The following is a 72,089-nucleotide window of genomic DNA, read 5'->3' as shown; positions in this document are numbered from 1 at the left end:
TCATATTGGAGGATGATGCTAAGCAGTGGTTCAACCACAGAGGCGGCTAAATCCAGCCATGAAGGAAGTGGTGCAGAAAGAGGTCACTAAGTTACTAGAGGCTGGGATTATTTATCCTATTTCTGATTGCCCCTGGGTGAGCCCTGTCCAAGTTGTCCCGAAGAAGGGAGGCATGACAGTGGTTCATAATGAAAAGAATGAACTGGTTCCTTCGGGAACAGTTACATGGTGGCATATGTGTAGTGACTACAGAAGGCTCAATACAGCCACAAGAAAGGATCATTTTCCTTTACCATTCATAGACCAGATGCTAGAGAAATTAGCAGGTCGTGATTACTACTACTTTTTGGATGGCTATTCAGGTTATAACCAAATTGCAGTAGATCCCTAGGACCAAGAGAAAACAACATTCACATGTCCATCTGGAGTATTCGTCTACAGAAGGATGCCATTTGGACTGTGCAATGCACCTGCGACCTTTCAGAGATGCATGCTCTCTATCTTCTCTGATATGGTAGAAAAATTTCTGGAAGTCTTCATGGATGACTTCTCAGTATTTGGAGACTCATTTAGCTCCTGTCTTGACCATCTAGCACTTGTTCTGAAAAGGTGCCAAGAGACTAACCTGGTTTTAAATTGGGAAAAATGTCACTTTATGGTGACTGAAGGAATTGTCCTTGGGCACAAAATTTCAAACAAATGAATAGAGGTGGATCAAGCTAAGGTAGAGGTAACTGAAAAATTACCACCAACTGCCAATGTTAAGGCAATCAGAAGCTTTCTAGGACATGCAGGATTCTATAGGAGGTTTATAAAGGATTTTTCGAAAATTGCAAAACCTCTGAGCAATCTACTAGCTGCTGACACATAATTTGTCTTTGACACAAAGTGTTTGCAGCCCTTTGAGACTCTGAAAGCTAAGCTGGTCACATCACCAGTCATTTTTGCACCAGACTGGACATTACCATTCGAACTAATGTGTGATGCCAGTGACCATGCCATTGGTGCAGTATTAGGACAGTGGCATGACAAGCTTCTGCATGTCATTTATTATGTTAGCCGTATTTTAAATGACGCACAGAAGAATTACACAACCACAGAAAAGGAGTTGCTTGCAGTGGTTTTTGCCATTGACAAGTTCAGATCTTATTTAGTAGGATCAAAAGTGATTGTGTATACTGACCATGCTGCTCTAAATATCTCCTCACAAAGCAGGATTCAAAACCCAGACTCATAAGATGGGTGTTGCTTCTGCAAGAGTTTGATATAGAAATAAGAGACAGAAAAGGGACAGAGAACCAAGTAGCTGATCACCTGTCCCGAATAGAACCAGTGGCAGGAGCGTCCCTTCCTCCTACTGAGATCTCTGAAACCTTTCTGGATGAGAAATTGTTTGCCATTCAGGAGGCTCCGTAGTTTGCAGACATTGCAAACTATAAAGCCCAGTAATGTTAAGCTATTGAAAGTAAAGAAGCGCTTATTGGAAGGCAACCCAATCTTGTTTATCTATGTTAATTACTTTTTCATTTTTATTTTCTAGTGTTAGTCTATGTTTTCTATAGGTTGATGATCATGTGAAGTCATAAAAACAACTACAAAATTAAAGCAGAATGAAAAACAGCACACCCTGGAGGACAGGCTTATTGGCGTTTGAGCGCCAGTAAGGATAGCAGAATGGGTGTTTAACACCCAGACTGGCAGCATTCTGGGCGTTAAATGCCAGAATTGGCAGCCAGACTGGCGTTTAATGCCAGAGAGGGTTGTCTGGTGTCTGGCTGGCGTTAAATGCCAGAAAGGGGCACCAGCCTAGCATTTAACGCCAGGAAAGGTAGCAGAACTGGTGTTTAACATCAGATTTGGCACACAGTGGGTGTTTAAATGCCAGGAAGGTGCAGGGATGAGAATTCCTTGACACCTCAGGATCTGTGGAACCCACAGGATCCCCACCTACCCCACCTTACTCTCCCTCTTCTTCACACTTTTCCATAACACTATTCCCCAACACCCACCTACCTCACCATTCAAATTCAAACCATTCCCCTCCCAAACCCACCCATTCTCCACACGGTTACCCTCTCTCCCTTACCCTATAAATGACCCTCCTTACCACCTTCCATTTCACACATCTCTAACACTTAACCCCATTGGCTGAATTCCCACACACCTCCATCTCCTCTATTTCCTCTTATTCACCTCCTTTCTTTCTTCTTTTGCTCGAGGACGAGCAAACCTTTTATGTTTGGTGTGGGAAAAAGTGTTGCTTTTTGTTTTTTTTCATAACCATTAATGGCACCTAAGGTCGGAGAAACCTCTAGGAAGAGGAAAAGGGAAGGTAGTTGCTTCCAACTCCGAGTCATGAGAGATGGAGAGATTTATCTCAAAAACCCATCACTAGAAAGAGGATGGAGCAAACTAGAGAGCCCACTCATGGATCTCAACAAGAGCATGAGGAATTCCTTTATAAAAAAATCCCCGAGATGCCTCAAGGGATACATTTTCCTCCATACAACTATTGGGAGAAACTAAGGATAAGAGCACCAAAAGCACTCCATTATCCTCCATGAAATCAGAGAGGACCAAAGAACCATGAGGAAGGAGCAACAAAGGCAAGGAAGAGACATTGAGGAGCTCAAGCACTCTATAAGATCTTCAAGAGGAAGAACTAGCCGCCACCACTAAGGTGGACCCGTTCTTTAATTTCCTTATTCTTATTTTTCTGTTTTTCGATTTTTATGCTTTATATTTGACTATGTTTTAGCTTCATTACATGATCATTAGTGTCTAGTGTCTATGTTTTAAAGCTATGAATAATTTCATGAATCCTTCACCTTTCTTAAATGAAAAATGTTCCTAATTACAAAAGAACAATAAGTACATGAATTTCAAAATTTATCTTGAAATTAGTTTAATTATTTTGATGTGGTGGCAATACTTTTTGTTTTCTGAATGAATGCTTGAACAGTGCATATTTTTTATAGTGAAGTTTATGGATGTTAAATTTGTTAGCTCTTGAAAGAATGATGAAAAAAAGAGAAATATTATTGATGATCTGAAAAATCATAAAAATGATTCTTGAAGCAAGAAAAAGCAGTGAATAACAAAGCTTGTGAAAAAAAACTGTGGCAAAAATTAAAAGAAAAAAAAAAGAGAAAAAAAAAGAAAAACAAGCAGAAAAAGCTTTGAGAATTAATAGATAGAAGGGCCCAAAGGAACAAAATCTTGGCCTAAGCGGCTAAATCAAGCTGTCCCTAACCATATGCTTGTGGCATGAAGGTCCAAGTGAAAAGCTTGAGACTGAGTTGTTAAAGTCGTGATCCAAAGGAAAAAGAGTGTGCTCAAGAACTCTGGACACCTCTAACTGGAGACTTTAGCAAAGCTGAGTCACAATCTGAAAAAGGTTCACCCAGTTATGTGTCTGTGGCATTTATGTATCCGGTGGTAATACTGGAAAACAAAGTGCTTAGTGCCACGAACAAGACTCATAAAAGAGCTGTGTCCAAGAATCAACACACTAAACTAGGAGAGTCAATAACACTATCTTAATTCTGAGTTCCTATAGATGCCAATCATTCTGAACTTCATAGGATAAAGTGAGATGCCGAAACTATTCAGAAGCAAAAAGCTACTAGCCCCGCTCATCTAATTGGAACTAAGCTTCATTGATATTTTGGGATTTATAGTATATTCTCTTCTTTTTATCTTATTTTATTTTCAGTTGCTTGGGGACAAGCAACAATTTAAATTTGGTGTTGTGATGAGCGGATAATTTATACGCTTTTTGACATTGTTTTTACATAGTTTTTAGTATGTTTTAGTTACTTTTTAGTATATTTTTATTAGTTTTTATGCAAAAATCACATTTCTTGACTTTACTATGAGTATGTGTGTTTTTATGTGATTTCAGTATTTTCTGGCTGAAATTGAGGGACCTGAGCAAAAATCTTATTCAGAGGCTAAAAAAGGACTGCAGATGCTATTGGATTCTGACCTCCCTGCACTCGTAATGGATTTTCTAGAGCTAAAAAAGCCTAATTGGCACGATCTCAATTGCTTTGGAAAGTAGACATCCTGGGCTTTCCAGAAATATATAATAGTTCATACTTTGCCTGAGATTTCATAGCGTAAACTAGCATTTTAACACCAACTTTCTACCCTTTTCTGGCGTTAAACGCCAAAACTGGCATAAAAGCTGGAGTTAAATGCCCAAACTGGTACCAAAGCTAGCGTTTAATGCCAGGAATAGCCTATGCACGTGAAAGCTTCAATGCTCAGCCCAAACACACACCAAGTGGGCCCCGGAAGTGGATTTCTGCACTATCTATCTTTGTTTACCCATTTTCTGTAAACCTAGTTTACTAGTTTAGTATAAAAACTACTTTTAGAGATTCATTTTGTACCTCATGACATTTTACATCTGAATTTGTATCTTCTTTGGCACGAGTCTCTAAACCCCATGGTTGGGGGTGAAGAGCTCTGCTGTGTCTCGATGGATTAATGCAATTATTTTTGTTTTCTATTCAATCATGCTTGTTTCTATTCTAAGATATTCATTCGCACTTCAACATGATGAATGTGATGATCCGTGACACTCATCACCATTCTCAACTTATGAATGCGTGCCTGACAACCACTTCCGTTCTACCTTAGATTGAGTGTGTATCTCTTGGGTTCCTGGTTCACGAGTTTGATTGCCTCTCCTGACAACAGAGTATTCAAATCCGTAAATCTAGAGTATTCGTGGTATAAGCTAGAATCAATTGGCAGCACTCTTGAGATCCGGAAAGTCTAAACCTTGTCTGTGGTATTCTGAGTAGCCCTTAGAGCCACAGGAATCTCAATTGCCCTTGACTAACGAGGTTATATGTCACTTACCCCGATTAATCCAGATAATTCTGTTGGAACCCATGATGCATCCTGAAGCTGTAGCTCATACTATCTGGGTCACGACTCGTAAGAACTCATGTAGAATCGAGATTCATAAGGATGAATAATGACAATGCATCATAGAATAGAATCAAACACTGATTGAGATAGAAAAGTTATTTTATTAATTCATAGGAATCAGCAGAGCTCCTAACCTTAACCTAGGAGGTTTAGTTTCTCATACTGTACAAAAGGTTCATACGTTCTAAATGCTAAAATTGATTGAAAAGTCCAAAGATCAAAAGTTCTTAAAAAAGGTGATCTTTCTTCTATATATACTAATCTAATAATTAAGAATTACAAAAATGAAGTAAACTAAGTAAACTGATGCGAAAATCCACTTCTAGGCCCACTTGGTGAGTGTTTGGGCTTAGCTTGGCTTCTAACTTGAAGGAGTGGGTGTCCAACGCCCAATAAGGGGTAGATGTGCTGCTTCCTTGCTCCCTTTGTGGCGTTGAACGCCAGTTTGAGCATTCAACTTGGGAGGTTGGTCCCTTTGGGGCATTGAATGCCAGAAAGGGGGTAGTTTGGGCGTTCAATGTTCAATTTAAGCAGTCCAATCTGAAGAAAAGAATAGATCATTATATATTTCTAGAAAGCTCTGGAAGTTAGCTTTCCAACACCATTGAGAATGCATAATTTGAACCTATATAGCTCTAGAAATGCCCATTTGAATGCACCAAGTTCAGATTCTAACAGCATCTGCTACGGTTCCCTTGCCTCTGAATCGGACTTTTGCTAGAACTTGCCAAACTCATCCAAAAATCACCTAAAAATATGAGAAAACATAAAAGCTTAAAGTAGAATACAATAAGTGAATTTTGTAATAAAAACATAATGAAACTTGACAAAACATATTGAAAACACTAAGAAAATAACATAAAAAAGCGTATAAAATATCTGCTCATTAGAACACAAAACTTAAACTATTGCTTGTCCTCAAGCTAACAAAACCAAGTAGGACTAAGAAGAAGAGTGAGACACAATGAGTTTTCAAGTTTTTAATGAAGCTCAGTTCCAAATGATGAGCGGGGCTAATAGCTCTTTACTTCTGAACAGTTTTGGCATCTCACTTTTCATTGAAACTCAAAAGCATTGGCTTCTCTGAGAACTAGAATCTGGATGATGCTACTGATTCTCTTAGTTTAGTTCTTTTTGATTCTTGATCACAGCTTTTTCTTTTGGTGCTTTGCACCTGATGACTGCGCATCATGTCATGTTTTTCTATGCCTTTTCATATCAAAATTTAATTCATAATGCACAATTATTGAGTATTTGTCGTGCTTAAGTTGTATATTTCTATGATCTCTAGATTTGATGAATTTTGTAGAAAATGATGAAAAAAGAAGCAAAAAGTACAAAACAAGCTCAAAAGAAGAAAAGAAGAAGTTTTGGGCGTGCCACTGGGTGCCTGTGCGTGGCACGCCAGGCTTGAGTTCTAGGGAATAATAATTTCTGCTGGGGGATAACAATTTCTGCAAGGGAGGGGTCTTCGGACTCTGATGTCCCGAAAACTATCTCTCAACAATTTTCTTACCGGCAAGTGCACCAGATTTGTCGTCAAGTAAAAACTCACTATTGAGTGAGGTCGAATCCCACAGGGATTGTTTGGTTGAGCAATTTTAATTGAAGAATTGTTCTAGTAAAGCTAAATCGAAATTGAATTTGGGATTGCATAAAGTAAATTGGCGGGAAATTTTAAATGGCAAGAAATTAAATGAACAGAAATTAAATTGCAGAATATAAAGAACAGAAACTTAGATTGCAAGTAAATAAATGGGAAATGGGGATTTAGCATGAAATTAAAGAAAAGAATGTAAAGAGAATGGGTAGATCAGAGAATGGGAAGCTCATTAGGGTCAGGAGATGTGATAATTCTCCGGAACAAGTACATTTCCATCTTTTCCTCAATCAATGCATTCGTTGATCTCCTTGGCAATCTTAGGTGATTAGATCCCAATTCCTTGGCAATCTAATCTCTCTAAGCATGAAAAAATTCTCAATTCCTTGATGTAAGTGTTCATGGGAAGAGATGAAGTATGGTCACTGATTATACCACACATATTCATAGATCAAAGTGTTGGTAGGATTACATGTCACGATATCCATCCAAACCACAATCTAATCCAATGTGAGATAGCATTTCTAGTATGATCTCCTCATTCCTCTTCAAAGGTTCAGAGGAGATCCAATTATGAATAGCTTCTATCCCAAGATAACTATCCAATTAGATGAAGACCGAAAGCTTTCTAGCAAAATCAAGAGAAAAGAAAGAAGAAGATGAAAGAAAACTAATATTGATTCATTGAATTACACAGAGCTCCCTAACCCAATGAAAGGGGTTTAGTTGTTCATAGCTCTCAAAATGGAAAATGTAATTGAAAGATACATTGCAGAATTGAAATTACAAAGGAAAATGAAATATGGTAGAGTTTCAAGATGAATCCCCGTCCAAGCTGTCCAAACTCTCTAAAACTTGAATTTTAAGCTTTTTATACACTTTCTTTCATTGATTCTTCAGTTTCTGAATTGGGCTTTTGGCCTTAATTGAATTAAGTTGAAGTTGCTCCAATGGGTTTCCTTGCTGTTGGGAAGAGCTCTGCTTGAGCGTGCCAAGTTGTGATGCTTCATGTTGGAGTCCACATTTGATGGCCAACGTTGAATCAAACGACTTCTTAAAAATTCAGTTCTGCTTGCTGTCATTGGGGTTTGACTCAACGTGGAGTGCCAACGTTCCTCTACCCACGCGTACCCGTGCCTTTCACGTCTGCGCAGTTGGGGTCAAAATACACACATCCACGCGTGTGCATGGATGCAAATATTCCCAATTCCAGTTTTCAAAGCTTTTAGAAGAACGTTGGCCTCAGCGTTGGACTGGAAACGTTACCTCCAATGTTGGCCTACCCACACGTGCATGTGATGTACGCGTGCCCGTGGATTCTCAAAAGTTAAGCTTGCGTGTACGCGCCCTGGATGCGTTCTCGTCGTTGTGCTTTTTCAAATTCATGATTTCGAGATTAAAATCGTGCACGTTGACCACTAACGTTAGAGGTAGCGTTGTTGGTCCAATGTTGCCCATCTACGCGTACGTGTCAGCTACGCATGCGCGTGAATTACAAAATTTCCAATCCACGCGTACGCGTGTAGCACGCGTGCGCGTCGATACAGATTTTCCAAATCTCCAGAAAGTACATTTTAGCACAATGTTGGGGGTAACGTTGGCCTGCCAACGTTCCCTCCAATGTGAGCACCAGCAACTTATGCAGTAACTTGCTCTACCTGCCTCTCAATGTTTGATGCAACGTTGGTGGTCCAACTTGGCCACTATCGTTGCTTCTTCTTCATCCTCTTCATGGCCATTCTTTAACCTCCTTCCTTGCATTTCTTCACCTGTCATCAACCAACACATGCATCATAGCCTGGCTAAAGCTATGAGAATTGTCATCATTCTTTGCACCCAAGTACTTATAGCATATATGAATTTCTAACCCAATTGCTTACCTATAATGCAAGAAAGTGCATAAAACCTACTAAAAACAAAGAGAAAAGGCTAGTGAAACTAGCCTAAGATGCCTTGGCATCACAACACCAAACTTAAATCTTTCTTGTCCCAAGCAAGCACTGAGTTGAGAAAAATGAATGAATCAGAAAGTAATGTCCATATCAACAAGTCATTAACATTAATTCATGGGGTTTTATACAGAGAATGTTGTAGCTCACTTTTTATTGATCCTTAGGTAGGGAATGTCTCTTTTAAGCATCAACTAACATACTACTATGACCTCTTATTATTCACTCATCCTTGATGATTGCTTTTCTTTATTTTTTCTTTTTCTGAGAGTTTAATTCTCACTTGTAGCTTAGTGTTATGTGTTGTAGTAGATTCTTAGCTTATTTTCACTCAACACATATCCACTACAGACACTTGGCTCACAATTCTTCTTAAGACATTGGTGCCCATCACCTCTTTAGGTTACTAAATGCCTTGTAACTCGGTTGCTCTTGATAATGGACTTTTGGTTGATAATCCTGGGTTTGTTAATCTAAGTTACCAAGTGTTAAGGAACTCTATAGAACCTAAGCATCCAAGCAGATCCTAGTATAGAGACACCGCATGCATATGTCTTAAAGTCTGAGCTGTTGGTGTATAGCCTTATTATTTGTGTTTTTTGGTTGCAACTTTTGGCTTTTCTTTTTCTTTCTTTTTATTTGATTTTCTTTCATCAAAGGACTTTTTATTTTCTAAGATTCATACACAGCAGCCTAGTTTTCACTAAAGAGGGACACCCTACCCTTTTATTCATTATTAGTGAGCTACCTACACTCTTAAACATGTATACCACCACTCAATCTTTATTTTCTTACTCGCCAAATGGGATTAATTCACCTTTGTTCAAACATTTTCTTTATTTAATTAAAATAGGAGACAAACATGCATTCAAGCAAGTGAAATTGACCTAGACACTTAGACTAGCACATTTATGGCAAACTTAACTCAACATAATGCAAGCTAACTTAAACTAAAAATTAACTATCAACTAAAACAGGCATGTTCTTTCCTTATTGAATATGATAAATAAGGAGCAAGTCCACCTTTCATTCTTTATACTATTTGTCTTTCTTCTTATTCTCTCCTGCTTGCTTGCTAGTTTCTCCCTTGCTTTTTTGTTTTCCCCTTAACTTTGTCCAGAATCCAGCTTTCTTCATTGTCCTTTCCAGTGTGTCTTCATGGCATAGTGCTCTGTCTATTTCCAACTCACCTCACTCCTTATAGTATTGATCGTAAATTGGAAATGCTGGGTTCAGACCAGGTAGATATTCCACCACATAGTTGAGCTTGGTTTGAGTATTCATGTTATAATCAAATTGAACTTCATATCTTGCGTCCTGAAGAGTAGTGAATTCCTTGAAAGCTCTCATATGATCAACTTGATGCTGGGCCAACTGGTTAAGAGATTCTTGAATTTGTGAAGATTGTTCCTTTTACATAACCAGGAATCTTGACTGAAAATCTCTTTGTTCATTGATCGCCCTCAACTGAAGCTCCTCTTGTCTCTCTTGAACTCTCCTGTATTGTGAATAGTACTCTTCCTATTTTTTCTTGAACTCTTGTATACTGTTTGGATAGCCTTCCAATGGCTTTTTGCATCCCGTTCATGTCCATGTTGGTTTATGCTGGTAATTCTTGCTCTTCTTTGTGTTCTTCTTCCTGTGGTTCCTCTCTCCTTTGCCTTTTTTGTGGTCTTCGACGTTGTTGGGCCACAGTGACATTCATCATCCTTTCTAGGGTCATGGACATTTCTGGATTCAACTAGATTGGGTTTGCATTCTCCAATGGCACTCTGGCTTTCATGCATAACTGTATGATGGTGCTTAGGTAGTGTAGCCAGGCGTCAAGAGAGTTCTTCTCCGCGATCTTTTGAATATCATTTGCAACAATCTCATGAACCTTTATCTCCCCTCCTACCATTATGCAGTGTAACATGACGGCCCTTTTTCTGTTAACTTCTGAAGTGTTCACTGTGCCCAGAATTGATCTCTTTATAAGCTCATACCACCCTTTTGCTTCATGGATAAGATCCCCCTTCTCAAGTACTTGTGCCTTCCATATTTGTCCCTTACCCAGTCAGTATTAACCACACAGATATCACTGGAAATTTCATCATAATTCGGGTTGCCATTTAGTCTTTCTTGGTACCAGGGTCATCAAAATGTGCTGCCCTTAGTCCTAAGACCTTCATGATGGTCTTTGGACTAAAGTCTACCTCCACACCTCTTACAAAACTCTTGTAAGTTGGGGCACGGGTTGTATCTAGCCTTGCAGTGTTAGCATAAAACTCCCTTATGATGTTGGCATTGATCCTGGTGATTGGTGAGATAAGTTCCTCCTATTTCCTCTTTTTGATCTTGGCTCTTATTTCTGGACATCCATCATCAGGTAGCTGGAGAGGAACCTCTGGAAATATTCCCTTTTCTGTCATCTACCTAAATTGCATTTGGTGGAACCGTGATCTGAATTTCCATTGATCATAAGTGTCTTCGCTCTCCTCTGTAACAAGTTCCTTTCCTCTCCTTCTTTTGAAACTTGAAGAAGATGCCGTACTTTTCTTGATAGTTACCCGAATAGAGGTTAAAAGTTGATGAAGAGGAATGGCTTGTGTGATGCACTTTTGGATGAAAAGGTAGTTTGAAAGTGAATTAAGGTTATGAGCTTAATGAGGCAAGAAGATTTTGAGACTTAATGCAGCACGGTTGTGGCTTTGAACCTTAAGAACACAAGACTAATTTTATGATTGCAAGAAGGTCAAAGTTAGAGCTATAAAACACGGTTCAAATGAGGATTATATATAGCAATCATAGATGAAGGTAGGACAGCTAGGATGCCTTTCGTATGGGTAAGAATAAATGGTATGCATGTAAGGTTGAATGAGGACAAAGTTTGCCTCCTCATTAGGCATGTGGGGTTGGTCTCCTCAGGGCTTCTTCCAAGGATGTGCAGAATTTTATTCTTATGAGGCGACCTTCCAAGCTATGTGATATACTTTTGTCTTCATTCTCATTTGACTATTCTTTGTCTTGTCCCTTTCATCAAGCTATTCTTTTGCATACCTATCCATCATGTCACCACAAAGAAAAGAAATTAGGATAGGGGCGGTAGATGCATGGCAAGTAATACTTAAATGCAAAACTAAAAATTAACTACTATTTTTCTATCTTTAACACAAACTAAAAATTATAAACATGGTTGCACTTTCATGAAATTTAAGACTCGAAAGAACTTGGACTCTCATGACTTGTCCTTACAATATATAGAACACCAAACTTAATGTTTCGTTATATATTCGAAGAATACACTTATGCATATGTCACAATGACAATATGATCATTATCTTTGAAAAGCATTTTAGTGTGTCTGTAGGCACAGCAAACTTAGAGTTGGATCATATGCTTCAAAATGTCATGGATAGTTGTCAAATTTTTCTATGAGAGCTTGAATTTATGTTAGAGCAACAATTATTATTCACACTGAAACTTTAAAAGCAAGGAAACTAAATCATGGGCTGCCTCCCATGGAGTGCTTCTTTAACATCATTAGCTTGATGATTTGTCTTTGTCAAGGTGGATTATAGTGCCTTATGTCCTCTCCTCCCACAGTGAAGCTTTCTCCACTTGATTCCTTGATGATCTTTACATATTCCAAGGAAAGGACCTTTCTGATACTGAACACCTGAGGTAACTGAGATGGAATGGTTGGAAGATTGGGTGGGATTGATAGAAGGTGGGCTAATATCACCTTGTCTCCAGGGGAAAAAACTTCTGTATGGATCTTCTTATTTCTCCATCCCCTTGGCAATTTTTTCCCATTCTTATCTCTTCTTCCAGTACTGCTCTATTGACTCTTGTGACTGGGAGGTCCTTGTTAACTGCTCCTCCTGATTCTTGTGGCTTCAGCTCTTCTTTGGGTTTCCTTGGCTGTTGTGTTTCTAGAAATTCTTGGTTGTTCACCAAGGATTGTTTTAAGGGCTATGTTTCTGATTCACTGTTGCTTTCTTCCAGGGGTAATTTGCTATAATCATTGTTCAGCTCCTTAGGTTCTGGCTCAGAATTGGTTGCAGGTTTAAAAACTTGGAAAGTGAGATGTTCATCATGTATTCTCAGTATTAACTCTCCTTGTTCCACATCAATGAGTGCTCTACCAATAGCTAGAAATGGTCTTCCCAGAATGATTGGATGGAGGTAACTTTCCTCCATGTCTAGAACAACAAAGTCAGTGGAGAGAAAGTAATTTCCCACTTTGACCAATATGTTCTCAATTACTCCTTAAACTTGCTTCTGAGTCTTATCAGCCAATCGGATGACCACATCTGTGGATTTCAGTTCATTGATTTGCAATTTTTTCATGAGAGACAGAGGCATCACATTTATGCTGGCTCCTAGATCACAGAATCCTCTATCAATCCTTGTATTTCCTATGGCATAGGGGATATGAAAGCTCCCCAGATCTTTTTTCTTTAGAGGTAAATCCTTTTTGATGAGGGCATTACATTCCTTGTCCATTATCACTGTTTGTCCCCCTTTCAAGGTTCCTTTCTTGGTCAGCAACTCTTTCATGCACTTGATGTAATTAGGCATCTGTTGGAGAGTTTTGATGAAAGGTATGTTGACATTGAGGGATGCAAATATGTCTAAGAATCTTGAGTATGACTTCTCTTTCTCACCACTTTTGAATCTTTGGGTGAATGGTGCATTTGGCACGTAAGGTTCCAGAATCTCCTTTTGTTGTTCTTTCCCTTGTATTAGTCCATTTCCTTGTTCGTTTTCCTCCGAAATTTCCTAGGAACTTCCTTGGCTGTGCTCTGTTGGCTTGTTGGTCTCTTCCTCTAGGCTTTCTGCATTTGCAAGTGTAACTGCCTCACATTCTTCCCATCTCACCTTCTTCATTTCCCCTCTTGGATTTTTCTCAGTGTCACTGGGAAAGCTATCAGTGGACTTAGAAATCTGTTGTGAGAGATGTCCCACTTGAGACTCAAGCTTCTTAATGGTTTCTCCTCAACTTTTTATATTAGCTCTCACTTTCTCCTTAAATTTTTTATGTCTTCAGATTCCTTGTAGAGATTTGCAAACATAGCTTCAATTTTGGACATTTTGTCATTATCATGTGGTGATAGTTGGTTGGAATTGAGTTGTTGAGAGTGGTTGTCTTGGTTTTGGTATGGTGGCTGGGAAGAGTTGTTGTAAGGATGTTGATATGATCTTGGATTGGATTGTTGGTAGGTGTTCTGGTTGGAATTATGAGTTTTGTGGTCTTGGCCTTGGGCTTGTTGGTTTCCCCACCCAAAGTTTGGATGGTTCCTCTAACTAGGGTTATAGGTCTTTGAATATGGATCATTAGTTTGCTTAGATGAATTCCCCAGGTAGTTGACTTCCTCCCAGTTAACTCCTTCCTCTGTGTTTGGCTCTGATTAAGGTGATGGTTGAGTGTGGATGGCTGTGGCCTGATTCTTCTCCATTTGTTTGGTTAACTCAGCTAGTTGCTTAGTGATCATCTTATTTTGGGCCAATATTGTATCCATGTTGTTCAACTTCATGACTCCTCTATTGTTGCTTCTTTCTGAGGCATAGAAATACTAATTGTCAGCCACTGTTTCTATGACATCAATGGCTTCTTCAATAGTCTTCTTCTTGTTAAGGGAGCCTCCAGATGAGTGGTCCACAGCCTTCTTTGATTCATAGGAAAGCCCTTCATAAAATATGTGCAATTGCACCCACTCATTAAATATATCAGGGGGGCATTTCCTTGTTAGATCATTGAATCTCTCCCAGGCTTCTTATAAGGTTTCACCATCTTGCTGTCTAAATGTCTGCATCTCGGTTCTCAGTCTATTCACACTTTGAGGAGGGTAGAACCTTGCCAAGAATCTATTCACCACATCTTCCCAGGTTGTCAAGCTTTCCTTGGGAAATGATTCCAGCCATTTGGATGCTTTTTCCTTTAAAGATAATGGAAACAGTAGCAATCTATAGGTGTCAGGATGAACACCATTAGATTTAATTGTATCACAGATCCTTAGGAATGTAGTGAGATGCTCATTAGGGTCTTTTTGTGCACTTCCCCCGAAAGAACAATTGTTTTGGACGATTGTGATGAGCTGAGGCTTCAATTCAAAATTATTAGCATGGAAGGTTTCCTTTTGAATGCTGCTACCACAGTTTCCTAGGTTTGGATTGATGTAGGAACCCAGCACTCTCCTCTCTTGTCCAGCAGGGTTATCTGCACCTCTTATGGCATAGTTGTTCACCTCTCTTTCATGATGGTTTTGCATATCATCCTCCATGTCTATATCCAAGTCTTCCTCCTCTTCTTCTGTACCAATAACCTTTTTCCCTCTTGATTCCCTCCTTAATCTAAGGAAGGTCCTCTCCGGTTCACTATCTAAAGAGGTTGAGGTTTCCCTTCTTCTACTTATCATACAATGAACAAGTACAAGAAATAGCAAGTACAAAATCCACTAGAACAGAATATAGTTAGCTTGGTTAGTGGGTTAGCTTGCTGGAAAGTAACGAAATAAAGAAAAATACAGAGGAACGACTAAAATTGCAAAATAAACGAAACAGCATAAATTTAAATTCAACTAACAAAAGAAAAAAAAAGGGGCCAGTCTAGTTATCCTTCAATTTAGTAATTGGCAATACAAAACCAATCCCCGGTAACGCCACCATAAAATTGATGTCCCGAAAACTATCTCTCAACAATTTTCTTACTAGCAAGTGCTCCGGATTTGTCGTCAAGTAAAAACTCACTATTGAGTGATGTTGAATCCCACAGGGATTGGTTGGTTGAGCAATTTTAATTGGAGAATTGTTCTAGTTGAGCTAAATCGGAATTGAAATTGGGATTGCATAAAGTAAATTGGCGGGAAACTTAAATGGCAAGAAATTAAATGAACAGAAACTAAATTACAGAATATAAAAAATAGAAACTTAGATTGCAAGTAATTAAATGGGAAATGGGGATTTAGCATGAAATTAAAGAACAGAATGTAAAGAGAATGGGTAGATCAGAAAATGGGAAGCTCATTGGGGTTAGGAGATGTGATCATTCTCTGGATCAAGTTCATTTCCATCTCTTCCTCAATCAATGCATTCATTGATCTCCTTGGAAATATTAGGTGATTAGATCCCAATTCCTTGGCAATCTAATCTCTCTAAGCATGAGCGAATTCCCAATTCCTTGATCTAAGTGTTCATTGGAAGAGATGAAGTATGGTCACTGGTTATACCATACATATTCATAGATCAAAGTGTTTGTAGGATTACATGTTAGGATATCCATCCAAATCCCAAGCTAATCCAATGTGGGAAAGCATTTATAGCATGATCTCCTCATTCCTCTTCCAATGTTTAGAGGAGATCCAATTATGAATAGCTTCTTTCTCAATATAACTATCCAATTAGATGAAGACCGAAAGCTTTCTAGCAAAATCAAGAGAAAAGAAAGAAGAAGAAGAATGAAAACTAATATTGATCCATTGAATTACACAGAGCTCCCTAACCCAATGAAAGCGGTTTAGTTGTTCATAGCTCTCAAAATGGCAAACGGAATTGAAAGATACATTGTAGAATTGAAATTACAAAGGAAAATGAAAATTGGCAGAGTTTCAAGATGAATCCACGTCCAAGCTGTCCGAACTCTCTAAAACTTGAATTCTAAGCTAATTATACACTTTCTTTCACTGATTCTTCAGTCTCTATATTTGGCTTTTGGCCTTAATTGAATTGGGTTGAAGTTGCTCCAATGGGTTTCCTTGCTGTTGAGAAGAGCTCTGCTTGAGCGTGCCAAGTTTTGATGCTTCACGTTGGAGTCCACGTTTGATTGCCAATGTTGAATCAAACGTCTTCTTAAAAATTCCGTTCTGCTTGCTGTCATTGGCGTTTGACTCAACGTTGGAGTGCCAACGTTCCTCAACCCACGCGTATGCATGCCTTGCGCGTCTGCGCACTTGCGGTCAAAATGCACATCCACGCGTGCGGGTGATGTACGCGTGCGCATGGATGCAAATATCCCAATTCCAGTTTTCCAAGCTTTTAGAAGAACGTTGGCCTCAGCGTTGGACTGGCAACATTCCCTCCAACGTTGGCCTTCCCACGTGTGCACGTGATGTACGCTTGCGCGTGGATTCTCAAAAGTTAAGCTTGCGCGTACGCGCCCTGGACGCGTGCACGTCGTTGCGCTTTTTCAAATTCAACATTTTGAGATCAAAATCGTGCACGTTGGCCACCAACATTGCAGGTAGCGCTGTTGGTCCAACGTTTTCCATCTACGCATACGCGTCAGCTACGCGTGCATGTGGATTGTCAGAATTTCCATCCACGCGTACGCGTGTAGCACGCGTGCGCGTCGATACAAATTTTCCAAATCTCCAGAAAGTATATTTTAGCACAACGTTGGGGGTAACGTTGGCTTGCCAATGTTCCCTCCAACGTGGGCACCAGCAACTTATGCAGTAACTTGCTCTACCTGCCTCTCAACGTTTGAGGCAATGTTGGTAGTCCAACTTGGCCACCAACGTTGCTTCTTCTTCATCCTCTCCGTGGCCATTCTTCATCCTCCTTCCTTGACTTTCTTCACCTGTCATCAACCAACACATGCATCAAAACGTTGCTAAAACTATGAGAATTGTCATCATTTCTTAGCACCCATGTAATTATAGCATCATTCTCATGAAATTGCATCAAATTAACCAAGGTTGGATGAATCTAATCATATATAAATTTCTAACCTAATTGCTTACCTATAATGCAAGAAAGTGCATAAAACCTGCTAAAAACAAAGAGAAAAGGCTAGTAAAACTAGTCTAAGATGCCTTGGCATCAGACTCCCTGTTCTCACCCACACTTCTCTCCTCTTCTACTTTCTTACTTATACGTATTTTAGTTATGAAGGATGTGTGTGATGCCAGGGCATTTTAGCCAGTTTCACTAGCCTTTTCTTTACTTTTTTTAGATAGTTTCATGCATTTTCTTAGGTGATAAGCAAGTTTTGGATGAATATACACTTACATCTTGATTCAAGCAAACATTGTGAACTTTACATGATTTCATGTGAATAATGCATGAATTGAATGCCAATTTATATAGTGCAAGATCTTATGACCTGGAACAAAGCTTTGATGCACCTTGTTTGTTTGATTTCAGGACAAAGGAAGCATAGAAGTACCACGTTAGCAGCCACGTTAGTATCACTAACGTGACCACTAACGTGGAAAGTGAGCAATCTTGCAATGTTAGTGGTATAGTTATCACCACTAACGCCCTCGAAAGCCATCACAGCCCATGTTAGTCGCCACGTTAGTTACATTAACGTGGGAACTAACGTGGAAAGAGAAGAAAGCTCCAACGTTAGTGGTGAAGTTAACACCACTAGCGTTGCAAAGGCCCAAAAACATCCACGTTAAGAGCCACGTTAATGTCATTAACGTGAGCTCTAACGTGGAGCAATAGAGGATTGCCAACATTAGTGACACTAACTGATGAGCGGATAATTTATACGCTTTTTTGCATTGTTTTTAGGTAGTTTTTAGTAGGATCTAGCTACTTTTAGGGATGTTTTCATTAGTTTTTACGCAAAATTCACATTTATGGACTTTAATATGAGTTTGTATGTTTTTCTATAATTTCAGGTATTTTCTGGATGAAATTGAGGGACCTGAGTGAAAATCTGATTCAGGCTGAAAAAGGACTGCTGATTCTGACCTCCCTGCACTCGAAATGGATTTTCTGGAGCTACAGAACTCCAATTGGCGCGCTCTCCACTGCGTTGGAAAGTAGACATCCAGGGCTTTCCAGAAATATATAATAGTTTATACTTAATTCGAGTTTGGACGATGCAAAATGGTGTTCAACGCCAGTTCCATGCTGCATTCTGGAGTAAAACGCCAGAAACACATCACAAACCAGAGTTAAACGCCAAAAACACATTACAACTTGGCATTTAACCCCAAGAGAAGCCTCTACACATGTAAAACTCAAGCTCAGCCCAAGCACATACCAAAGTGGGCCCCGAAAGTGGATTTCTGCACTAAGACTTATTTCTGTAAACCCTAGTAGCTAGTTTAGTATAAATAGAATTTTTTACTATTGTATTTTCGTCTTTGACCAGATCTTTGATCAGTTTTATGCTATCTTAGACTTTTGTGGAGGCTGGCCATTCGGTCAGGCCTAGACCTTTTTCTTATGTATTTTCAATGGTGGAGTTTCTACACACCATAGATTAAGGTGTGGAGCTTGCTGTTCCTCGAGTATTAATGCAATTACTATTATTCTTCTATTCAATTCAGCTTATTCTTATTCTAAGATATTCACTGCACTTCAACATGATGAATGTGATGATCTGTGACACTCATCATCATTCTCACCTATGAACACGTGCATGACAACCACTTCCGTTCTAACTTAGATTGAGCGTGTATCTCTTAGCCTCCATTCCGAAAGATCGGAGTCTTCGTGGTATAAGCTAGAATTATTGGCGGCTATTCCTAAGATCCGGAAAGTCTAAACCTTGTCTGTGGTATTCCGAGTAGGATCTGAGATGGGATGACTGTGACGAGCTTCAAAATCGCGAGTGTTGGGCGTAATGACAGACGCAAAAGAATCACTGGATTCAAACATGATCGAGAACTGACAGATGATTAGCCATGCGGTGACAGCGCATTTGGACCATTTTCACTGAGAGGACGAGAGGTAGCCATTGACAACGGTAAAACCCAACATACAGCTTGCCATAGAAAGGAGTAAGAATGATTGGATGAAAGCAGTAGGAAAACAGAGATTCAGAAGGAACATAGTGTCTTCATTCAGAAGGAACATACTATCTTTATCTCTATTTTATGCTTTATTTATCTTTATATTCGAAGACCATTATAACCATTTGAATTCGCCTGACTAAGATTTACAAGATGACCATAGCTTGCTTCATACCGACAATCTCTGTGGGATCGACCCTTACTCACGTAAGGTTTATTACTTGGACGACCCAGTGCACTTGCTAGTTAGTTGTGCGAAGTTGTGAAAAATAGTGATATTACAATTGTGCGTACCAATTTGTTGGTGCGATTAAGATCACAATTTCGTGCACCAAGTTTATGGCACCGTTGCCGGGGATTGTTAGAGTTTGAACAACTGACGGTTCATCTTGTTGCTCAGATTAGGTAATTTTCTTCTTATTTTAATTTCAAAAAGTTTTTAAAAAATCTTTCAAAATTTTTCTTCTTTTTCGTTTTTTTTTCAAAAATAATTTTCGAAAATACAAAAAAATTATAAAATCATAAAAACCAAAAAAATATTTTGTGTTTCTTGTTTGAGTCTAGTGTCAATTTTTAAGTTTGGTGTCAATTGCATATTTTTAAAATTTATGCATTTTTTCGAAAAATTCATGCATGGTGTTCTTCATGATCTTCAAGTTGTTCTTGGTAAGTCTTCTTGTTTGATCTTCATATTTTCTTATTTTGTGTCTTTTGTTGTTTTTCATATACATTTTTTAATCCATAGTGTCTAAACATTGAAAATTTCTATGTTTGGTGTCTTGCATGTTTTCCTCTCTTGAAATTTTTTTCAAAAATAAGTCTTGATGTTCATCTTGATCTTCAAAGTGTTCTTGGTGTTCATTATGACGTTCATAGAGTTCTTGCATGCATTAATTGTTTTGATTCATAATTTTTATGTCTTGAGTCATTTTGTTGTTTTTCTCTTTCCACAAAAAATTCAAAAAAATAAAAAAATATCTTTTCCTTGTTTTACTCATAAATTTCGAAATCTTTGGGTTGACTTAGTCAAAAAATTTTAAAAAAAGTTGTTTCTTGTTAGTCAAGTCAAGATTTCAATTTCAAAAATCTTATTGATGAGCGGATATTTTATATGCTTTTTGGGGGTAATTTCATGTAGATTTTAGCATGTTTTAATTAGTTTTTAGTAGAATATTATTAGTTTTTAGGCAAAAATTATATTTCTGGACTTTACTATGAGTTTGTGTGTTTTTTTGTGATTTCAGGTATTTTCTGGTTGAAATTGAGGGAGCTGAGCAAAAATCTGAGTTAGGCTGAAAAAGGACTACTAATGTTGTTGGATCCTGACCTCCCTGCACTTGGAATGGAATTTTTGGAGCTACAGGAGTCCAATTGATACGCTCTCAATTGGGTTGGAAAGTAGACATCCAGGGCTTTCCAGCAATATATAATAGTCCATACTTTGCGCGAATATAGACGACATAAACTGGCGTTCAACGCCAGTTCCATGTTGCAGTCTGGCGTCCAGCGCCAGAAACAAGTTACAAGTTGGAGTTCAATGCCAGAAACAGGTTACAACCTGGCGTTGAACGCCCAAAACAGCCCAGGCACGTGAGAAGCTTAAGTCTCAGCCCCAGCACACACCAAGTGGGCCCCAGAAATGGATTTCTGCACTATCTATCATAGTTTACTCATTTTCTATAAACCAAGGTTATTAGTTTACTATTTAAACAACTTTTAGAGACTTAATTTGTATCTCATGACATTTTCATATCTGAATTTTATACACTTTGACGGCATGAGTCTCTAAACTCCATTGTTGGGGGTGAGGAGCTCTGCAGCGTCTCAATGAATTAATGCAATTGTTTCTATTTCTCCATTCAAACGTGTGTGTGTTCCTATCTAAGATGTTCATTCGTGCTTAATTGTGAAGGAGGTGATGATCCGTGACACTCATCACCTTCCTCAATCCATGAACGTGTGCCTGACAAACACCTCCGTTCTACATCAGATTGAATGAGCATCTCTTAGCTTCCTTAATTAGAATCTTCGTGTTATACGCTAGAATTGATGGCGGCCACTCTTGAGGATCCGGAAAGTCTAAACCTCGTCTATGGTATTGATGAGCGGATAATTTGTACGCTTTTTGGCACTGTTTTTAGTATGTTTTTAGTATGATCTAGTTGGTTTTTAGTATATTTTTGTTAGTTTTTAGTTAAAATTCACTTTTCTGGACTTTACTATGAGTTTGTGTGTTTTTCTGTGATTTCAGGTATTTTCTGGCTGAAATTGAGGGACCTGAGCAAAAATCTGATTCAGAGACTGAAAAGGACTGCAGATGCTGTTGGATTCTGACCTCCCTGCACTCGAAGTGGATTTTCTGGAGCTACAGAAGCCCAATTGGCGCGCTCTCAACGGCGTTGAAAAGTAGACATCCTGGGCTTTCCAGCAATATATGATAGTCCATACTTTGCCCAAGATTTGATGGCCCAAACCGGCGTTCAAAGTCACCCTCAGAATTTCCAGCGTTAAACGCCGGAACTGGCATAAAAATTGGAGTTAAACGCCCAAACTGGCACCAAAGCTGGCGTTTAACTCCAGAAAGAGTCTCTACACGAAAATGTTTCAATGCTCAGCCCAAGCACACACCAAGTGGGCCCGGAAGTGGATTTTTATGTCATTTACTCATTTCTGTATACCCTAGGTTACTAGTTCACTATTAATAGGATCTTTTGACATTGTATCTGTACCGGATGACACTTTACACGTTTCTTTGTGTACCTTCCACGGCATGAGTCTCTAAACCCCATGGTTGGGGGTGAGGAGCTCTGCTGTGTCTTGATGGATTAATGCAATTACTACTGTTTTTCATTCAATCATGCTTGCTTCCATTCTAAGATATCACTTGTTCTTAACCCGGATGAATGTGATGATCCGTGACACTCATCATCATTCTCAACTATGAACGTGTGCCTGACAACCACCTCCGTTCTACCTTAGATTAAGTAGATATCTCTTGGATTCTTTAATCAGAATCTTCGTGGTATAAGCTAGAACTGATGGCGGCATTCAAGAGAATCCGGAAGGTCTAAACCTTGTCTGTGGTATTCTGAGTAGGATTCAATGATTGAATGACTGTGACAAGCTTCAAACTCCTGAGGGCGGGGCGTTAGTGATAGACGCAAAAGAATCACTGGATTCTATTCCGGCCTGATTGAGAACCGACAGATGGATAGCCGTGCCGTGACAGGGTGCGTTGAACATTTCCACTGAGAGGATGGGAGGTAGCCACTGACAACGGTGAAACCCTTGCATACAGCTTGCCATGGAAGGAGCCTTGCATGCTTGAAGAAGAAGACAGTAGGAAAGCAGAGATTCAGAAGATGGAGCATCTCCAAAACCTCAACCTATTCTCTATCACTGCAAAACAAGTACTTATTTCATGTTCTTTTACTTTTCACAATTAATCCTGATAATTTCTGATATCCTGACTAAGATTTACAAGATAACCATAGCTTGCTTCAAGCCGACAATCTCCGTGGGATCGACCCTTACTCACGTAAGGTATTACTTGGACGACCCAGTGCACTTGCTGGTTAGTTGTGTGGAATTGCAAAAGTGTGATTGCAATTTCGTGCACCAAGTTTTTGGCGCCGTTGCCGGGGATTGTTCGAGTTTGGACAACTGACGGCTTATCTTGTTTCTTAGATTAGGACTGTTTTATTTTTGTTGGTTTAGAGTCTTTTAGTTGAGTCTAGTTTCATATTTTAAGTTTGGTGTCAATTGCATGCTTTTGTTTTTCTCTTAATTTTCGAATTTGCATGTCCTTAGTCCCTTTTTGATCCTTAAAAATTCTAAGTTTGGTGTCCTTTTTGTGTTTTTCCCTTAAAATTTTCGAAAATTAGTGTTTGATTTTCTAAAAATTTTAAGTTTGGTGTCATTTTGTTGTTTTTCTCTTTCCTCATTTCAAAAATCAAATCTTTTTCATAAAAATTTTTCAATCATATCTTTTTAATTGCTAATCTCAAAATCTTTTTAATTAACTAATTGATTTAGTTTTCAATTTGCTTTGATCTTATTTTCTTTTAATTTTCGAATCTTTATTTTATTTTCCTTTTGTTTTATTTTAATTTTTTTTCGGTTAATTCAAAAAAAAAACAAAATTTATCTACTTGCAATCCATATCATTCCCCTTTATCCATCATGGACATAAGTGGGATTGAACAGTCCAGAAGGACTCTGGGGTCATATGCTAACCCCATTACAGCTGCATATGGGAGTAGCATCTGTACACCTCCCATCAAAGCAAGCAGCTTTGAGCTAAATCCTCAACTCATTATCATAGTGCAGCAAAATTGCCAGTATTCCGGTCTTCCAGAGGAAGAACCTACTGAGTTTCTGGCACAATTCTTACAACTTGCTGACACAGTACGTGATAAAGAGGTGGATCAGGATGTCTACAGATTATTACTGTTTCCATTTGCTATAAAAGATCAAGCTAAGAGGTGGTTAAATAACCAACCTACAGCAAGCATAAAGACATGGAAACAGTTATCAGACAAATTCTTGAGTCAATTTTACCCTCCAAAAAGGATGACACAGCTAAGGCTGGACATCCAAGGCTTTAAACAAGAGGATAATGAATCCCTTTATAATGCCTGGGAGAGGTATAGAGGTATGCTAAGAAAATGCCCCTCTGAAATGTTTTCAGAGTGGGTACAGTTAGACATCTTCTACTATGGGCTTACAGAAAAAGCTCAGATGTCTCTAGACCACTCAGCTGGTGGATCTATACATATGAGGAAGACGATTGAGGAGGCTCAAGAGCTTATAGATACTGTTGCTAGAAATCAACATTTGTACTCTAGCAATGAGTTCTCTACAAAAGAAGAAGTTATGGCAGTAGCCACTGATCCTAATCCTCAAGAACAGATGGTTGAGCTTAATCAGCAATTACACCTGATGACAAAACAGTTAGCAGAATTTAAAGAGATGCTCCAAGAGACTAAAATTGCTAACAAGAACATGGAATCACAGTTGAATCAGGCAAAACAGCAGCTATCTAAACAGATAACAGAAGAATGCCAAGCAGTTCAACTGAGGAGTGGGAAGACACTGAATAACACTACTCAAAGTAGCAAAAAGTCAGTAAAGGAACAATTGACGGAGGATAGCCAAACCACTATCCAAAATCCCTCTGAGGACAGTAAGAGCCCAGAGAGGAATACTATTGGCGTTCAAACGCCAGAAAAGGAGGGAAAGCTAGCGTTAAACGCCCATTCCCTGCCCAGTTCTGGCGTTCAAATGCCAGAAAAGGGGGAAAAGTTGGCGTTAAACGCCCATTTTTCACCCAATCCTGGCGTTCAAACGCAAAAGGGGAACCAGACACCTGAGAGTGCTGATAGTAACCCCTCTAAAAAGACTTCTCCAACCACTTCTGTAAGGAATAAACCTGCAGCAATTAAGGTTGAAGAATATAGAGCCAAGATGCCTTATCCTCAGAAACTCCGCCAAGCAGAACAGGATAAGCAATTTGCCCGCTTTGCAGACTATCTAAGGACTCTTGAAATAAAGATTCCGTTTGCAGAGGCACTTGAGCAAATACCTTCTTATGCTAAGTTCATGAAAGAGATCTTAAGTCATAAGAAGGATTGGAGAGAAACTGAAAAAGTTTTTCTTACTGAAGAATGCAGTGCAGTCATATTAAAGAGCTTACCAGAGAAGCTTAAAGATCCTGGAAGCTTTATGATACCATGCACATTAGAGGGTACGTGTACCAAGAAAGCTCTATGTGATCTTGGGGCAAGTATCAACCTAATACCTGCATCCACTATCAGAAAGCTTGGCTTGACTGAAGAAGTCAAACCAACCAGGATATGTCTCCAACTTGCTGATGGCTCCATTAAATACCCATCAGGCATAATTGAGGACATGATTGTCAAGGTTGGGCCATTTGCCTTTCCCACGGACTTTGTAGTGCTGGAAATGGAGGAGCACAAGAGTGCAACTCTCATTCTAGGAAGACCTTTCCTAGCAACTGGACGGACCCTCATTGATGTCCAAAAAGGGGAATTAACCCTGAGAGTCAATGAGGATGAGTTCAAGTTGAATGTTGTCAAAGCTATGCAGCATCCAGACACATCAAATGACTGCATGAGCACTGATATTATTGACTCTTTGGTGGAGGAGGTCAATATGACTAAAAGTCTTGAATCAGAGCTAGATGACATCTTTAAAGATGTTCAGCCTGATCTGGAGGAACTAAAGGAAATAAAAGAAATTCTGAAAATTCCTCAGGAAGAAGATAAGCCTCCTAAACCAGAGCTCAAGCCACTACCACCATCCCTGAAATATGCATTTCTGGGAGAAGGTGACACTTTTCCAGTGATCATAAGCTCTGCTTTAAATCCACAGGAAGAGGAAGCACTAATTCAAGTGCTAAGGACACACAAGACAGCTCTTGGGTGGTCCATAAGTGATCTTAAGGGCATTAGCCCAGCAAGATGCATGCACAAGATCCTATTGGAGGATGATGCTAAGCCAGTGGTTCAACCACAAAGGCGGCTAAATCCAGCCATGAAGGAGGTGGTGCAGAAAGAGGTCACTAAGTTACTAGAGGCTGGGATTATTTATCCTATTTCTGATAGCCCCTGGGTGAGCCCTGTCCACGTTGTCACTAAGAAGGGAGGCATGACAGTGGTTCATAATGAAAAGAATGAACTCGTTCCTATAAGAACAGTTACAGGGTACCGCATGTGTATTGACTACAGAAGGCTCAATACAGTCACCAGAAAGGATCATTTTCCTTTACCATTCATAGACCAGATGCTAGAGAGACTAGCAGGTCATGAATACTACTGCTTTTTGGACGGCTACTCAGGTTACAACCAAATTGCAGTAGATCCTCAGGACCAAGAGAAAACAGCATTTACATGTCCTTCTGGAGTATTTGCCTACAGAAGGATGCCTTTTGGTCTGTGCAATGCACCTGCAACATTTCAGAGGTGCATGCTCTCTATCTTCTGAGATATGGTAGAGAAATTTCTGGAAGTCTTCATGGATGACTTTTCAGTATTTGGAGACTCATTCAGCTCCTGCCTTAACCATCTAGCACTTGTTCTGAAAAGATGCCAAGAGACCAACCTAGTTTTAAACTGGGAAAAATGTCACTTTATGGTGACTGAAGGGATTGTCCTTGGGCATAAAATTTCAAACAAGGGAATAGAGGTGGATCAAGCTAAAGTTGAAGTAATTGAAAAATTACCACCACCTACCAATGTTAAGGCAATCATAAGCTTTCTGAGGCATGCAGAATTCTACAGAAGGTTTATAAAGGATTTTTCAAAAATTGCCAAACCTCTGAGTAATCTGCTAGCTGCTGACACACCATTTGTGTTTGACACACAGTGTCTGCAGGCATTTGAGACCCTGAAAGCCAAGCTAGTCACAGCACCAGTCATCTCTGCACCAGACTGGACATTGCCATTCGAACTAATGTGTGATGCCAATGACCATGCCATTGGTGCAGTGTTGGGACAGAGGCATAATAAGCTTCTGCACGTCATTTATTATGGCAGCCGTATTCTAAATGATGCACAAAAGAACTACACAACCACAGAAAAGGAGTTACTTGCAGTGGTTTATGCCATTGACAAGTTCAGATCTTATTTAGTAGGATTAAAAGTGATTGTGTACACTGACCATGCTGCTCTTAAATATCTACTCACAAAGCAGGATTCAAAACCCAGGCTCATAAGATGGGTGTTGCTTCTGCAAGAGTTTGATATAGAAATAAGAGACAGAAAAGGGACAGAGAATCAAGTAGCTGATCACCTGTCAAGGATAGAACCAGTAGCAGGAGCATCCCTCCATCCTACTGAGATCTCTGAAACCTTTCCGGATGAGCAATTGTTTGCTATTCAGGAAGCTCCGTGGCTTGCAGACAGTGCAAACTATAAGACTCAAGGTTCTCCTTCTGTAACCATGGAGAGGAAGCATGAAGAGCTTCACTCAAAACAGAGTCAAACAGAGCCCCCACAGTCAAACTATAAGTTTGGTGTTGGGAGGCCACCACCAACTTCTAAGTTTGGTGTTGAACCCCCACATTCAAACTCTAAGTTTGGTGTTGGGAGGTTCCAACATTGCTCTGAACATCTGTGAGGCTCCATGAGAGCCCACTGTCAAGCTACTGACATTAAAGAAGCGCTTGTTGGGAGGCAACCCAATGTTATATTTATTATTTTTCCTTTGTTATTTTATGTTTTCTATAGGTTGATGATCATGGAAAGTCACAAAATCAATTGAAAAAGCAGAAACAGAATGAAAAACAGAAAGAAAAATAGCACACCCTGGAGGAAAACTTCCTGGCGTTTAAACGCCAGTAAGGGCAGCAAATGGGCGTTTAACGCCCAGTCTGGCACCATTCTGGGCGTTTAACGCCAGAAAAGGGCACCAGACTGGCGTTAAACGCCAGAAATGGGCACCAAGCTGGCGTTAAATGCCAGAAATGGGCACCAGCCCGGCGTTTAACGCCAGGATTGGCAGGAGGAGCATTTTTGCTTGCCACTTGGTGCAGGGATGAATTATCCATGACACCTCAGGATCTGTAGACCCCACAGGATCCCCACCTACCCCACCACTCTCTCTTCTTTCTTCTTTTGCTCGAGGACGAGCAAACCTTCTAAGTTTGGTGTGGTAAAAGCGTTGCTTTTTGTTTCTCCATAACCATTTATGGCACCTAAGGCCGGAGAAACCTCTAGAAGGAGGAAGGGGAAGGCAAAAGCTTCCACCTCCGAGCCATGGGAGATGGAGAGATTCATCTCAAGGGATGCACTTTCCTCCACAAAACTATTGGGAGCAAATCAACACCTCCCTAGGAGAATTGAGTTCCAACATGGGACAACTAAGGGTGGAGCACCAAGAACATTCCGTCCTCCTCCATGAAATTAAAGAAGATCATAGAATCATGAGAGAGGAGCAACAAAGGCAAGGAAGAGACATTGAGGAGCTCAAGCACTCCATAAGATCTTCAAGAGGAAGAACAAGCCGCCATCACTAAGGTGGACCCGTTCTTTAATCTCCTTGTTCTTTATTTTCTATTTTTCGAATCTTTATGCTTATGTTTATCCATGTTTGTGTCTTATTACATGATCATTAGTATCTTAGTGTCTATGCCTTAAAGCTATGAATGTCTTATGAATCCATCACCTCTCTTAAATGAAAAATGCTTTAATCACAAAAGAACAAGAAGTACAGGATTTCGAATTTATCCTTGAAACCAGTTGAATTAGTTTGATGTGGTGACAATACTTTTTGTTTTCCGAATGAATGCTTGAACAGTGCATATGTCTTTTGAATTTGTTGTTTTGAGAATGTTAAAATTGTTGGCTCTTGAAAGAATGATGAAAAAAGAGAACTGTTATTGAGGATCTGAAAAATCATCAAAGTGATTCTTGAAGCAAGAAAAAGCAGTGAATACAAAAAAGAAAAAAAGAAAAAAACGAAAAAAAAGGAGAAGAAATAGAAGAAAAAGAAGGAAATAAAGTTGTGATCCAAGGCAAAAAGAGTGTGCTTAAGAACCCTGGACACCTCTAATTGGGGACTCTAGCAAAGCTGGGTCATAATCTGAAAAGGTTCACCCAAGTATGTGTCTGTGGCATGTATGTATCCGGTGGTAATACTGGATGATAGAGTGCTTTGGGCCACAGCCAAGACTCATGACATAGCTATGTTCAAGAATCATTATACTTAACTAGGAGAATCAATAACACTATCTGAGTTCTGAGTTCCTATAGATGCCAATCATTCTGAACTTCAAAGGATAGAGTGAGGTGCCAAAACTATTTGGAAGCAAAAAGCTACTAGTCCCGCTCATCTAATTGGAGCTGAGTTTCCTTGATATTTTGGAGTCTATAGTATATTCTCTTCTTTTTATCCTAATTGATTTTCAGTTGCTTGGGGACAAGCAACAATTTAAGTTTGGTGTTGTGATGAGCGGATAATTTGTACACTTTTTGCACTGTTTTTAGTATGTTTTTAGTATGATCTAGTTGGTTTTTAGTATATTTTTGTTAGTTTTTAGTTAAAATTCACTTTTCTGGACTTTACTATGAGTTTGTGTGTTTTTCTGTGATTTCAGGTATTTTCTGGCTGAAATTGAGGGACCTGAGCAAAAATCTGATTCAGAGACTGAAAAGGACTGCAGATGCTGTTGGATTCTGACCTCCCTGCACTCGAAGTGGACTTTTTGGAGCTACAGAAGCCCAATTGGCGCGCTCTCAACGGCGTTGGAAAGTAGACATCCTGGGCTTTCCAGAAATATATGATAGTCCATACTTTGCCCAAGATTTGATGGCCCAAACAGGCGTTAAAAGTCACCCTCAGAATTTCCAGCGTTAAACGCCGGAACTGGCATAAAAATTGGAGTTAAACGCCCAAACTGGCACCAAAGCTGGCGTTTAACTCCAGAAAGAGTCTCTACACGAAAATGCTTCAATGCTCAGCCCAAGCACACACCAAGTGGGCCCGGAAGTGGATTTTTATGTCATTTACTCATTTCTGTATACCCTAGGTTACTAGTTCACTATTAATAGGATCTTTTGACATTGTATCTGTACCGGATGACACTTTACACGTTTCTTTGTGTACCTTCCATGGCATGAGTCTCTAAACCCCATGGTTGGGGGTGAGGAGCTCTGCTGTGTCTTGATGGATTAATGCAATTACTACTGTTTTTCATTCAATCATGCATGCTTCCATTCTAAGATATCACTTGTTCTTAACCCGGATGAATGTGATGATCCGTGACACTCATCATCATTCTCAACTATGAACGTGTGCCTGACAACCACCTCCGTTCTACCTTAGATTAAGTAGATATCTCTTGGATTCTTTAATCAGAATCTTTGTGGTATAAGCTAGAACTGATGGCGGCATTCAAGAGAATCTAGAAGGTCTAAACCTTGTCTGTGGTATTCTGAGTAGGATTCAATGATTGAATGACTGTGACGAGCTTCAAACTCCTGAGGGCGGGGCGTTAGTGACAGACGCAAAAGAATCACTGGATTCTATTCCGGCCTGATTGAGAACCGACAGATGGATAGCCGTGCCGTGACAGGGTGCGTTGAACATTTCCACTGAGAGGATGGGAGGTAGCCACTGACAACGGTGAAACCCTTGCATACAGCTTGCCATGGAAGGAGCCTTGCGTGCTTGAAGAAGAAGACAGTAGGAAAGCAGAGATTCAGAAGATGGAGCATCTCCAAAACCTCAACCTATTCTCTATCACTGCAAAACAAGTACTTATTTCATGTTCTTTTACTTTTCACAATTAATCCTGATAATTTCTAATATCCTGACTAAGATTTACAAGATAACCATAGCTTGCTTCAAGCTGACAATCTCCGTGGGATCGACCCTTACTCACGTAAGGTATTACTTGGACGACCCAGTGCACTTGCTGGTTAGTTGTGCGGAATTGCAAAAGTGTGATTGCAATTTCGTGCACCAGGTATTCCGAGTAGGATTCAAGGATTGAATGGCTGTGACGTGCTTCAAACTCGCGATTGCTGTGCGTGATGACAAACACAAAAGGATCAATGAATCCTATTCCAACATGATCGAGAACCAACAGCTGATTAGCTGTGCTGTGACAGAGCATCTGGACCGTTTTCACTGAGAGGATGGGATGTAGCCACTGACAATGGTGATACCCTACATACAGCTTGCCATGGATGGAACTTTACAAACAATTGAGTTGAATATTACATTGCAGAAATTCAGAGGACAAAGCATCTCCAAAACTCCAACATATCCTCCATTAATAGAGTAATAATTACTTATTCCAAACACTTTTACTTCTTACAATTAAATCCAAATAATCTTATTGGCATCCTGACTAAGATTAATAAAATAAACATAGCTTGCTTCAAACCAATAATCTCCGTGGGATCGACCCTTACTCACGTAAGGTATTACTTGGACGACCCAGTGCACTTGCTGGTTAGTTGTACGGATTGCAAATTCGTGCACTACTTATCTTTCCAAAAATTTTTTCAAAATCAAATCTTTTCTTTTTCCTTTTGTTATTTTCGAAAATATTAAAATTTATTTTCAAAATTTTTTTCTTAATTTCATTTCAAAAATTTCGAAAACTTTACTAACAATTAATGTGATTGATTCAAAAATTTGAAGTTTGTTACTTTCTTGTTAAGCAAGGTTCAATCTTTAAATTCTAGAATCATATCTTTTAGTTTCTTGTTAGTCAAGTAATTAATTTTAATTTTAAAAATCAAATCTTTTCCAAAATATCTTTTTTCAATCATATCGTTTCAAAATATCTTTTTCAAATCATATCTTTTTCAAAATCAATTTCAAAATCTTTTCCAACTTCTTATCTTTTCAAAATTGATTTTCAAATCCTTTTTTCAACAAAATGATTGACTTTTTGTTTGTTTCTTATCTTTTTCAAAACCACCTAACTAATTCTCTCTCTAATTTTCGAAAATTCCTCACCCTTTTTCAAAATTCTTTTAATTAACTAATTATTTCAAATTTTAATTTTAATTTTATTTCTTCTTTTAATTTCGAAAATCACTAACTATTTTTCAAAAATAATTTTTGAAAACTCTTCTTTCTCATCTCTTTCTATTTATTTATTCATTTACTAACACTTCTCTTCATCTCAAAATTTGAACTATCTCTTCTCCTTTGTGTTCGAATTTTACTCTTCTCCTTCTTCTATTCTTTTCTTCTTCTACTCACATAAAGGAATCCCTATATTGTGACATAGAGGATTCCTCTTCCTTTTCTATTCTCTTCTTTTTCATATGAAAAGGAGCAAGGACAAGGAGATTCTTGTTGACGTAGATCCTGAACCTGAAAGGACTTTGAAGAAGAAGCTAAGAGAAGCTAAAGCACAACAATCCAGAGAAAACCTTACAGAGAATCTTGAAAAAGAAAGAGACATGGCCGAACCCAATAACAATGGTGGAGGCGCAAGGAGGATGCTTGGTGATTATACTACACCTACTTCCAACGTTTATGGAAGAAGCATCTCAATCCCTGCCATTGGAGCAAACAATTTTGAGCTGAAGCCTCAACTAGTTGCTCTAATGCAACAGAACTGCAAGTTTCATGGACTTCCATCAGAAGATCCCTATCAGTTTTCAACTGAATTCTTGCAGACTGTGATACTGTTAAGACAAATAGAGTAGATCCTGAAGTCTACAGGCTCATGCTTTTACCTTTTGCTGTAAAAGACAGAGCTAGAACATGGTTGGACTCACAACCTAAAGATAGCCTAGACTCTTGGGATAAGCTGGTCATGGCCTTCTTGGCCAAGTTCTTTCCTCTACAAAAGCTGAGCAAGCTTAGAGTGGATGTTCAGACCTTCAAGCAAAAAGATGGTGAATCCCTCTATGAAGCTTGGGAAAGATACAAGCAGTTGACCAAAAAGTGTCCTTCTGGCATGCTTTCAGAGTAGACCATTTTGGATATATTCTATGATGGTCTATCTGAGTTCTCCACGATGTCACTAGACCATTCTGCAGGTGGATCCATTCACCTAAAAAAATGCCTGCAGAAGCTCAAGAACTCAATGACATAGTTGCAAATAACCAATTCATGTACACTTCTGAGAGGAATCATGTGAGTAATGGGACGCCTCAGAAGAGGAGAGTTATTGAAATTGATACTCTGAATGCCATATTGGCTCAGAATAAAATGTTGACTAAGCAAGTCAACATGATTTCTCAGAGTCTGAATGGATTGCAAAATGCATCCAACAGTACTAAATAAGCATCTTTTGAAGAAGAAGCTTATGATCCTGAGAACCCTGCAATGGCAAAGGTTAATTACATGGGTGAAGCCTATGGAAACACCTATAATTCCTCATGGAGAAATCATCCAAATTTCTCATGGATGGATCAACAGAAGCCTCAACAAGGCTTTAATAATGGTGGAAGAAACAAGTTTAGCAATAGCAAGCCTTTTCTATCATCTTCTCAGCAACAGATAGAGAATTCTGAGCAGAGCCCCTCTAGCTTAGCAAACATAGTCTCTGATCTATCTAAGGCCATTTTAAGTTTCATGAGTGAAACAAGGTCCTCCATTAGAAATTTGGAGGCACAAGTGGGTCAGCTGAGTAAAAAAATCACTGAAACTCCTCCTAGTACTCTCCCAAGCAACATAGAAGAGAATCCAAAAAGAGAGTGCAAGGCCATTGATATTATCAAAATGGCCGAATCCAAGGAGGAAGGGGAGGACGTGAATCCCAATGAGGAAGACCTCATGGGACGTCCTCCAGACAGAAAGGAGTTCCCTACTGAGAACCTAAAGGAATCTGAGGCTCATATAGAGACCATAGAGATTCTATTAAACTTCTTTTTGCCATTCATGAGCTCTGAGGACTATTCTTCCTTTGAAGAGGATGAAGATGTAACTGAAGAGCAAGTTGCTCAATATCTAGGAGCTATCATGAAGCTGAATGCCAAGTTGTTTAGTAATGAGACTTGGGAAGATGAACCTCCCTTGCTCATTAGTGAACTAAATACATGGGTTCAGTAAACTTTACCTCAAAAGAAACAAGATCCTGGTAAATTCTCAATACCCTGTACTATAGGCACCATGACCTTTGAGAAGGCTCTGTGTGACCTGGGGTCAGGTATAAATCTTATGCAACTCTCTGTAATGGAGAAACTAGGGATCTTTGAGGTACAAGCTGCAAGAATCTCATTAGAGATGGCAGACAAGTCAATAAAAAAAGCTTATGGATTGGTAGAGGATGTGTTAGTGAAGGTTAAAGGCTTTTACATCCCTGCTGATTTCATAATCTTGGACACTGGAAAGGATGAGAATGAATCCATCATTCTTGGATGACCCTTCCTAGCCACAGCAGGAGTTGTGATTGATGTTGACAGAGGAGAGCTAGTCCTTCAATTGAATGGGGACTACCTTGTGTTTAAATCTCAAGGATCCTCCTCTGCAACCATGGAAAAGAGGCATGATAAGCTTCTCTCAATACAGAGTCAAACAAAGCCCCCACAATCAAACTCTAAGTTTGGTATTGGGAGGCCACAACCAAACTCTAAGTTTGGTATTGAACCCCCATATTCAAACTCTAAGTTTGGTGTTGGGAGGTCCCAACAATGCTCTGAACATCTGTGAAGCTCCATGAGAGCTCACTGTCAAGCTATTGACAGTAAAGAAGCGCTAATTGGGAGGCAACCCAATTTTTATTTATCAATATTTCTATTGTTCTTTTATGTTTTATTAGGTTTATGATCATGTGCAGTCACAAAACAATTACAAAAATTAAAAACAGAATAAAAAACAGCAGAAGAAAAAGCACACCCTGGAGGAAGAGATGTTTGGCGTTTAAACGCCAGAAACAAGCATATGTCTGGCATTTAACGCTAGAAACAAGCACCAAGCTGGCGTTTAACGCCAGAAACAAGCATCAGTCTGGCGTTAAACGCCAGAAACAGGCTACATTTGGGCGTTTAACGCCAGAAACAAGCTGCAGTCTGGTGTTAAATGCCATGATTGCATACAGAGGGCGTGTTACATGCCTAAAAGGTGCAGGGATGAGAAATCCTTGACACCTCAAGATCTGTGGACCCCACAGGATCACCTCAGAATTTGTGGACACCACAGGATTCCCACCTACCCCACTTCTCTTTTCTTCACACAATCCAATAACACTATACCCTTCACCAATCACCTCAATCTCTCTTCCCAATTACCCCTTCACCAATCACATCCATCAACTCTTCCCCATAAACCCTACCTACCTTCAAATTCAAAATCTCTTTCCCACCCAAACCCACCCTACATGACCGAACCATAAACCCCACTCCCTCCACTATATAAACCCCTCCATCCTTCTTCATTTTCACACAACACTACCCTCTTTTTCCCCCCTTAGCTGAAACTTAAATCTCTCTCCCTCTCCTCCATATCTTCTTCTTCTTCTTCTATTCTTTCTTCTTTTTCTTGAGGGCGAGCAACATTCTAAGTTTGGTGTGGTAAAAGCATAGCTTTTTTATTTTTCTATAACCATTTATGGCTCCTAAGGCCGGAGAAACCTCTAGAAAGAAGAAAGGGAAGACAAAAGCTTCCACCTCTGAGTCATGGGAGATGGAGAGATTCATCTCAAAAGCCCATCAAGACCACTTCTATGAAGTTGTGGCCAAGAAAATGGTGATCCCTGAGGTCCCTTTCATGCTCAAGAAAAATGAGTATCCGAAGATCCAACATGAGATCCAAAGAAGAGGTTGGGAAGTTCTCACCAACCCTATTCAACAAGTCGGAATCTTAATGGTTCAAGAGTTCTATGTAAACGCATAGATCACTAGGAACCATGATCAAAGCATGAACCCAAACCCAAAGAATTGGCTTACAATGGTTCAGGGGAAATGCTTAGATTTTAGTCCGGAGAATGTAAGGTTGGTGTTCAACTTGCCTATGATGCAAGAAGATGCACGCCCCTACACTAGAAGGTTGATCAAAGGTTGGACCAAGTCCTCATGTACATATGTGTGGAAGGCGCTCAATGGAAAATAGACTCAAAAGGCAAGCCGGTTCAATTGAGAAGACTGGACCTTAAACCTGTGGCTAGAGGATGGTTGGAGTTCATCCAACGCTCCATCATCCCTACTTGCAACCGATCCAAAGTAACTGTGGAACGGGCCATCATGATCCATTGCATCATGATTGGAGAGGAAGTAGAAGTTCACGAACTCATCCCTCTAGAACTCTACAAAGTAGCCGAAAAGTCCTCCACCTTGGCAAGGCTAGCTTTTCCTCATCTCATTTGCCATCTATCCAACTTAGCTGGAGTTGTCATAGAAGGAGACATCCTCATTGAAGAGGACAAGCCCATCACTAAGAAGAGGATGGAGCAAACAAGAGATCCTATTCATGGATCTCAAGAGACGCATGAGGAAGCTCATCATCAAGATATCCCTGAGATGCCTCAAGGGATACATTTTCCTTCAAACAACTATTGGGAACAACTCAACACTTCTCTAGAAGGATGGAGTCATGACATGAACCAATTAAGGGTGGAATACAAAGAGCACTCCATCATTCTCAATGAGATTAGAGAAGATCAAAGAGCTATGAGGAAGGAGCAACAAAGGCAAGGAAGAGACATAGAGGAGCTCAAGGACGCCATTGGTCCTTCAAGAAGAAGGCACCACCATCACTAAGGTGGACTCATTCCTTAACTTCCTTGTTCTTATCTCCTTGTTTTTCGATTTTATGCTTCATGTTTGTCTATGTTTGTGTCTTTATTACATGATCATTAGTATTTAGTAACTATGTCTTAAGGTTATGAATAATTCCATGAATCCTTCACCTTTCTTAAATGAAAAATGTTTTTAATACAAAAGAACAAGAAGTACATGAGTTTCGAATTCATCCTTGAAATTAGTTTAATTATATTGATGTGGTGACAATACTTTTTGTTTTCTGAATGAATGCTTGAACAGTGCATATTTTTTATCTTGTTGTTTATGAATGTTAAAATTTTTGGCTCTTGAAAGAATGATGAAAAAGAGAAATGTTATTGATGATCTGGAAAATCATAAAATTGATTCTTGAAGCAAGAAAAAGCAGTGAAGAACAAAGCTTGCGAAAAAAAATCTTTAGAAAGAAAAAGAAAAAGCAAGCGAAAAAAGCCAATAGCCCTTAAAACCAAAAGGCAAGGGTAAAAAGGATCCAAGGCTTTGAGTGTCAATGGATAGAAGGGCCCAAGGAAATAAAATCCAGGCCTAAGTGGCTAAATCAAGCTGTCCCTAACCATATGCTTGTGTCATGAAGGTCCAAGTGAAAAGCTTGAGACTGAGTGGTTAAAGTCGTGATCCAAAGCAAAAAGAGTGTGCTTAAGAGATCTAGCCACCTCTAACTGGGGACTTTAGCAAAGCTGAGTCACAATCTAAAAAGGTTCACCCAGTCATGTGTTTGTGGCATTTATGTATCCGGTGGTAATACTGGAAAACAAAGTGCTTAGGGCCACGGCCAAGACTCATAAAAGTAGATGTGTTCAAGAATCAACATACTTAACTAGGAGAATCAATAACACTATCTGAACTCTGAGTTCCTATGGATTCCAATCATTCTAAACTTCTAAGGATAAAGTGAGATACCAAAACTGTTCAGAAGCAAAAAGCTACAAGTCCCGCTCATCTAATTAGAACTAATATTCATTGATATTCTGGGATTTATAGTATATTCTCTTCTTTTTATCCTATTTGATTTTCAATTGCTTGGGGTCAAGCAACAATTTAAGTTTTGTGTTGTGATGAGCGGATAATTTATACGCTTTTTGGCATTGTTTTTTGGTAGTTTTTAGTAGAATCTAGCTACTTTTAGGAATGTTTTATTGGTTTTTATGCAAAATTCACATTTTTGGACTTTACTATGAGTTTGTGTGTTTTTCTATGATTTCAGGTATTTTCTGGCTGAAATTGAGGGACCTGAGCAAAAATCTGATTTAGGCTGAAAAACGACTGCTGATGCTATTGGATTCTGACCTCTCTGCACTCGAAATAGATTTTCTAGAGCTACAGAACTCCAAATGGCGCGCTCTCAATCGCGTTGGAAAGTAGACATTCAGGGCTTTCCATCAATATATAATAGTTCATACTTTATTTCGAGTTTAGACGATGCAAACTAGCATTCAACGCCAGTTCCATGCTGCATTCTGGTGTAAAACGCCAGAAACACGTCACAAACCAGAGTTAAACGCCAAAAACACGTTACAACTTGGCATTTAACCCCAAGAGAAGTCTCTACACTTCTAAAGCTCAAGCTCAGCCCAAGCACACACCAAAGTGGGCCCCGAAAGTGGATTTCTGCACTAAGACTTATTTTTGTAAACCCTAGTAGCTAGTTTAGTATAAATAGAACTTTTTACTATTGTATTTTTGTCTTTGACCAGATCTTTGATCAGTTTTATGCTATCTTAGACTTTTGTGGAGGCTGGCCATTCGGCCATGCCTAGACCTTGTTCTTATGTATTTTCAATGGTGGAGTTTCTACACACCATAGATTAAGGTGTGGAGCTCTGCTGTTCCTCGAATATTAATGCAATTACTATTATTCTTCTATTCAATTCAGCTTATTCTTATTCTAAGATATTCGCTGCACTTCAACATGATGAATGTGATGATCTGTGACACTCATCATCATTCTTACTTATGAACGCGTGCATGACAACCACTTCCGTTCTACCTTAGATCGAGCGCATATCTCTTAGCCTCCATTCCGAAAGATCGGAGTCTTCGTGGTATAAGCTAGAATTATTGGTAGCCATTCCGAAGATCCGGAAAGTCTAAACCTTGTCTGTGGTATTCCGAGTAGGATTTGAGATGGGATGACTGTGACAAGATTCAAACTCGCGAGTGTTGGGCGTAGTGACAAACGCAAAACAATCACTGGATTCTATTCCAACATGATCGAGAACCGACAGATGATTAGTCATGTGGTGACAGTGCATTTGGACCATTTTCACTGAGAGGATGGAAGGTAGCCATTGACAACGGTGAAACCCAACATATAGCTTGCCATAGAAAGGAGTAAGAATGATTAGATGAAAGTAGTAGAAAATCAGAGATTCAGAAGGAACATAGTATCTTCATGCACTTATCTGAAATTCCCACCAATGAATTACATAATTATCTTTATCTCTATTTTATGATTTATTTATCTTTATATTCAAAAACCATTATAACTATTTGAATCCGCCTGACTGAAATTTACAAGATGACCATAGCTTGCTTCATACTAACAATCTCCGTGGGATCGACCCTTACTCACGTAAGGTTTATTACTTGGATGACCCAGTGCACTTGCTAGTTAGTTGTGCAAAGTTGTGAAAAAGAGTGATATTACAATTGTGCGTACCAAGTTGTTGGCGCCATTGAGATCACAATTTCGTGCACCACCAACTTTGTCACTAATGTTGGATCAGGCCAAGTTCACCTACGTTAGTGGCCACGTTAATGCCACAAACGTAGAGTTAACATGGAGCAAGGAATGAGGAGCCAACGTTAGTGACACTAACTTTGTCACTAACGTTTGAGATGGCAACATACCCACGTTAGTGGCCACATTAATGAATTTAACGTGAGCATTAACGTGGAAGACGGGGCGTTTTGTAGCATTAGTGACAAAGTTAGTGTCACTAACGCCCTTGAGTCTTGGCATGCCTGCGTTAAGGGCCACGTTAGTTACACTAACGTGGGTGAAAGGGACAAGGAGCAGCGTTATTGGCAAAGTTAATGCCAATAACGCTAGCGAAGGATGGAAAGGCTACGTTAGTGGTCACGTTAGTTCTACTAACGTTGGAGTTAACGTGGCTCAAATAAGTTGGAACGTTAGTGACAAAGTTAGTGTCACTAACGTCTTCGAACCAAAATTCACACTTAACGTTAACACCACTAACGTCCTTACTAACTGCATACCATGCCTGACTCACTCTCTTTCTACAAGCAAAGCTGAGCCCACTGAGGACTATAACTGCTTCAACTAAAGATCAAAGGCCCATATCCAAGACTTGGAGAGCTAACTAAGAAGATCAGAAGAGTAGTATATATAGGAGTAGTTTTAAACTAGAAGAGAGCTTGGCATTATTGGGAGCTACACTCTGTATATTTACTTTTTCTGTAATTTCTAGTTACTTTACAATGCACTTTTCTTTTACCTATTCCATTCCCAGAGCTCTGAACAACTAAACCCCTTTCATTGGGTTAGGGAGCTCTGTTGTAATTTGAAGAATCAATCGTAGTTTTCATTCTTCTTCCTCTTTCTTTTCTCTTGATTTTGCTAGAAAGCTTTTGGTCTTCAAGCAATTGGTTAGTTATATTGGAAAAGAAACTCTCCATAATTGGATCTCCTCTGAGCCTTGGAAGAGGAATGAGGAGATCATGCTAGAATTGCTTTCTCATATTGGATTAGGTTGGGGGTTGGATGGATATCGTGACATGTAATCCTACCAATACTATAATCTATAAAAGTGTGTGGTATAATTGGTGACCAAACGTCATCTCTTCTCATGAGCAATTAAATCAAGGAATTAGGAAATTGTTCAAGCTTAGAGAGATTGGGTTGCCAAGAAATTGGGATCCAATCACCTAAGATTGCCAGGGAGATCAATGAATGCATTGATTGAGAAAGAGATGAAGATGAACTTGATCCAGAGAATGCAACATCTCCTAAGCCCAATGAAATCCCCATCTCTGATCTTACCCATTCTCTTTACTTTCTGTTATTTACTTTCATGTTCTTCTCCTTAATTCCCCATTTAAGATTCTGCAAATTTACATTTCATTTCATTTATCTTCCCCGCATTTATGTTTATGCAATTCTCACTCAATTTGGCTTAGCTTAACTAGAACACGCCTCTAATTAAAGTTGCTCGACCAATCAATCCCTGTGGGATTCAACCTCACTCTATTGTGAGTTTTTACATGACGACAATTCGGTATACTTGCCGAAGGGAAGCTTGTTGAGAGACAAGTTTTCGTGCATCAAGTTTACGATGCCGTTGCCGGGGATTGATTTTGTATCGACAATGATTAAATTAGAGGATAACTAGATTGAGCAATTTTCTTTTGTTTCATTTATTTTGTTTCTGTTATTTACTTTGAGTCTCAGCCATTTTTAATTATTATTTCTTTTTGTTTTATTTTCTCAGTTAATTCACAACTCTGTCAGCTAATCCACTAACTGTTTGATAAATTGCTTCACTCACACTAACAGTAACTGTTCATACCCTGGGTCGAGTTGTCCGACCCGGGATGTTCGACAGACAAAGCGACCGACCTCCTCAGGTCAGGACAATCCGACCTCTCCTTAAAGAGCTCAGCCAAGTCACAGGAAAGCCCAAAGAAGGGCCCAAATAGAGGAGCACGCCCCTAATCCTAGGGCACCCCAAGCCTACGGAGAGAAGGACGGTTCCCTTGAAGATAAGCTGACCTCACCCAAAAGATAAGATAAGATAAGATAAGATAACTAACTTATCTTATCTAAGAAGGTCACTGGTGCACGAAATTGTGATCAATACGTTTCACAACTCAAATAATCCCCGGTAATGAATCCAAAAACTTGGTATTCAACACCATGGCATAAACACAATTTCGCACAACTAACCAGCAAGTGTACTGGGTCGTCCAAGTAATAAACCTTACGCGAGTAAGGGTCGATCCCACAGAGATTGTTGGTATGAAGCAAGCTATGGTCACCTTGTAAATCTTAGTCAGGCAAACTCAAATGGGTATGGTGATATGCGAATAAAACATAAAGATAAAGATAAAGATACTTATGTAATTCATTGGTAGGAATTTCAGATAAGCGTATGAAGATGCCTTCCCTTCCGTCTCTCTGCTTTCCTACTGTCTTCATCCAATCCTTCTTACTCCTTTCCATGGCAAGCTTAAGCAAGGGTTTCACCGTTGTCAGTGGCTACCTCCCATCTTCTCAGTGGAAATGTTCAACGCACCCTGTCACGGCACGGCTATCCATCTGTCGGTTCTCGATCAGGCCGGAATAGAATCCAGTGATTCTTTTGCGTCTGTCACTAACGCCCCGCCCTCAGGAGTTTGAAGCACGTCACAGTCATTCAATCATTGAATCCTACTCAGAATACCACAGACAAGGTTAGACCTTCTGGATTCTCTTGAATGCCGCCATCAGTTCTTGCCTATACCACGAAGACTCTGATCTCACGGAATGGCTGGCTCGGTTGTCAGGCGATCAACCATGCATCGTGTATCAAGAATCCAAGAGATATTCACCCAATCGAAGGTAGAACGGAGGTGGTTGTCAGTCACACGTTCATAGGTGAGAATGATGATGAGTGTCACGGATCATCACATTCATCAAGTTGAAGAACAAGTGATATCTTAGAACAAGAACAAGCAGAATTGAATAGAAGAACAATAGTAATTGCATTAATACTCGAGGTACAGCAGAGCTCCACACCTTAATCTATGGTGTGTAGAAACTCCACCGTTGAAAATACATAAGAACAAGGTCTAGGCATGGCCGAATGGCCAGCCTCCCAATGATCTAAGATAGCATCAAAACAAAGATAACTACCCCGATATCTCAATACAATAGTAAAAGGTCCTACTTATAGAGAACTAGTAGCCTAGGGTGTACAGAGATGAGTAAATGACATAAAAATCCACTTCCGGGCCCACTTGTTGTGTGCTTGGGCTGAGCATTGAAGCATTTTCGTGTAGAGACTCCTCTTGGAGTTAAACGCCAGCTTTGGTACCAGTTTGGGCGTTTAACTCCCATTCTTGTGCCAGTTCCGGCGTTTAACGCTGGGAATTCTGAGGGTGACTTTGAACGCCGGTTTGGGCCATCAAATCTTGGGCAAAGTATGGACTATCATATATTGCTGGAAAGCCCAGAATGTCTACTTTCCAACGCCGTTGAGAGCGCGCCAATTGGGCTTCTGTAGCTCCAGAAAATTCGCTTCGAGTGCAGGAAGGTCAGAATCCAACAGCATCTGCAGTCTTTTTTAGTCTCTGAATCAGATTTTTGCTCAAGTCCCTCAATTTCGGCCAGAAAATACCTGAAATCACAGAAAAACACACAAACTCATAGTAAAGTCCAGAAAAGTGAATTTTAACTAAAAACTAATAAAAATATACTAAAAACTAACTAGATCATACTAAAAACATACTAAAAACAATGCCAAAAAGCGTACAAATTATCCGCTCATCACAACACCAAACTTAAATTGTTGCTTGTCCCCAAGCAACTGAAAATCAAATAAGATAAAAAGAAGAGAGTATGCAATGAATTCCAAAAACATCTATGAAGATCAATATTAATTAGATGAGCGGGGCTTTTAGCTTTTTGCCTCTGAACAGTTTTGGCATCTCACTCTATCCTTTGAAATTCAGAATGATTGGCTTCTTTAGGAACTCAGAATCCAGATAGTGTCATTGATTCTCCTAGTTAAGTATGATGATTCTTGAACACAGCTACTTATTGCCACCGGATACATACATGCCACAGACACATAATTGGGTGAACCTTTTCAGATTGTGACTCAGCTTTGCTAGAGTCCCCAATTAGAGGTGTCCAGGGTTCTTAGGCACACTCTTTTTGCCTTGGATCACAACTTTATTTCTTTCTTTTTCTTTTTTTCTTTTTCTTTCTCTCTTTCTTTTTTTGTTTTTTTTTTGTATTCACTGCTTTTTCTTGCTTCAAGAATCATTTTTATGATTTTTCAGATCCTCAGTAACATGTCTCCTTTTTCATCATTCTTTCAAGAGCCAACATTCATGAACCACAAATTCAAAAGACATATGCACTGTTTAAGCATACATTCAGAAAACAAAAGTATTGCCACCACATCAAAATAATCAAACTGTTATAAAATTCAAAATTCATGCAATTCTTTTCTTTTTCAATTAAGAACATTTTTCATTCAAGAAAGGTGATGGATTCATAGGACATTCATAACTTTAAGGCATAGACACTAAGACACTAATGATCACAAGACACAAACATAGATAAACATAAGCACTAAAATTTGAAAAATAGGAAAATAAAGAACAAGGAAATTAAGGAACAGGTCCACCTTAGTGATGGCGGCTCTTTCTTCCTCTTGAAGATCCTATGGAGTGCTTGAGCTCCTCAATGTCTCTTCCTTGTCTTTGTTGCTCCTCTCTCATGATTCTTTGATCTTCTCTAATTTCATGGAGGATGATGGAGTGTTCTTGATGCTCCACCCTTAGTTGTCCCATGTTGGATCTCAATTCTCCTAGGGAGGTGTTTAGTTGCTCCCAATAGTTTTGTGGAGGAAAGTGCATCCCTTGAGGTATCTCAGGGATCTCATGATGAGTGGGGTCTCTTGTGTGCTCCATCCTCTTCTTAGTGATGGGCTTGTCCTCATCAATAGGGATGTCTCCCTCTATGTCAACTCCAACCGAATAACAAAGGTTACAAATGAGATGAGGGAAGGCTAACCTTGCCAAGGTAGAAGACTTGTCCGCCACCTTATAAAGTTCTTGAGATATAACCTCATGAACTTCTATTTCTTCTCCAATCATGATGCTATGAATCATGATAGCCCGGTCTATGGTAACTTCGGACCGGTTGCTAGTGGGAATGATTGAGCGTTGGATAAACTCCAACCATCCTCTAGCCACGGGTTTGAGGTCATGCCTTCTCAATTGAACCGGCTTCCCTCTTGAATCTCTCTTCCATTGGGCGCCCTCTTCACATATGACTGTGAGGACTTGGTCCAACCTTTGATCAAAGTTGACCCTTCTAGTGTAAGGATGTTCATCTCCTTGCATCATGGGCAAGTTGAATGCCAATCTTACATTTTCCGGACTAAAATCCAAGTATTTCCCCCGAACCATAGTAAGATAATTCTTTGGATCCGGGTTCACACTTTGATCATGGTTCTTGGTGATCCATGCATTGGCATAGAACTCTTGAACCATTAAGATTCTGACTTGTTGAATGGGGTTGGTAAGAACTTCCCACCCTCTTCTTCGGATCTCATGTCGGATCTCCGGATATTCACTCTTTTTGAGTGAAAAAGGGACCTCGGGGATCACCTTCTTCAAGGCCACAACTTCATAGAAGTGGTCTTGATGCACCCTTGAGATGAATCTTTCCATCTCCCATGACTCGGAGGTGGAAGCTTTTGCCTTCCCTTTCCTCTTTCTAGAGGTTTCTCCGGCCTTGGATGCCATAAATGGTTATGGAAAAACAAAAAGCAATGCTTTTACCACACCAAACTTAAAGGGTTTGCTCGTCCTCGAGCAAAATAAGAAAGAAGAGAGAAGAAGAAGAAGAAATGAGAAAGAAGGGAATTGCTTTGTGTTCGGCCAAAAAGGGGGAGAAGTAGTGTTTAGGTTGTGTGAAAATGAAGGAGTGAAGATGGGTTTATATAGGAGAGGGGGAGGGTTGATATTCGGCTATGTATGGGTGGGTTGGGTGGGAAAGTGGTGAAGAGAAAGATGGGATTTGATAGGTGAAGGGTTTTTGGGGAAGAGGTGTTGAGGTGATTGGTGAATGGGTGAAGAAGAGAGAGAGTGGTGGGGTAGGTGGGGATCCTGTGGGGTCCACAGATCCTGAGGTGCCAAGGAAAAGTCATCCCTGCACCAAATGGCATGCAAAAATGCGTTTTTAGCCATTTCTGGCGTTAAACGCCGGGCTGGTGCCCATTTCTGGCGTTTAACGCCAGCTTCTTGCCCTTTTCTGGCGTTTAACGCCAGTCTGGTGCCCCTTTCTGGCGTTAAACACCCAACAGCTAGCCTTACTAGCGTTTAAACGCCAGCACGCTCTCCTCCAGGGTGTGCTGTTTTTCTTTCTGCTTTTCATTCTATTTTTGCTTTTTTCATTGATTTTGTGACTTCTCATGATCATCAACCTACAAAAAATATAAAATAACAAAGAAAAATAGATAAAAACATAACATTGGGTTGCCTCCCAACAAGCGCTTCTTTAATGTCAGTAGCTTGACAGAGGACTCTCATGGAGCCTCACAGATGCTCAAAGCAATGTTGGAACCTCCCAACACCAAACTTAGAGTTTGAATGTGGGGGTTCAACACCAAACTTAGAATTTGGTTGTGGCCTCCCAACACTAAACTTAGAGTTTGACTGTGGGGGCTCTGTTTGGCTCTATTTTGAGAGAAGCTCTTCATGCTTCCTCTCCATGGTGACAGAGGGATATCCTTGAGCCTTAAACACCAAGGATTCTTCATTCACTTGAATGATCAACTCTCCTCTATCAACATCAATGACAGCCTTTGCTGTGGCTAGGATGGGTCTGCCAAGGATGATGGATTCATCCATGCACTTCCCAGTCTCTGGGACTATGAAATCAGTAGGGATGTAATGGTCTTCAACTTTTACCAGAACATCCTCTACAAGTCCATAAGCTTGTTTTCTTGAGTTGTCTGCCATCTCTAGTGAGATTTTTGCAGCTTGCACCTCAAAGATCCCTAGCTTCTCCATTACAGAGAGAGGCATGAGGTTTACACTTGACCCTAAGTCACACAAGGCCTTTTTGAAGGTCATGGTGCCTATGGTACAAGGTATTGAAAACTTCCCAGGATCCTGTCTCTTTTGAGGTAGTTTCTGCCTAGACAACTCATCCCGTTCTTTGGTGAGCAAAGGGGGTTCATCCTCCCAAGTCTCATTTCCAAATAACTTGTCATTTAGCTTCATGATTGCTCCAAGGTATTTAGCAACTTGCTCTTCAGTGACATACTCATCCTCTTCAGAGGAAGAATACTCATCAGAGCTCATGAATGGCAGAAGTAAGTCCAATGGAATCTCTATGGTCTCATTTTGAGCCTCAGATTCCCATGGTTCCTTATTGGGGAACTCATTGGAGGCCAGTGGACGTCCATTGAGGTCTTCCTCAGTGGCGTTCACTGCCTCTTCCTCCTCTCCAAATTCGGCCATGTTGATGGCCTTGCACTCTCCTTTTGGATTTTCTTCTGTATTGCTTGGAAGAGTACTAGGAGGGAGTTCAGTAATTTTCTTGCTCAGCTGACCCACTTGTCCCTCCAAGTTTCTAATGGAGGACCTTATTTCAGTCATGAAACTTTGAGTGGTTTTGATTAGATCAGAGACCATGGTTGCTAAGTCAGAGTAGTTCTGCTTAGAACTCTCTGTCTGTTGCTGAGAAGATGATGGAAAAGGCTTGCCATTGCTAAACCTGTTTCTTCCACCATTATTATTGTTGAAACCTTGTTGAGGTCTCTGTTGATCCTTCCATGAGAGGTTTGGATGATTTCTCCATGAAGGATTATAGGTGTTTCCATAGGGTTCTCCCATGTAATTCACCTCTTCCATTGAAGGGTTCTCAGGATCATAAGCTTCTTCTTCAGATGAAGCTTCCTTAGTACTGCTTGGTGCATTTTGCATTTCAGACAGACTTTGAGAAATCATATTGACCTGTTGAGTCAATATTTTGTTCTGAGCCAATATGGCATTCAGCGTGTCAATCTCAAGAACTCCTTTCTTCTGACTAATCCCATTGTTCACAGGATTCCTTTCAGAAGTGTACATGAATTGGTTATTTGCAACCATTTCAATCAACTCTTGAGCTTCTGTAGGCGTCTTCTTCAGATGAAGAGATCCTCCAGCAGAGCTATCCAAAGACATCTTGGACAGTTCAGACAGACCATCATAGAAAATACCTATGATGCTCCATTCAGAAAGCATGTCAGAGGGACACTTTCTGATTAATTGTTTGTATCTTTCCCAAGCTTCATAGAGGGATTCTCCTTCCTTCTGTCTGAAGGTTTAGACTTCCACTCTAAGCTTACTCAATTTTTGAGGTGGAAAGAACCTTGCCAAGAAGGCATTGACTAGCTTTTCCCAAGAGTTCAGGCTTTCTTTAGGTTGTGAGTCCAACCATGTCCTAGCTCTGTCTCTTACAGCAAAAGGGAATAGCATAAGTCTGTAGACCTCAGGGTCAACCCCATTAGTCTTGACAGTGTCACAGATTTGCAAGAATTCAGCTAAAAACTGATGAGGATCTTCCAATGGAAGTCCATAGAACTTGCAATTCTGTTGCATTAGAGAAACTAATTGAGGCTTAAGCTCAAAGTTGTTTGCTCCAATGGCAGGGATATAGATGCTTCTCCCATAGAAATCGGGAGTAGGTGCAGTAAAGTCACCCATCACCTTCCTTGCATTGTTGGCATTGTTGTTGTTTTCGGCTGCCATGTGTTCTTCTTCTTTGAAGATTTCTGTTAGGTCTTCTACAGAGAGTTGTGCCTTGGCTTCTCTTAGCTTTCTCTTCAAGGTCCTTTCAGGTTCAGGATCAGCCTCAACAAGAATGTTTTTGTCCTTGCTCCTGCTCATAAGAAAGAGAAGAGAACAAGAAAATATGGAATCCTCTATGTCACAGTATAGAGATTCCTTGAGGTGTCAGAGGAAAAGAAAAATAGAAGGCAGAAGTAGAAAATTCGAACTTATCAAAGAAGATGGAGTTCGAATTTTGCATTAAGGAATAGTGTTAGTCCATAAATAGAAGGATGTGAGAAGGAGGGAAGTAATTTTCGAAAATTAAGTAAAAGGTTTTAAAAACATTTTGAAAAACACTAATTAATTTTCGAAAACCAAGAGTGGGAAAGAGATCAAGTGATTTTTGAAAAAGATTTTGAAATTAGAAATCAAAAAGATTTGATTGAAAACTATTTTGAACAAGATGTGGTTAAGAAGATATGATTAGTTTTAAAAAGATGTGATTGAGAAGATATGATTTGAAAAACATTTTAAACAAAAGATTTGATTTTGAAAATTAAAAACTTGGCTAACAAGAAAGGATATGATTCAAACATTAAACCTTTCTCAACAGAAAAGGCAACATACTTGAAATGTTGAATCAAATCATTAATTGATAGCAAGTATTTTTGAAAATGGAAAGAAATTGATTTTGAAAAAGATTTGATTGAAAAGATTGATTTGAAAAAGATTTGATTTTGAAAAATTTTGAGAACTTGAAAAAAAATTGATTTGAAAACAAAATCTCCCCTCTTGTGCCATCCTGGCGTTAAACGCCCAGAATGGTGCACATTCTGGCGTTTAACGCCCAAAACTCTACCCTTTTGGGCGTTAAACGCCCAACCAGGCACCCTGGCTGGCGTTTAAACGCCAGTCTGTCCTTCTTCACTGGGCGTTTTGAACGCCCAGCTTTTTTTCTGTGTAATTCCTCTGCTGTATGTTCTGAATCTTCAATTCTCTGTATTATTGACTTGAAAAGACACAAATTAAAAATATTTTTGGATTTTTAATAATCAAAATGCAACTAAAATCAAATAACAATGCATGCAAGACACCAAACTTAGCAGTTTGTATACTACTGACACTAACAAAATGAGAATGCATATGAGACACATAAACACTCAAGTCAAGAGAAATTAAAGATCAGAGTAATGAAATCATCAAGAATTACTTGAAGATCCTTAAGACACATGTATGAATGCAAGAAGAACAGAAACATGCAATTGACACCAAACTTAGAATGAAACACTAGACTCAAACAAGAAATATTTTTGGATTTTATGATTTTGTAAATTTTTTTTGGATTTTTTCGAAAATTAAGTGGAAAAAGAAAATAAAGGTATCAAAATTCTTAATGAGAATTCCAGGAATCATGCAATGTTTGTCTAAGACTCCGGTCCAGGAATTAGACATGGCTTCACAGCCAGCCAAGCTTTCAAAGAAAGCTTCGGTCCAAAACACTAGACATGGCCAAAGGCCAGCCAAGCCTTAGCAGATCACTGCTCCAAAAGCAAGATTGATAGAAATCAATCAAGCTCTTGTGATGATAAGTTGAAACCTCGGTCCAATGGAATTAGACATGGCTTCACAGCCAGCCAGACTTCAACAAATCATCATGAAACTCTAGAATTCATCTTCAAGAACTCTGAAGAAAAAATACCTAATCTAAGCAACAAGATGAACCGTCAGTTGTCCAAACTCAACAATCCCCGGCAATGGCGCCAAAAACTTGGTGCTGTTGCTGGATCAGAAATTTGGCACTGATGTTACCGGACCATAAGCTTGCCGAAATACTCGAACAATCCCCGGCAACGGCGCCAAAAACATGGTGCACGAAATTGTGATCAATACTTTTCACAACTCAAATAATCCCCGGTAATGAATCCAAAAACTTGGTATTCAACACCATGGCATAAACACAATTTCGCACAACTAACCAGCAAGTGTACTGGGTCGTCCAAGTAATAAACCTTACGCGAGTAAGGGTCGATCCCGCAGAGATTGTTGGTATGAAGCAAGCTATGGTCACCTTGTAAATCTTAGTCAGGCAAACTCAAATGGGTATGGTGATATGCGAATAAAACATAAAGATAAAGATAGAGATACTTATGTAATTCATTGGTAGGAATTTCAGATAAGCGTATGAAGATGCCTTCCCTTCCGTCTCTCTGCTTTCCTACTGTCTTCATCCAATCCTTCTTACTCCTTTCCATGGCAAGCTTAAGCAAGGGTTTCACCGTTGTCAGTGGCTACCTCCCATCCTCTCAGTGGAAATGTTCAACGCACCCTGTCACGGCACGGCTATCCATCTGTCGGTTCTTGATCAGGCCGGAATAGAATCCAGTGATTCTTTTGCGTCTGTCACTAACGCCCCACCCTTAGGAGTTTGAAGCACGTCACAGTCATTCAATCATTGAATCCTACTCAGAATACCACAGACAAGGTTAGACCTTCCGGATTCTCTTGAATGCCGCCATCAGTTCTTGCCTATACCACGAAGACTCTGATCTCACGGAATGGCTGGCTCGGTTGTCAGGCGAGCACTCGGTTGTCAGGCGATCAACCATGCATCGTGTATCAGGAATCCAAGAGATATTCACCCAATCGAAGGTAGAACGGAGGTGGTTGTCAGTCACACGTTCATAGGTGAGAATGATGATGAGTGTCACGGATCATCACATTCATCAAGTTGAAGAACAAGTGATATCTTAGAACAAGAACAAGCGGAATTGAATAGAAGAACAATAGTAATTGCATTAATACTCGAGGTACAGCAGAGCTCCACACCTTAATCTATGGTGTGTAGAAACTCCACCGTTGAAAATACATAAGAACAAGGTCTAGGCATGGCCGAATGGCCAGCCTCCCAATGATCTAAGATAGCATCAAAACAAAGATAACTACCCCAATATCTCAATACAATAGTAAAAGGTCCTACTTATAGAGAACTAGTAGCCTAGGGTGTACAGAGATGAGTAAATGACATAAAAATCCACTTCCGGGCCCACTTGGTGTGTGCTTGGGATGAGCATTGAAGCATTTTCGTGTAGAGACTCCTCTTGGAGTTAAACGCCAGCTTTGGTACCAGTTTGGGCGTTTAACTCCCATTCTTGTGCCAGTTCCGGCGTTTAACGCTGGGAATTCTGAAGGTGACTTTGAACGCCGGTTTGGGCCATCAAATCTTGGGCAAAGTATGGACTATCATATATTTCTGGAAAGCCCAGGATGTCTACTTTCCAACGCCATTGAGAGCGCGCCAGTTGGGCTTCTGTAGCTCCAGAAAATCCGCTTCGAGTGCAGGGAGGTCAGAATCCAACAGCATCTGCAGTCCTTTTTAGTCTCTGAATCAGATTTTTGCTCAGGTCCCTCAATTTCAGCCAAAAAATACCTGAAATCACAGAAAACACACAAACTCATAGTAAAGTTCAGAAAAGTGAATTTTAACTAAAAACTAATAAAAATATACTAAAAACTAACTAGATCATACTAAAAACATACTAAAAACAATGCCAAAAAGCGTACAAATTATCCGCTCATCAGTCACTCTACGCTATTATAAATACACTGGAGCACTCAGGTATAACTCATACTCTGATTCTACTCAATACCTGTTTAATACCCTTGCTAACTTAAGCATCGGTGTCCCTTGCAGGTACCCCCGACCCCTCGGTGACAAGGGTTCAGCAGCATTCTCAGTTCCACAAGTTGGACACACCAGCTCCGACTACTACACACCTGCCAGACACGTCGGCTCTGACCAAGCACAAGAAGATCTCATCCGAGATCGATTTACAGTTTCAGGTAACCCTTGGAACATTGGCGCCGTTGCCGGGGAACCTGGAAGTCATCCCATCACCATGGCGGACGACCATGACAATGACCATGATTTAGGTTTGGAAGATAGAACGCCACACAAGAACGCGGATGTTACACTCAAAGATACTCCGGAGCCCAGCGGGAACAAAAATTCATCAAATCCAGGAGTGATAGAGGAGCTTCAAGATCGATTAAAGCAACTTGAGAAAGAAGCCCAACATCAACGCGAAAAAGAAGAGGATCTGCATCGGGAGATAAGGCGACGCCAAGAATTAGAAGATAAACTTCTAAAACTCGAAGCTGATCTCAAAACTAAAGCTACTCGATCCACTCCAGAGAATAGCTCTCGCAAGGATCAAGATCCATTCACCAGGGAAATTGTGAAGACCAAAATTCAAAGGACTTCAAACTTCCAGATATGACTCTGTATGACGGCACTTCAGACCCCAACCATCGTCTCAGCAATTTTAGAAGTAGAATGTACTTCACTGATGCCTCAGATGCAGTTTGCTGCAAGGCCTTTCCAACAACTCTTACCAAGATAGCCATTAGATGGTTCGATAGCCTACCTCCAAAGTCCATCTCAAGCTTCGACGACCTGGCCAAAAAGTTCCTGGTCAGATTTTCCATACAAAAAGATAAGGTTAAACACGCACCCAACCTACTAGGAATCAAGCAAGGGGATCGGGAGAGTCTTCGTAACTACATGGAAAGATTCAACAAAACATGCATGGACATACAAAGCCTACCAACAGAAGCTGCCATTATGGGCTTCATAAATGGCCTACGAGAAGGACCGTTTAGCTAATCTATGTCAAAGAAGTACCCTACATGGAAAGATTCAACAAAACATGCATGGACATACAAAGCCTACCAACAGAAGCTGCCATTATGGGATTCATAAATGGCCTACGAGAAGGACCGTTTAGCTAATCTATGTCAAAGAAGTACCCTGCATCCCTGGACGAAGTACAAGAACGGGCGCAGAAGTACATCAACATGGAGGAGAATTCTCGACTTGGGGAAGCCTCGAGGTTCGGTTCCACCTACCGAGATAAAGATAAAGAATCCAAGAAAAACGAAGATCGCTCCAGGGAGAAAATCAAAAAATATCATAACTACACCCCTCTTAGGGTATCCTTGGTAGATGTTTACAAAGAAGTCTGCTATACGGAAAGAATACCCCCAGCTCGGCCACTCAAAGGCAAAAGAGGAGGAGGAAATCGGAACGAATACTGTGAGTACCATCGAGTCCGAGGACATTCCACCAACGAATGCTTTGACTTGAAAAATGTCATAGAAAAATTAGTAAGAGAAGGAAAACTAGATCGGTTTTTGGCCAACCGGGACGAAGAGCCAAGAAAAAGAAGAAGGGATAAAGATGTCAGATGGTCTGAGCGATCACCCCGCACACCGGAGAGACACGTCCACGTGATACACGGTGGATTTGCGGGAGGAGGAATCTCCAAATCATCTCGCAAGCGACACCTCAAAGAAGTATACCATGTCGAAGGAAAGAAGGAGGCGCCAGACATCCCAGCAATCACGTTTACCAAAGAAGACGCATCCGGAATTATCTCAGGACACGACGACCCCATGGTCATCACTATCATACTGGCAAACGCCAACCTCCACCATACATTAATTGACCAAGGAAGCTCCACCGACATCTTATTCAAAAATGCTTTCGACAAGCTCGGCTTAGAAGAAAAAGAGCTAAGAGCATACACGAACTGCCTGTTCGGACTTGGGGATACCCTAGTACAACCACTGGGATATGTATCGCTACATATAACCTTCGGAAAGGGGAACCAATCCAGAACAGTCAAGATAGACTACATCGTGGTTGACGTAAGCTCAGTCTACAATGCCTTAATAGGTCGGACAACGTTAAACCAACTCGGCGCAATAGTTTCAACTCCACAACTATGTATGAAATTCCCAACTGCAGAAGGGATAGCTACAATAAAAGCATATCAAAAGATGGCGCGTCGCTGTTATAACGAAAGTCTAAACCTCAGAGGCGAAGGAGGAGAGTTCCACACAATCAAACTTGGTGGAGTTCAGAAGCGAGAAGAACTCCGTCCACAGCCTGAGGGTGAAGTAGAGAAAGTTCAGATCGGAGACACCACGGATAAGACAACTAATATTGGCACGATCCTGAAAGGAGATGCAAAGGAATCACTCATACAGTTCCTACGAGATAATGTTAATCTCTTTGCCATGGAAAGCTGCCGACATGCCAGGCATAGATCCCGAACTGATGAGCCACAAGTTGGCAGTCTATCCGGGATCCCGGCTGGTACAATAAAGACGAAGAAAACTCGGGCCAGAATAGTCTCAGGCTGTAGCAGAACAAGTGCAAGCACTACTAGAGGCAGGGTTCATAAGAGAGGTTAAGTACCCACTATGGCTAGCAAACGTTGTCTTGGTAAGAAAATCAAATGGGAAGTGGCGAATGTGCACCGACTACACCGACCTCAACAAAGCCTGCCCAAAAGACCCTTATCCACTCCCAAGCATCGACACTCTAGTAGATGCCTCATCGGGATATAAGTATCTCTCGTTTATGGACGCATACTCAGGGTACAACCAGATCCCAATGTATCTACTGGATCAAGAAAAAACCTCGTTTCTAACACCCAAAGCAAACTATTGTTACATCGTAATGCCTTTCGGCCTTAAGAACACGGGAGCTACTTATCAGAGGCTAATGAATAAGGTCTTCTCATATCACATTGGAAAAATCATAGAGGTCTACGTGGATGACATGTTGATAAAGACACAAAGTGAAGAAACATTACTATCCGACTTGGTTCAAGCATTCGACACCATACGGAAGCATGGCATGCAACTTAACCCGGCTAAATGCACCTTCGCCATGGAAGCAGGTAAATTCTTGGGCTTTATGCTCACACAAAGAGGAATCGAGACAAATCCAGATAAATGCCAGGCCATACTCAACATGAAGAGCCCAACCTGCGTCAAAGTGGTACAACAACTCAATGGGAGATTGGCAGCCTTGTCTAGATTCCTAGCAGGGTCAGTGATAAGATCCCTCCCTTTCTACGCTACTTTAAGGAAGGGAAAGAACTTCGAGTGGACAATGGAATGTGAGTAAGCCTTCCGAGACTTCAAAGAATTCTTGGGGCGGCCACCTATCCTATCTCGACCACGAGAAGGAGAACCATTCATATTGTACCTCGCAGTAGGAAGCCGGGCAATAGCCTCAGCACTAGTTAGAGAAGATGAGTGTGGGCAACAACCCGTCTACTTCATTAGCAAAGCACTGCATGGGTCAGAGCTGAACTACCAGAAAATAGAGAAGTTTGCCTACGCCCTCATACTCACATCCCGATGACTTCGCCCGTACTTCCAAGCGCATACCATTAAGGTTCGGACCAACCAGCCCATAAAGGGGATATTGCAGAAAACAGATCTAGCAGGAAGAATCCTACAGTGGGCAATCGAGTTGTCCGAATTCGACCTCCAATACGAGGCGCGAACAGCCATTAAATCACAATACCTAACCAACTTCATTGCAGAATTCACAGACACCCCGGAGATCCGCATAGAGTGGAATATATATGTGGACGGCTCCTCGAATAAAACCAGAAGTGCTGTAGGTGTGATAATCGAAAGCAACCAAGGAACCCAACTTGAGCTTTCCCTCAAATTTGGATTCCCGGCGTCAAACAACCAGGCAGAATATGAAGCGTTATTAGCTGGTTTGAAGCTGGCTAGAGAAGTTGGAGCTCAGAAACTCAACATCTACAGCGATTCACAAGTCATTAACTCACAAATAACACGGAACTACCAAGCCAAAGATCCTACAATGAAAAAGTATTTGGATAAAACCAAGGAACAGCTCGGATAACTCGGGGAATATAGGATCTGCCACATACCCCGCAAGCAAAACGCCCGAGCTGACGCACTCTCAAAACTAGCCAGCACCAAACCAGGGGGCAACAATAGAAGCCTCATCTAGGAAATACTATAGAGCCCGTCAATATCGGAAAAAGAAAAAGTCCTAGCCATAACAGGTCGAGATCAAGGATGGATGACCCCCATAATTAACTACCTCAAAACAGAAGTGCTCCCTACAGATGAAAAGGAGGCAAAGAGGTTAAAAAGGGAGGCACAATACTACACTATCATAAACAACACCCTATACAAAAGAGGGATCTCAGCACCATTGTTAAAATGCGTACCGATCTCCAATACAAAGGAAGTCTTGGAGGAAGTACACAACGGCATTTGTGGTAATCATCTCGGAGCGCAAGCTCTCACCAAAAAGGTACTCCGGGCGGGATTCTATTGGCCAACTCTATGAAAGGAAGCTACCAAATTTGTAAAGACATGTCCACCATGTCAGAAGCATGCCAACTTTCACATCGCCCCACCGAGAAAGCTCATCAGCGTGACCTCACCCTGGCCATTTGCAAAGTGGGGACTCAATCTTCTCGGACCCTTTCCCCAGGGATCGGGACAAGTCAAGTTCCTCATAGTAGGGGTAGACTTCACAAAATGGATCAAGGCAGAACCCCTAGCCAACGCCATTACTCAAAGAAGTCAGAAATTCCTATATAGGAACATCATTACAAGGTTCGGGTCCCATACTCCATCACCACAGATAATGGCACCCAATTCACAGATGCAGGCTTCAGAAACTAGTAGCCGACTTGAATGTAAAACACCAGTTCACCTCCGTCGAACATTCCCAAGCCAATGGACAAGCCGAAGCAGCCAACAAAGTCATATTGGTCGGGCTGAGATGGAGACTGCAAGAAGCAAAGGGAGCTTGGGCCGAGGAACTTCCACAAGTCCTATGGGCGTATCGAACAACCCCCCATTCTACTACGAACGAATCACCATTTCGATTAGCATATGGAGTGGAGGCAATGATTCCAATAGAAGTCGAGGAAGGGTCTCCTCGAGTAGTCCAGTACAATGAACAAACCAACTCTCAACTTCAAAGAGAAGAACTCGACCTACTTCCGGAAATCCAAGAAAGAGCTCGGATCAGAGAAGACGCACTAAAGCGGCAAATGGCTTCCAGGTATAATCAAAAGGTAGTGCCAAGAGGTTTTGCTGAGAATGATCTCATCTTAATCCGAAATGATATTGGAATAACTCAACCCGGAGAAGGAAAGCTGACAGCCAACTGGAAAGGACCCTACCGAGTCACAGAAGTACTTGGGAAAGGCTACTACAGACTGTCCAAACTCGAGGGACGAGAACTCCCCATATCATGGCACGCCTGTAACCTAAGAAGGTACTATAGCTAGGACAGGTAAAAGATCTCATCACAAGATGCACTCTTTTTCCTGAAAAGGTTTTTTAATGAGGCGTCAAGATTGAGATTTAATCCAACTTAAGGGTACGGAAAACTCCCGCATGTATATATTTGCACTTTCTTTGAATAAAATACATTTCAGATATTCTACAAATTCCTAAGACGCATTAATCCGAAGCATTCATCGTCCGATTATAAAGCAACGGATCGACAAAAAGTGAAGAACAGATTCACTGTACGATCTTGATAGGAATGATCGACCGACAAAGGTGAAAACGCGATTCACCTAAAGGACGATCAAACCGGGACAAAAACCACCATCTATAAATCGGCAAAGATGAACACAGAAATAATGTAAGAAGTTATCAAAAGTAATCCCTGAAAGAGACTTAACAAAGGTCCAAGAAAGAGGATTACAAAAACAACTTAGAAGAGATCGACCTAACAAAGTCGGTCTCCTACAAGACAAGTTGTAAAAGTAATCCCTGAAAGAGACCTAACAAAGGTCCAAGAAAGAGGATTACAAAAACAACTTAGAAGAGATCGACCTAACAAAGTCGGTCTCCTACAAAGACAAGTTGTAAAAGTAATCCCTGAAAGAGACCTAACAAAGGTCCAAGAAAGAGGATTACAAAAACAACTTAGAAGAGATCGACCTAACGAAATCGGTCTCCTACAAGACAAGTTGTAAAAGTAATCCCTGAAAGAGACCTAACAAAGGTCCAAGAAAGAGGATTACAAAAACAACTTAGAAGAGATCGACCTAACGAAGTTGGTCTCCTACAAAACAATATAATCCCTAAAAGAGACCTGAACAAAGTCCAAGAAAGAGGATTATCGAATAACTTGACAGAGCCCGACGTGACAAAGTCGACCCAAAAAGATAAAGTTACAAAAGGCAAAACCTCAAAAGAGATCTGAATAAGATCTAAGAAAAAGGATCACCTAGTAACGAAACGGGGACCAACATGAAGAAGTCGGACTAAAGCTACAAAAAGTCATAAAAAGTAATCCCAAGGGGTTGCTCGAAAAAGATAAATTGAGAAGATCAACCAACAGAGGGGAGATAACTCGACTCAATAGACCTCGATCTCGCCACAAAAGCAATCAAAAGAGGATGGATAAAAAAAAAACAACTCTGAAAATTCCAGGTAAATGCTAAAGAAAGCTGCAAGCAAGCATATTGCTATTACCATAAAACAAAGAATCAACAGGCCGCTTGAAGCCAACCCCAAGAGCAAGAGAAATCATTTTGTTTTTCAAAAATAAAGTTGCTAAAAGTAGCAACTGGAGTATCAACAGTCAACAAAACATCATTTACAAAAAAGAGTTCAAAGTCCACAAATTGGGCTATCTACACAAATACTTAAAAAAAAAGGTCAACCAAGATCTGGAGCCTTCCCGGCAGCATCAGTACGGGGAGAAGGAGGGCAAGTCTGAATAGGCACAGCATCTACAGTTCCATCATCCCGGTTTAGAATCTGGTAATCCGGATCAGACGTAACAGGAGGAACCAAGGAAGTTGACACCTTGATAGAAGGAACTGGGGGAGGTTCAACATCATCATCGGGATAATCTGGGACAATCTTGCCATCCTTTACTACGTTATCAAGACTAACGAGAGTCAAGTCGGCATCAGGAGCAACAATCCGGAACTGCTCCATCAGGTTCTCAGAGGCGGCAGTTATGCTGCCCACAAGGTGACCCTGAAGCTCGGCATAATTAACCCGAGCAGTTTCCAAATCATCCTGGAGATGCATCAACTCCCTATAAGCTGAGACATAGCTATCCTTGTGCTTCAGTGCCATGTCCTCAGCCAACTTCAAAGAAGCAGCCAAGGTAATAGAACTGGCCTTCTCACCCTCCAGTTCCTTCTCTACCTTCGCCAACTTCACCTCCAACTCCTCCTTCAAACCCTTGATTCGATCAAATTTTGATTTGGCCTCTTCCATGAAGGATTTTGTGGCATGAATCGGGATCCCCTGAACTGTTCGGAAAATAGCCGCACCCATATGTGCCATTTTCACACTACTTTTGGTAATAAAATCCAGATGCTGAAGAAGAGACACGTCGTACATGGAGAGCCCACCATAGGGGGCAATTTGCTGGTCAACAAACTCGATAGCATCAAAATCCAGTGCATCTAGGTTAAAGGGCTTGGATGTTTTTTGCTTTTTTAAAGGAGGAGCACCAGAAGCAACGGCAGAAGTCTGTGGAGGATTGACCTGATGAAACCAAGGAGTAGGAATTGCTTTCCTCGACCCGAGAGAACTCGGCACAGGAGGCTTTACTGGGACCTGAGAAGATCCCTCTCCGGCCACTTTAGCCGAGATGTTCAGAGCAGCAGTTGCCTTCTTTTCCCTTTTAAAGGCCTTCATGGAGTCATTGTTCTTTGACATCTCTGCAAATACAGAATCAACCACAGCAAAGAGTTACAGTCACAATAAGAGGAAGAAAAAATTAAGAAACAAGTGTAGAAACAAGTCAGACAAGTACCCAAAACAGCCCAAACCAAGGACGGGTCATTCAAAAACCTTTTTGTATCAAGATGGGGTAGTGCCCCCCATAGATCCTCAAGAACAACAACAAAGGCACGCTCAACATCATCAAGCATCTCCCAGGTATAGCGAGACACTCTCACATCCCTCTGCCACTCTAGAGGGAAAGAAGGCTCATCATTTTCATCAAGAAAAAAGGGGCGGGCCCCCTCGACAGCACGAACCTTAAAGAAGTAATTCTTGAAGTCCTTAAAGGACTCATCATATATAGCAAAAACTTTATGGCCCTGGGCGGACCTGAAAGAAACCCAGGAAGCTTTCTTTTTTGAAGAATCGCCAGGCTTGGCGGAAACAAACAAATAAAGGAAAAAGGTCTGAGAGGGTGTTACATCTAATTCTCGGTAGAGAAGCTGAAAATTTTAATAAAACCCCAGGAATTTGGGTGAAGCTGGGATGGGGCAATATTACATGACCACAACAGGTCGGTCTCAAAAGCAGTAAAAGGAAAAGTAACGTTCAACTGACTAAAGAAGTATTCATAGGCATAGAAGAAGGGACGCTCCCTCTCAATGGAAGTCAGAAAACAAAATCTCTCATCAGAATCAGGAGCAACAAGCTCGTAATCCTCCTCACGGGCACTGTTACCACAAATCCTATGGCGCTTCCTCAGCTCTGTGCAAAATTCAGCATCCACAACAGAAACACACAACAAAACAAGGGAGTCCAGCCAATCGGACATCCCCTCGGAAACTGGAAGATATCTCTACAATATTATTGCGAGAAGACATGAGGCCAACTAATCCTACAAGTAAGAAAAAATATGGGGTTACTAAAATCATCTCAGACAAGGGAGAAAACAACTCAACACGATACAGGCGAACACACAGAAAAGGAAAACCCCAAGACTCAAACCAAAGTCCTGGGGCATCCTTTGGAGGCAATAATAAAGGAAGGTTTCTAGGAAAAATCTCCTTCTCGCATCCCAAAACCTCTCAAAACAAGAAAAGAAGGCTTCAAACAGCAAGCATTTTCATTAAAGTAAAAAAGTCATAAAAAACATTGCCTTACAGTCTAAACCAGCAAAAACTATCCCCAAACATCAAGCACGCCAAGCAGAGGCCACTAAAGATGCAACCTTTTTCAAGAGCAGACAAAAGCAACCTTCAAATAAAATGAGGAACAAACGCGGACAGCAGTATCAGAACAGAAACAACAAAGAACATGCAAAGCCCTAAAAGCATCAAGCAAAAGCAAAAAGGATCATGTAGAAGATGGAGAAACTCCCAGAAAGTACATTTCAACAAATCTAGGACACAATGGAAACAGAAAGATCCAAACTTTCTCAAAAAGGGAGGATCAAAATCAAAACCTCATCACAAAGCCAAAAACAAAGAAAAAGCACGAAATGGGACTAACCTGGAGACGAAAGAATCTTCGAGAAAGAAAATGGAGGTGCAGAAGTGAAAGTTGCCCCGAAAATCGCCAAGCGACGCCGCAATGCAAGGAAGCAGAAGCACAAGCGAAAGACAGAGAGCGAAGAGAGCAGAGAAAGAAGTGGCGAAGAGGTTACAAGGAAAGCAAAAGAAGAGAAACCATTTCTGAGTTTCCAAAATTAAAAATAAAAAGAAACGGGTAATTAATGCTAAAAGTTAAACCCTCGCACGTTCCCGAAAAAAACGCTGATATAAAAGTGCGCACTTGCAGAGGAAATGTTCTACATTCAAAAGCTGCTACAAAGGAATCGACAAAATGCTTGAGTTCGGCTTCACCAAAGAAGGACCGAAGTCTAGAACTCGACCTCAACAAAAAGACCGAGCTCAAGCAGGGGCACTGTTCATACCCTGGGTCGAGTTGTCCGACCCGGGATGTTCGACAGACAACGCGACTAACCTCTTCAGGTCAGGACAATCCGACCTCTCCTTAAAGAGCTCGGCCAAGTCACAGGAAAGCCCAAAGAACAGCCCAAATAGAAGAGTATGCCCCAAATCCTAAGGCAGCCTAAGCCTACGGAGAGAAGGGCAGTTCCCTTGAAGATAAGCTGACCTCACCCAAAAGATAAGATAAGATAACTAACTTATCTTATCTAAGAAGGTCACTCTACGCCATTATAAATACACTGGAGCACCCAGGTATAACTCATACTTTAATTCTACTCAATACCTGTTTAATACCCTTGCTAACTTAAGCATTGAAGTCCCTTGCAGGTACCCCCCACCCCTCGGTAACAAGGGGTCAGCAGCATTCTCAGTTCCACAAGTCGAACACACCAGTTCCGCCTGCTACACACCTGCCAGACACGTCAGCTCTGACCAAGCACAAGAAGATCTCATCCAAGATCGACCTACAATTTCAGGTAACCCTCGGAACAGTAACCTTAACAAGAGTGATTTCTTCACTTTTCTTTTGCTTGTGTAACCTGCTGATTGTATGACAGGTAGAAGAAGATGAGTTTCAACCTCCTTTGAATCTGAACCTGGGAGGACCTTCCTTAGATTAAGGAAGGAAGCAAGAGGGAAGAGGGTCGTTGGTACTGGGGAAGAAGAGGAGGATTTTGAGACAGACATAGAGGAAAACATGGAAAACCACCATGAGGAGGAGACACACAACCATGCCAGAGAAGGTCCAGCAGGACATGCTGGGCAGAAGAGAAGAGTTCTGGGCTCTTATATTAATCCAAATCCAGGAAACTGTGGAAGTAGCATCCAAAAACCAACCATACATTCCAATAACTTTGAACTGAAGCCCCAGCTTATGACCCTTGTTCAAAACAATTGCTCATTCAGAGGAAGCGCCTAAGAAGACCCCAATCAACACTTAACCACCTTCCTAAGAATATGCGACACTGTAAAGTCTAATGGTGTTCATCCTGACACCTATACATTGCTTTTGTTCCCCTTCTCTCTTAGGGAAAAAGAATCTAAATGGCTGGAATCCTTTCCAAAGGAGAGTTTAACAGCCTGAAAAGATGTGGTAAACAAGTTCTTGGCGAGATTCTATCCTCCCCAAAGGATCAACAGGTTGAGAGCTGAGTTACAAACCTTCAGGCAACAAGATGGTGAAACTCTCTTTGAGGCATGGAAGAGGTTTAAGGACTTAACAAGAAGGTGCCTACCGGACATGTTCAATGAATGGGTTCAACTACACATCTTCTATGAAGGGTTGTCTTACGAATCAAAGAAGGCAGTAGACCACTCTTCTGGGGAATCTCTAAACAAGAAGAAGACCATTGAAGAAGCCATAGATGTCATTGAGATTGTAGCTGAGAATGACTACTTCTATGCTTTTGAAAGGAGCAACACTCAATGAGTAATGGAGTTGAACCATATGGATGCACTGCTAGCTCAGAACAAGATGATTACCAAGCAGTTGGCTGCCCTTACCAAACAAATGGAAAGGAACTAAGTCGTAGCAATCACCACCTCATCATCAGCTCAAGAAGGAGTGAATACAGAGGAAGGAGGTGACTGGAAATAGGCCAACTATATTGGGAACTCACCTAGGCAATCCCATGATCCATACTCCAAAACCTACAACCTTGGTTGGAAGAACCATCCAAACTTTGGGTGGGAAAACCAACAAGATCAAGGCCAAGATCAGAGATGCCATAACCCCAACAATAATGTAGCCTACCAACATTCCACACAAAGACCATATCAAAACCAAAATGGCCATTCTCAACACTCTAACCCCAACTCACCACTACCATCTGAAGATAGACTCTCCAAAATTGAGGTGTTTCTTGAAGATATATGCAAGAAAGTTCAAGACCATAGAGTGTTCAAGGAGGAAGTACAGGCCAATATGAAGAATCGGGGGGACACCATCAAAAGGCTCGAATCTCAAGTAGGATACCTCTCTCAGCAGATCCCTAAGCCCATGGATAGCTTCCCAAGTGACACTGAGAAAAATCCGAGAGGAGAAGCAAAGAAGGTGAGATGGGAAGAATGTAAGATGGTCACTATAAGTGACGAGGAAAATTCGGAAGAAGTGAACAAACCATCAGGGCACCCCCAAGGTGGTTCAAGAGCGCATCCAGACGAGAAAGACTAAGGAAGTGAGCCTACACAAAGAAAACAGCCAGAGGAGAAGGAAGTCTTGAACCCCTATGCACCCAGGGCACCATTTCCCTAAAGACTCAAAGGGGGTGGAGAAGGGAAAGTATACTCAAGATTCCTAGATATGTTTGCATCTCTCCATGTAAACATACCATTCATTAAGGCTCTCCAACAAATGCCCTCATACATTAAGTGTATGAAGGAGCTACTAACCAAGAAGAATTCACTAAAGGGTGGGAAAATGATACTGATGAATAAGGAGTGCAGTGCCCTCATTCAAACAGAGTTTCTTACAAAAAGGATGGACCCAGGGAGTTTTCACATACCCTGTACTATAGGGGAAACAAGGATTGATAGAGGACTTTGTGATCTAGGAGCAAGCATCAACTTAATGCCCTTATTTCTCATGAAGAAGATCCAAATCAATGAGCTGACACCCACAGATGTAATCATACAATTGGCTAACGAAACTCAAAGGCAAGCAATAGGAGTGGTTGAAAACGTGTTGATGAAGGTTAGGAACTACTTCCTTCCCCCAAATTTTGTTATCTTGGAGATGGAAGAGAGTCACATCCATCCAATCATCTTGGGGAGACCGTTCCTAGCCATAGCTAGAGCACTTGTAGATGTGGAGCGAGGAGAGCTAATATTGAGGATACATGATGAACAACTTACCTTTAATGTCTTCAGACCCTCACAAGAAGCAGAGCAAGAAAACCATGAACTATAGGATGATAATAACAAGACATCTTTGGAAGAAACAAGAAAGGAAACATAAACAAGGCATTTGAAAACCCCAAGGGTTGAAAAACAAGAAAGTCAGATGCTACGACAGTCAAGGAAAACCCAGGGGGAGCTGAACCTACAGGAGCTATCTGAGACCAGCAATGAGGTGTTCCTTAGAAGAGAAGCAACCAGGAGTAAGAAATCACCAAAGGAAGAAAGGAATAAGGTGCCAAGGGGATGGAGGAACAAAAAGATCCCTACAAAAGATTTTTCTCTAGGAGATAAAGTCATATATGCCCATCATCCAATAATCCCACCTCATCTTCCTACCATTCTATCTCAGCTACCTTAGGTGTATACCATCAGTAAGATCCTCTCCTTAGAACATGTAGAGATTCTTAAGGAAGCAACTGGAGATAGGTTCACTGCGAGAGGGGAAGACTTGAGGCACTACCAACCTCCCTGACGAAGGCCAACCGTCAAGCTAATGACACCAAAGAAGCGCTTCTTGGGAGGCAACCCAACCAAAGGTAGTTTGCTTTTCCCGGTTAATTCAATAAAAGAGTTAAGTGGATTCTCTGTATTGCAAGGAGCTAATTTTACTATTCCACACCAAAATAATCTAGGGGTGAATGTGTAATTCTATGTTTGGTGTTCCACCAAAGATTTCATTAAGAACACATTGTAACCCTCAGCATGACTAGTCACCAGCTTCACCCAATCAGGGAAATTACTTAACAATAGTTTAATTTCTAGTTCATAGTTGTTTTCTTAATAAAATCACATGAGGTTTTTTGCATGTATTCAATCTGCTATACTAGGCAAGGAACTAAGTTTGGTGTTCACACACCAAATTAAGTTCAGGAATTCACAAGCAAACATGCATGCTAACTATTTTTCAAGTGCTTTGGGAGCAAGCAACTTCCAATAACTTGCAGGAATTCAATCAATCTATTGGAAAAACAATGCACCATCACCTAAGGAGTGCTAGAAGGCACCACCAGTAGGTTGTATTGTTACTTAACTCCATCTGCTCTGGAATGTTCAAATTGGAAGTCTGCATGTACCACTACTAGGGCTAGTTTACTATTATTATGAATTCTATCTGTACTGCTCAATATGTGTGCTAGTCTAAGTTTCCTGTTGCATTTTCACCTTGCTTAAATTGTATGCTTGTCTTTTGGGCTAAATGAAAAGAAATGTTATGAAAGAAACAAGAGTTGAGTTCATTTTATAAATAAAAGTCCCAATATTTGTAGTGTGGTAAGTGACTAGCTAAGTTGGTTCACCAGCACGGTATAAGGGGCAATTATGTGTTTTGAATCATGTGCTTGAAGCACATCCTATGAGACCAGCTAAATAACAAGATCCTAATAGGAAAAAGAAAAAGAAAAGTTAGAGTGTGAAAAAGAAAGGAAAAAGAATAGGAAGTAAGGCTAGGCACCAAGGGTTTGAATCTTGAGGCATGTGTTTGTGGTGCTCTTATGCAAAGGATCTGTTTGGATGAATAGGTTCTTAGGAGTGCTTTATCACTTGGTAATTTGGGTTAACTAACCCGGGATTATCAACTGAAAATCTGATGCAGGTGGAAACTGTCTCTCAACAAATTTCCTTCGGCAAGTGTACCGAATTTGTCGTCAAGTAAAAACTCACAATAGAGTGAGGTCGAATCCCACAGGGATTGATTGATCAAGCAACTTTAATTAGAAGAATGTTCTAGTTGAGCGAATTCAGGATTTGGGTTGAGATTTGCAGAAAATAAAATGGCGGAATGTAAATAACATCAAAAAGTAAATGCTAGAATTAAAGGGCTGAAAGTAAATGACTGAAAGTAAATTGCAGAGTTGTAAATGGGAATGGGGTGTTTGCTCATGAAAGTAAATGCAGAAATTAAAGAGAAAGGGTGAGATCAGAATTGGGGAGTTCATTGGGCGCAGGAGATGTTACAATTCTCCGGATCAAGTTCATTTTCATCTCTTCCTCAATCAATGCACTCATTGATCTCCTTGGCAATCTTAATTGATTGAATTACAATTTCTTGCAATTCAATCTCTCAAATCTTGATCAATAGCCAATTCCTTGGTCAATTGCTCATGAGAAGAGATGAAGTGTGGTCACTGATTATACCACATGCATTTCCCAAATCAAGTATTGAGAGGATTATAGTCACATATCCATCTGGTGCACGAAATTGCAATCACACTTTTGGAATCCCGCACAACTAACCAGCAAGTGCACTGGGTCGTCCAAGTAATACCTTACGTGAGTAAGGGTCGATCCCACGGAGATTGTCGTCTTGAAGCAAGCTATGGTTATCTTGTAAATCTTAGTCAGGATATCAGAAATTATCAGGATTGATTGTGAAAAGTAAAAGAACATGAAATAAGTACTTGTTTTGCAGTAATGGAGAATAGGTTGAGGTTTTGGAGATGCTCCATCTTCTGGATCTCTGCTTTCCTACTGTCTTCTTCTTCAAGCACGCAAGGCTCCTTCCATAGCAAGCTGTATGCAAGGGTTTCACCGTTGTCAGTGGCTACCTCCCATCCTCTCAGTGGAAATGTTCAACGCACCCTGTCACGGCACGGCTATCCATCTGTCGGTTCTCAATCAGGCCGGAATAGAATCCAGTGATTCTTTTGCATCTGTCACTAACGCCCCGCCTTCAGGAGTTTGAAGCTCGTCACAGTCATTTAATCATTGAATCCTACTCAGAATACCACAGACAAGGTTTAGACCTTCCGGATTCTCTTGAATGCTGCCATCAATTCTAGCTTATACCACGAAGACTCCGATTAAAGAATCCAAGAGATATCTACTTAATCTAAGGTAGAACGGAGGTGGTTGTCAGGCACACGTTCATAGTTGAGAATGGTGATGAGTGTCACGGATCATCACATTCATCCGGTTTAAGAACAAGTGATATCTTATAATAGAAGCAAGCATGATTGAATAAGAAACAGTAGTAGTTGCATTAATCCATCAAGACACAGCAGAGCTCCTCACCCCCAACCATGGGGTTTAGAGACTCATGCCGTGGAAAATACACAAAGAAACGTGTAAAGTGTCATGAGGTACAGATACAACGTCAAAAGATCCTATTAATAGTAAACTAGTAACCTAGGGTATACAGAAATGAGTAAATGACGTAAAAATCCACTTCTGGGTCCACTTGGTGTGTGCTTGGGCTGAGCAATGAAGCATTTTCGTGTAGAGACCTTTTCTGGAGTTAAATGCCAGCTTTTATGCCAGTTTGGGCGTTTAACTCCCATTTTGGTGCCAGTTCCAGCGTTAAACGCTGGAATTTCTGAAGCTGATTTGTCACGCCGGTTTGGGCCATGAAATCTTGGGCAAAGTATGGACTATCATATATTGCCGGAAAGCCCAGGATGTCTACTTTCCAACGCCGTTGACAGCGCGCCAATTGGGCTTCTGTAGCTCCAGAAAATCCACTTCGAGTGCAGGGAGGTCAGAATCCAACAGCATCTGCAGTCCTTTTCAGTCTCTGAATCAGATTTTTGCTCAGAACCCTCAATTTCAGCCAGAAAATACCTGAAATCACAGAAAAACACACAAACTCATAGTAAAGTCTAGAAAAGTGAATTTTAACTAAAAACTAATAAAAATATACTAAAAACTAACTAGATCATACTAAAAACATACTAAAAACAATGCCAAAAAGCGTATAAATTATCCGCTCATCACAACACCAAACTTAAATTGTTGCTTGTCCCCAAGTAACTGAAAATCAAAATAGGATAAAAAGAAGAGAATATACTATAGACTCCAAAATATCAAGGAAACATAGCTCCAATTAGATGAGCGGGACTAGTAGCTTTTTGCTTCCGAACAGTTTTGGCATCTCACTCTATCCCTTGAAGTTCAGAATGATTGGCATCTATAAGAACTCAGAACTCAGATGGTGTTATTGATTCTCCTAGTTAAGTATAATGATTCTTGAACATAGCCAGTGTATGAGTCTTGGCTGTGGCCCAAAGCACTCTGTCTTCCAGTATTACCACCGGATACATACATGCCACAGACACATAATTGGGTGAACCTTTTCAGATTGTGACCCAGCTTTGCTAGAGTCCCCAATTAGAGGTGTCCAGGGTTCTTAAGCACACTCTTTTTGCCTTGGATCACAACTTCATTTCTTTCTTTTTCTTTCTCTTTTTTTTTCTTCTCTCTTTTTTTTTTCGAAATTTTTTTTTTGTATCCACTGCTTTTTCTTGCTTCAAGAATCAATTAAATGATTTTTTAGATCCTCAATAACAGTTCTCTTTTTCCTTATCCTTTCAAGAGCCAACAATTTTTTAACATTCTCAAAACAACAAATTCAAGAGACATATGCACTGTTCAGGCATTCATTCAGAAAACAAAAAGTATTGTCACCACATCAAACTAATTCAACTAGTTTCAAGGATAAATTTCGAAATCCTGTACTTCTTGTTCTTTTGTGATTAAAGCATTTTTCATTTAAGAGAGGTGATGAATTCATAGGACATTCATAGCTTTAGGACATGAATTTTAAATTTTATTAATTATGAAATAAGAACAAGACTCAAAAATAGATATAAGATTAGACTAGAAAATAAAAATAGAAAACAAAAATTAAAAATAGGCTCCTAATGATAGAGGTTTTCACAGAGTTAGGACTCAACAACATTGATTTTGAGAAGTGGATGCTCCCTCAACTTGAGATGAGAGCTTTTGGCGTTTCAACTCTTGGAGTTCACGCCCCTGCTTCTCTTGTTCCTTCAGCAATTTGCAGAGCATGCAGTTCTGATTCTGCTGTTCTTCCTTCAGTTGCTCCATAGTTTCTTGTAGCTTGATGATAGATGCTTCTAGGCTGGTCCAGTAGTCAATTTTAGGAAATTCAGGGAGGAACTCCTGCGCCCTCCTTTTGATAGAGTTGTCTTGCATTTGTCCTTCCATTGACTTCTTGGTGATTGGATGTTCAATGGGTATGAATTCATCTACTCCCATCTTCACCCCAGCCTCTTTACAGAGCAAGGAGATCAAGCTTGGGTAAGCCAATTTGGCTTCAGTGGAATTTTTATTTGCAATTGTGTAGATCTCACAGGCAATCACATGGTGAACCTCCACTTCTTTTCCAAGCATAATGCAATGAATCATCAATACTATCTTGATAGTGACCTCAGAACGGTTGCTAGTGGGCAATATGGAACGCCCAATAAAGTCTAGCCAACCTCTTGCAATTGGTTTGAGGTCTCCCCTCTTGAGTTGGTTTGGGACACCCTTAGAATTGGTTATCCACTTAGTTCCAGGGAGGCATATGTCCTCTAGAACTTGATCCAACCCTTTATCTGCTCTCACCATTCTCCTATTAAAGGATTCAGGATCATCTTGCAGTTGAGGTAATTTGAAGATTTCTCTTATTTTGTCCAGATGGAAGTACATAACTTTCCCTCTGACCATGGTTCTGTAGGTATGGTAAGCAGTTCCAGTCATTCTCTGCTTATCTGTTAGCCACAGATTTGAGTAGAATTCCTGAACCATATTCCTTCCAACCTTTATTTCAGGATTGGTTAGAACTTCCCATCCTCTGTTTCGAATTTGCTCTTGGATCCCCGGATACTCATCTTCTTTCAGATCAAATTTTACTTCCGGGATCACTGACCTCAGACCCATTATTTTGTGATAATGGTCTTCATGTTCTTTGGTTAAGAACTTCTCTTGATTCCAAAGATTCTTTGGATTATTCTCTTTCTTTCCTCTTAAATTGGTTTGTTTTCCCTTAGGAGCCATGATCTTGATGAATCTTGGCTTAGTGATCACGGAAAAGCACACCAAACTTAGAGGTTTGCTTGTCCTCAAGCAAAAGAAAGGAAATAGGAGAAAGAGAGGAAGAGTAAATTCGAATGGTGTGGTGGAATGAGGGGGGCCAAACGTGTATTTATAAAGTGGGGAGGAGAGATTCCGAAAAAAAAAGAAAAATTTGAAAGGAGATTTGAGAAGATATGGAAATAAATTGAGAGAAGGGTAAGTTTTTGAACAAAATTTGGGAATGATTTGAGAGATTTGAAGAATGATTTTAGATTTTTGAAAATTTAAAAGTGAATGATGAGAGATTGAAATGTGTTTTTGTAGAAAAATATGGGTAAGAAAAGGAAAGTTTAAAAAAATTTGATTTGGAAACAAAATTGTGGTCCCCCCACCTTTCTGGCATTAAACGCCCAGAATGGCACCCATTCTGGCGTTTAACGCCCATTTGTTGCCCCTTTTGGGCGTTTAACGCCCAGCCAGGTGCCCTGGCTGGCGTTAAACGCCAGAATTCCTTTATCACTGGGCGTTTTTCTAAATGCCCAGGATGCTGCACACCTGGCGTTAAACGCCCAGAATGGTGCCCATTCTGGCGTTTAACACCCAAAATGGCACCATTCCTGGCGTTAAACGCCCAGAATGGTACCCATTCTGGCGTTTAACGCCCAAAATGCCCCTTACTGGCGTTTTTTCGCCAATAAGCTCTTTTTCTCTGCTTTTTGAGCTGAATCCTTCTGTAACTCTGTGAATTCCTTCATTTTTGATACTTGCCTCTGTAAGAACAAATCATATAACCTCCTAATGACTGGGTTGCCTCCCAGCAAGCGCTTCTTTACTGTCTTTAGCTGGACCTTTACTGAGAATCACTCAAGTCTCAGTTTTGAGCATTCCTGCTCAAAATTGCCTTCAAGATAATGCTTGATTCTCTGTCCATTAACAATGAACTTTTTGTCAGAATCAATATCCTGAAGCTCAACATATCCATATGGTGATACTCCTGTAATCACATACGGACCCCTCCACCGGGATTTAAGTTTTCCTGGAAACAGTCTGAGCCTAGAGTTGAAGAGCAGAACTTTTTGTCCTGGCTCAAAGACTCTGGTTGACAACTTCTTGTCATGCCATTTCTTTGCCTTTTCCTTATAAATTTTTGCATTCTCAAAGGCATTGAGTCTGAACTCCTCTAGCTCATTTAGCTGGAGTAATCTTTTTTCACCAGCTAACTAAGCATCCATGTTTAGGAATTTGGTTGCCCAGTAGGCTTTATGTTCCAGTTCCACGGGCAGATGACAGGCCTTCCCATACACCAGTTGGTATGGAGAGGTTCGTAGGAGTCTTGAATGCTGTTCTGTATGCCCACAGAGCATCATCCAAGCTCTTTGCCCAATCCTTTCTTCGGGCTATCACAGTCCGTTCCAGGATTCTTTTTAGCTCTCTGTTAGAGACCTCAGCTTGCCCATTTGTCTGTGGATGATACGGAGTTGCCACTTTGTGGCTAATTCCATATCTTACCATAGCAGAGTATAGCTGTTTATTGCAGAAATGAGTGCCCCCGTCACTGATTAGTACTCTGGGAACACCAAACCTGCTGAAGATGTGTTTCTGGAGGAATTTTAGCACGGTCTTGGTATCATTAGTGGGTGTAGCAATTGCTTCTACCCACTTAGATACATAGTCCACTGCCACCAGAATGTAAGTGTTTGAGTATGATGGTGGGAATGGCCCCATGAAGTCAATTCCCCATACATCAAACAATTCTATCTCTAATATCCCTTGTTGAGGCATGGCATATCCGTGATGCAAGTTACCAGCTCTTTGGCAACTGTCACAGTTACGCACAAACTCTCGGGAATCTTTATAGAGAGTAGGCCAGTAGAAGCCACATTGGAGGACTTTAGTGGCTGTTCGCTCACTTCCAAAATGTC

The 72,089-nt window shown here is 40.5% G+C and overlaps 3 non-coding genes across 3 annotated transcripts; 2 read left to right on the top strand and 1 right to left on the bottom strand.

The window, feature by feature from the left end:
• The first annotated feature begins 14,199 nt into the window (after positions 1-14,199).
• On the top strand, positions 14,200-14,306 carry LOC112715809 (small nucleolar RNA R71). Its single transcript, XR_003159997.1, has one exon. It is a non-coding gene; the product is annotated as a small nucleolar RNA R71 (small nucleolar RNA).
• An 18,265-nt stretch (positions 14,307-32,571) lies between these two features.
• On the bottom strand, positions 32,572-32,675 carry LOC112715158 (small nucleolar RNA R71). The gene has a single exon (XR_003159486.1). It is a non-coding gene; the product is annotated as a small nucleolar RNA R71 (small nucleolar RNA).
• Positions 32,676-47,416: 14,741 nt separating this feature from the next.
• Positions 47,417-47,524, top strand: LOC112711794 (small nucleolar RNA R71). Its single transcript, XR_003157601.1, has one exon. It is a non-coding gene; the product is annotated as a small nucleolar RNA R71 (small nucleolar RNA).
• The last annotated feature ends 24,565 nt before the right edge of the window (positions 47,525-72,089 follow it).

Source organism: Arachis hypogaea, chromosome 1 (assembly GCF_003086295.3).
Source record: "Arachis hypogaea cultivar Tifrunner chromosome 1, arahy.Tifrunner.gnm2.J5K5, whole genome shotgun sequence".
In the NCBI taxonomy this organism is placed as follows: Eukaryota; Viridiplantae; Streptophyta; class Magnoliopsida; order Fabales; family Fabaceae; genus Arachis; species Arachis hypogaea.
This window is presented reverse-complemented; position numbering and strand designations above follow the sequence as displayed.